General features: G+C 36.1%; 1 pseudogene; it reads left to right on the top strand.

Annotated features, from left to right (window-relative positions):
- Window positions 1–38,035: 38,035 nt before the first annotated feature.
- Window positions 38,036–65,350, top strand: LOC101833952 (annotated as a pseudogene).
- The last annotated feature ends 6,739 nt before the right edge of the window (window positions 65,351–72,089 follow it).

Here is a 72,089-nt window from a genome sequence, read left to right as displayed (position 1 = left end):
AGGCGTTGGTGGCGCACACCTTTAATCCCAGCACTCGGGAGGCAGAGGCAGGCGGATCTCTGTGAGTTCGAGGCCAGCCTGGTCTACAGAGCGAGTTCCATGACAGCCTCCAAAACAATACAGAGAAACCCTGTCTCGAAAAGAAAAAGCGTGCAGCTCTGAATGATCATGATTCCCAGGCAGAAAGTGATTTGAAATTCAGCACTTAAACAATAATCAGTTAGTTGACTGAATCTTGAGGTTGGGGAGTACTTGCAGAAAGTCCATTGCTGAGAAAGTTATGTCTCCTAAAGCTTCTTTATCTCTAACCTGGAATTATCAATATACACTTGGGAAAGTGACTTTGTGTATTTGTCTCTAGGGGCAACCAAATATTCATCTCCACAGGCAACCAGTTTGTTTTTAATTTGTTCTGAAGTCTAAAATTATTTGTCTTAGTGGTTAAGAATACTGTTACCTTCCTATGTCAGTCTGAGTAATGAAAAATATCTTATCATTATTTCTATTCTTCGGTATTATATAGATTAAACACCTTCCTGTCCATAATCATAATCATCTTCCTGTCCATCCACAGATATATGTGTATTCAGTAGATGGAATATATATATGAGTTAAATACATAAGCAGTAGGTAAAATACTCATAGCTGTTTTAGTTGTACATGAGAAAAATTACATAGACAAAGAGTTATCTACAGCAAGTGACCCTACAGCATTACCAAATGGAACTCCCCAACAGAAAATCACACATCTGGTAGATTGGCCTGTGGAATACTAGTTGCCACCTGCTGTATATTTCCTTGGCCTCTGGCAAGTCATAAATGTAATACTTAATGAATGGAATGCAAGTTATAAAAATAATTATGCACATACACAAATACTTACATATTAAAGCTTGTATATTATGTATAGGAATGCATATATATATACATATATATATATGAGTGTAGCAATTTTATACTTCCTTGTGTTTATGAAGTTAGAGTGAATACATACATATCATAAAACATTCCAAAGAATATATGATAAATACATTTTGTATATAATACACATATGATTAATATAAAATATCAATGTTCACAACTATTTACACTAAAGAAAAATTAAGTGTAATTTAAAATATGTCTTACATTATTAACAACGAATTGTACTGCCAATAAACTTTTTAAAAAATCACTTAATATAGGTGACAATAGCAAGTCAATATCCTTAACCAATTCAGCTTATCAATGTATTTCATGTATTTATTGTTTACTTACTCTCTTATTTATTTATTTGAGACAAAGTCTCAGAAACCAAGTGCTGTGATTATAGGTCCACATCAGTGCACCTCGATCAGTTTATCAATTTAACTTAAGTCAATATATATGCTACTGCTGAAATAAGTAAACAAAAACACTTTCTATGGCCTTCATGTTAAGTCACAGTAATCTTACCTATTTGGGGTAATGGAGAATAACTTTACAAAATGGATGGTTTAAAAAATAGGAACACTATAATTGTGATCAGTATATACTATATTAGGCACAGTGGTGAATTTCATACACATTTTCATTTATGTATCATATACTTAATCATATTTACCCCCTTATGTTCTTTTAATTATTTGCCTCTCCTTTTAGTCCCTTTCCTTTCTCCTAATAGTCCCCCTTTTATATAATAACATACACACATAATATATATGTGTATACATATAAGTATAAATGATGAAGGAGAATATGTGAAGCTTTTTTTTTCTAAGTCTGACTACTTTGCTTAATATTTAATTATAAGAAACCTCGAGTTTCATTTATTTTTCTGTAAATTTATGTTTATGGTTGAATAAAGCTCCAATTTGTGTATATACCACAATTGCTTTCTTTTTGAATGTGTGTTGAGTTGTGTGGAAGTTTGGCAGGTGTATCTTCTGTGAAAATGTTGTCTGGTGATGTTTTCTCCACCCGTCTTTGCACTTCACATGCAGTGCTGACAGAGGCCAGAAGATGGCATCAGACCCTCCGAGCCCTGGGAATTGAATTCCAGTCTGCTGGAAAGGTCAGTGAGCTTAACAGTTGAGTGGTCTCTCCAGCCATTCAATTTACTGTTTTGAGACAAGATCGCTTACTGTACTTGGAGCTCACGGTTTCAGGTAAACTGAATTGTAAGCGGGACCCCAGAATCTATTTGTCTCTGCCTCACAGTCAAGGAGTTATAGATGTACTGTGCCAGACTCAGAAAGATAGAAAATTCTGGTAGGTATTGTTTAAAATTCAAATATGGAGAATAAAAGTCTATAGCTGAGAATTGTATTCACTCTCACTGAATTTCTTCCCTCAGAAGATTAATGATGAAGAAATTCTCCTGGGAAGAACAACAAGTTTAGTTGCTTTCAATTGAGTAATCTTATTTTAATGTATAGATTAATTTTTGTTTATTTTACCTCCTGATTTGTAACAGAGTTTTGATTCTGGAGCTCTGAATCAATGACAATTCATTTGTTTTAAGAACAAAATTTGGCACTTAGAAGACTGCATTTCAGACCCAAATATCAACTTGGATCAGGTAACTAAATCTGTAAATAATAAAGTATTAGTTTATCAGTGAAATAATGGGAAAACACTTCAAAAACTTTTTTCCAAAATAATTTTATTTATTTATTTTTAATAAAAATTAATTGCATTATTTCCATCCTTCTTTTTTTCTTTCCAGTGTCTCTCATGTGTCTCCTGCCTTTCTCTCACTTAATTCATGCCATTTTTTAAAATTGTTGTCAATACGACCTGAACATGGAGGATACTAATAGAACCTGTCAACAGAAATTTATGTCCTGCTCAGTCCCGTGGCCATTTAGTCCCAAATAAATACACAGAGGATTATATTATTTATAAACTGTTTGGCCTATGGCTCAGATTTCTTATTGACTAGCTCACTCTTAATTATTAATCCATTTATATTCATCTGCATATCTCCACGTGGTATAGGCTTCCTCAGCAGCTACGTGGCATCTCCTCGAGACTCATTCTCTGTGATCCTCTCCCGTGAATTCTCCTAGTTAGGTAGCCCTGATTGTACTTCCTGCCTGCCCATTGGCCAAAACACCTATGTTCATCAACCGCTAAGAAGAACATATTCACAGCATACTGATGGACATCCCACATCAAGACCTGAAAGGCGAAAATCATGGGGTGTGGGTGGGCATCTGAGCCATAGACAAAGAGATACAGTAAACAAATGAATGTTGAGAGCGGATGCTTTTAAAAGGGTATGTGGAAATTAAGGCATAGAGTTTTCTAAGCTTCTAGGATGTGACTACATATATTTCTTTAGTCAGATATTACATAAATACAAAATTCAGTGGTTTGAAACAAGTTTAAAATACATCGATGGTTATATCAAACAGTTGATGAATGTGTTCTGGTATAGTTTCATATAAAAGTGATCTGTTAAATTGAAATTGGCTGATACAGGGGAAGGGGTATGGCTGGTAACCAGCTTGACTTCATTTAGTCTGGGAGCCTTGAAACAGCTTTAGCTTTCCTACTCAGTATTTTAAAGTCTCATTTCATAGAACAGGATTCTGAACTGAGGCAGCACAAATACCTTAGAACACTTTAAAATCCTATGTATTTATCAAAGTATAGGAAAATTATAAAGAAAAGAAAGGATGTAGGATAAGTCTGGAATGGTAAGTGTGCACTATTGAGTAGAACTTAAATATATTGAAATGGGAAACAAGATGGAACCTCAAAGAAGAACGAAAACTGTCATTTAGAATAAAGAGGAATGGAGTATGAAAGACATGCTGCTAGTTTATGCTCCTCCTCTTTCGTGTATGGCTAAACACTAATAGCAAGAGTGTGGATGATTTCTATCTTGAGGCACATAAGCATACAGTAAACCAGTGGAGTATATTGGGGAAACTGGTCATTTTGATCAGTATTTTCCCAAAAGAAAATTAGACATATTTGTTTTAGAATTTAACATCTCATGCAGCTATCTGTAATTTTAATATCATGGTATGATCATTTATAAAATGGAGGATATTACCCAATTATTTGGTTTTATGACTATGGATTGAATTAATGTATCTGCCTTTAATATTCGTCTTACCTAAATGCCCAGTATATGGCAAGAACTCTAAAATATTAGTCAGTATTCTGTTAGATTTCAAACAGACATTGTAAAATTGTATTTAATGTTATGTAAATCTTAGCTCCTTGGTTTATAATAAATAATAATATGCCAGACACTATCTAGTTTTCTATCATTACTTTATTTCTCTACATGTAACTAAACTACATGTACTATGTTTTTTGCAGTAATGTGTCTAACTTAAGACATGTAAGAAGAAATAAAATATGATCTTTTCTAAACTAGCCCATTCCAGTGCCTTTATTTTGCTTTTAGATGGATGGTAGCAGACCACTTACCAGACTTCTTCTTGACAACAAAAACAGGCGAATTCCACGCACTAGTTGATTCCTCAATGTGTCCAGCATCTAGCTGTTCCTGAACTAACTTCTCCAAAGCCTCTAACTTCTCAGATGTCATAGGCCATTGACCCACCCAGACGGGTTCATCTGTCAGCCATTTTAATGGTAGAGCTTTTGGTTGCTCTGTAGGTTTGGCACTAGCATCTTGCTTCTGCACAGCCTGTACGTTTGGCATCTGTTTTCTGTACTGTCTTACTATATTCTTACTACCACTAAGAGCTTGTCTATAATTCCTAGCTGATACAGGAGGAATTTTAATCTGCGTATTCCATTGCTGGAGTAGATCACGACCCCAGAGGTTTATAGCAATATCTGCAACGTATGGCTTTAACCTTCCTCTCTGTCCTTCTGGCCCAATAAAGTCAATCCATCTAACGCTCTGTTTAACTTCAGATAGGGTTCCGATCCCTAAGAATTGAACATTAACCTCTTTTAAAGCCCAGTTTTGTGGCCAGGACTGCTGATTAAGGATAGTGACGTCACTTCCGGTGTCCAGTAATCCGTAAATCACCCTATTATTTACCTTAACCGGAAGTTTGGGTCTATGATATTGTATAGAAGTTTGCCAAAATATATGTTTTGTATCTCCTCCTGATGTAATTGATTCATCCTCTGGAGCTAATGTATTATCCAGTGCCGTATTATTTACAATGGGCAGTGGATCTTCTAATTGTCCTGGGAGAGGCTGTCCTCCACTGTCACTGGGAATGACCGGATAATCTTCCTCTTCGGGGCTCCATGGAGCCCCGGAAGCCCGTTTCCCTGCTGTAAAGATCTACCTTGTCTGTCTATTGTGGAAAAGCATTCATCAGTCCAATGGCGCCCCTTCCCACACCTCCTGCATAGACCAGGAGGCTTAGGCCTTCTGTTTGATACATTCCTGGTAAAAGCATTATTTCTAGGAATGCGTTGTCTACAGTTCCTACTAAGATGTCCTATTCTACCACAGTTAAAGCATTTTGCATCTTTACGCCTATTTAAATTCTTTGAGATTGCCTTCCCTACCCATGCCTCTATATCATCACAGGTAGGGTATTTGGCATCCTGGTGCCTCCTCAAACCTGTAGAAATAGCTTCACCTACCCAAGCTCCTGTATCCTGACTTTTACATTCCAGGTTCGCTGTATGCAGAACCCATTCCTCCAATGGCGCTGATCTTATTTTTAATGGCCAAATTACCTGCCTGCATTGAGGATTCGCGTTCTCATACGCCAAAGATTCTATAAGAAGACGCCTGGATTCTGGGTTCGCTACCTGTACCTCTACTGCTCTGGATAATCTCTCTAAAAATTCAGTGAACCTTTCCCTTGGGCCCTGTAATACCTTGGTGTAGGGTTGCATTATCTCTCCTGTTTCACAAACCTTATCCAAGGCATTTAAAGCAGCTGTACGGCACAAAGACAACATGTGCTCATCATATGCAGATTGAACCTGCGTGTCAGCGTAAGGACCCTCCCCAAGAATCTTGTCTTGGGGTACTTCATGACCGTTCTGCAATTCCTGAATCTCAATTGCTTTTGCTTCTTGCCTCCACAAAGCTCTCCATTGAATTTGGCAAGAATTTTCGAGTACTGCAGAGGCTAATTGGGCCCAGTCTTTTGGGGTTACTTTATTTACAGTAGCCCATGAGGTTAGGAGCTCTCTGACAAAGGGAGAATGAAGACCATACATGACAATGGCCTCCTTAATATTTTTTAGATCCTTCATCTGTATAGGCTCCCAGTGATAAGCAATGGGACCATTTGATTGTTTTTTCGTTGCTGGTTTTTCTGATACAGATACTGGAAAAACCATAGGGGAACGCATAGCAACCTTAGGGAAATCATTCCGGCATTTGAGAAGCTTTGGGAAACTCCTGTCCTGACCTGTTGCCTGTATTTCTGATTCTGAAGTATCAGATTGAGCGTCTTCTAAATCCTGCAGTCTATTCATCATTGTTTCTCTGAGCTCTTGAAGTTCTTGGGACAAATGATTTTCTAAGGATGTCATGGAATCTTTCATTTTTTTACATTCATCATTTACATGTGATTCCAAATTTCTAATATTCTCATCCTTAGCAAGTACCTCAATAGCATGTAAACTGCCTTCAACAAATGATATTCTATCAGTTAGTTTACCATTGCTCTCAGACATGGAACAATTCTGTTCTGCTAGCATTTCAATTTTATGTTCCAGTCTTTGTAATTTGCTAGTGAAATCATCAAACATGGAACCGTGTTTGTCGTTAAATGTTTCCACATTATGTTCCAATTTTTCAATTCTATCTATGGAACACATTTTTCCTGAAAATAATTCAATTTTGTGTTCCGTCTCTTTAAACCTGTTCGTCAGACCTACATTATCATTTTTAATATCCTGAATATTTTCTACCAACCCTTTCTTACTCTCCTGCAATGAATTTTGCATTTCCTGAATCCTTTGTATTAAGATTTCAAAACTATCCTGCGATGACTGCATGACCTGTATAAGTTTATTCCTATTTTTGAGCCATTTCATTAACAAAATTATATTGATTATGAAGCTAATAATCACCATCATGGGTAGGAAGCACCTTTCAGGTAGGTCCTCAACCCTTTCTAAAATCCCATCCATACAAAAAACAAGAAAATTCTTAACATCCTGCATCATAGTGTTAGCTGTTGACATTGTATAAAGCAGTTACGTTTGTTACCAATGGAGTAATTCAGGCCGAAATCAACAGGCTGCCAGCGAAAGAGCACGTGGCCGGAGTCAGCTGGCCGCCAGTAAAACAGCACGTGGCCGCGAGAGAAACCTTGGAATACCTAACCTTACCGGCAGGTAGAAGGTGCTGGTTCCTGGCGGCAGGAATCGTGCCTTGCCGAGCGAAGTAGTGAGGAACTTAGCGAAAGGAGAGTCCACGTGTGCCTGGTCGGGCCGAGAGAAGCCCTGGGTCCCGATTCCAATCCCGCTCCGACACCAAACTGTTGGAAGATACCAAACCCCGAGAAGCCCAGCAGATCTCAGCTAGCGACTGGACCGGAAGCCGAACTCCAGGAAAAAAGAGCGAGACTTCCTGTGCGCTGTCTTTTATGCCTTCCCCCGTAACGCCCCTAGCCATGCCCAAAAGTGGGCTTGGCTAGTGACGTAGTTCCGCCTACGTATGTATACGTCTTTACGTCCAGCCGTATACGTCTTTAGTCCTGCCTAAAGTGGGTGTGGTTAGCGGTGTGGTAAACCGCCCTTTTATTACCTCATCTGTATGCGCCTCTAGTAAGTCACATGTTTAATGGCAGCATCAGACTTCCTCCTACATATCTGACATAGTTACAATCAGTATTGGAATGTAATTACTTCATCTGTAAAAGAATCTACCTCATTTGGTTATGTAATTAATACAAAGAAAATAAAACACAGCATAAAACTGTTCTCATAGGCAAACATTTTAGAAGTATTTATTATTAAAATTATAAATATGGTGAACAAGTAATAAATAATGATTTGTGCATATATAAGGCATAAACAGGAGTCAATTTCTTTTGTTCATTAGAAATAATCACAACAGAAGAAAAGTCAACAAGACAAAACATCAAGCAGTGAATGAAAGAAGTGGCACTTGCCTTCCTCATGTGTTATTACTGTTCAGCTTTTGCTTTCTGCTGGAAAATTCTTTAGTCAAAAATTTAAATTATCTTTTAAATACACTGAATTGAAAGATTAATTATAACATTACTTGCCATATACTTCATCTTATTGTCTCAACACATAAAGCAACCAGCCAATTAGTCTATCCAATAAATATTCATTGAAGAGAAACCAGACTCTTATTTCTACAGAAAATTTCAAAAGTAATTTCCCTTTTCATTATGATCATGTCTGCTATTCTTTCCAAAGCATTTCCCTGCATGTAACTATTTATAATGAATTGAACAAGCTAATTATGCAAAATACTCTCAGCGTTTAATGTTTATTTCAACATCTTGAGTTCCAGCAAATAACATTTTAATTTAAATCTATGCAATGTCATTTCTCATTTTAAATATTTCCAAGAATGTTTAAAGTACTACTTTGTCAAATTATGTAAGGGTTACATGTATTTTACATTATGAATAAAATAATTCCAAGCATATATAGCTGAAAAGGCACTTAAAATTTTTGATAATTTTGTGTAGTTAAATCTAGCCTCTTTAGAAATATAAAATTTGGGAATGTCAATTAAAACAAAATAAACTGAAAAGAAATGAGTTCTTTGTAAATTTTGGAGATCAGCCCTCTGTCAGATGTGGGATTAGAGAATATCTTTTTCCCAATCTGTGGGTTGCCTTTTTGTCTCACTGACTGTGTCCTTTGCCTTACAGAAGCTTCTCAGTTTCAGGAGGTCCCATTTAAAATTGTCAATCTTAGTGTCTGTGCTACTGGAGTTATGTTCAGGAAGCTGTCTCCTGTACCAATTCGTTCAAGGGTACCACCCACTTTCTCTTCTAAGAGGTTCAGTGTGACTGGATTTATGTTGAAGTCTTTGATCCATTTGGACTTAAGTTTTGTGCATGGCGATAGACGTGGATCTATCTGCAGTCTACTACATGTCAGCCTCCAGTTATGCCAGCACCATTTGTTGAAGATGCTTTCTTTTTTCCATTGTATAATTTTAGTTTCTTTGTCAAAGATCAGGTGTTAAACATGTATGGGTTAATATCAATGTGTTCAATTTGATTCCATCTGTCTTGCTATTTTTGTGCCAATATCATGCTGTTTTCAGGATTATAGCTCTGTATTACAGCTTGAAGTCAGGGATGGTGATGCCTCCGGATGTTGCCTTGTTCAACAGGGTTGTTTTGGCTATTCTGGGTCTCTTGTTTTCCCATATAAAGTTGAGAATTGTTCTTTCAAGGTCTGCGAAGAATTGTGCTGGGATTTTAATGTGGATTGTGTTAAATAGGTATATTGTGTCAGTAAGATTGCCATTTTTACAATGTTGACCCTACCTATCCAAGAGCATGGGAGATCTTACTGAACTCAAGAAAGAAGTGTCCAAAACACCAAAGGATCCCATCAAAAAGTGGGGTACAGAACTAAATAGAGAATTCTCAGTAGAGGAGTCTAAAATGGCTGAGAGACACTTAAGATAGTGTTCAACATCCCTAGCCTTCCAGTAAATGCAAATCTAAACAACTCTGAGAAACCATCTTACTCCTGTCAGAATGGCTAAAATTAAAAACTCCAATGACAGTTTATGGAGAGGATGTGGAGAAAGGGAACACTCCTTCACTCCTAGTGGGAGTGCTGACTGGTACAGCCTCTTTGGGAATCAGTACAGAGATTCCTCAGGAAAATGGGAATCAGTCTACCACAAGACCTAGCAATTCCACTCTTAGGCATATACCCAAAAGATGCCCATTCATACAATAAAGACATCTGTTCCACCATGTTCATAGCAGCATTGTTTGCAATAGCCAGAACCTGGAAGCAACCTAGATGCCCCTCAACTGAAGAGTGGATAGAGAAAATGTGGTATATTTACACAATGGAGTACTATTCAGCAGAAAAAAAAACAATGTAATCCTGAAATTTGCAGGCAAATGGATGGCACTAGAAGAAACCATCCTGAGCGAGGTAACCCAGTCACAAAAGGAGAAACATGGCATGTACTCTCTCATATATAGATTTTAGACATGGATCAGGGGAGTTCCAACCTACAATCCCATGGCCAGAGAATCTGGGAAACAGAACCTTCATCCAGTGACGATGGAAGCAGAGGCAGATACCCACAGACAAACACTGAACTGAACTCCTGGAATCGAGTATCAGAAAGAGAGAACTGATGGGCAAAGGACTTAAGACTAGGCTGGTTTAACCCACAGAAACAGTTGACATGAACAAGGGGGAGCTCTTGGACTCCAAACTGGACAGCATGGGACTGACCCAGACCCCCTGAATGTGGGTGTTAGTGAGGAGGCTCAAGTAATCTTTACAGCCTTGGGTAGTATTTATCCGTGGCATACAAAAAGACTTTGAGTGCCCATCCCACAATGAGGGATGGTCTCTCAGCCTGGACTCTTGTGGGAGGGCCTAGGTGCTGCCCTGGATGAAATGTGGGAGGGCCTGGTGGGGAGAGTATGTGAGGAGCAGAGGGAGAGGGATCTTGGATTGACATGTGAAGCAAGATTGTTTCTAACTTAAAAAATAATCATCAGGCTTGTCTGTATGATGTTAAAAATGATGGAGCTGATTTTATACTTTGAATTGGCTGTGTGGAATATTTTACTATTGACTAGAACTAGTGGATGTTTTGGCATAATCTAGAGACAATTAAAGCATTCTAAGCAGATCAAACTCTCATCTTATTTTCAAATACATATGAAAAGTATTTGACAATTTCATTTGGAAACAGATTATAATATTTGATGATTGTCACTCTTTAGAAAGACCTCTTAGTTCTGTTTAAATCTTTCATTTTATTTGAGAATCTAATTTTATTCTTACTAATAAAATTTGTATTTAAAATTTGTGAACATGCATTGTAGCTCTCTTTTAAAATCCTTTTGATCTTATTTTATTGTGTTATGTTAATTCTTTTAAATATTAAATATGGATATTAGGCCTATAAATTGATCCTTTGGGTTATTTTACGCTTGTTCATAATATACTGTTCATCAGACATTGCATTAACTGCTTAAATCCACAAATACCTTTAATATAAATTTAATCCTAATTAGTAAATATGTGGAACAGTGGTCACACAGGCCTTTAATCCCAGCACACAGCAGAAAGAGGCAAACAGATCCCAAGTGAGTTTGAAGTCAGCCTGATCTACAGAGTGAGTGCCAGGACAGGCTCCAAAGCTACACAGAGAAACCCTGTCTTGAAAAACCAAAACAAAACAGAAGGAAAAAAAATTAATGCTGGGAAGTGGTGGCACATGCCTTTAATCCCAGTACTCTGAAGGCAGATGCAGGTGGATCTTTCTGTGAATGCAGGAAATGTTTTAATGTGTTGGTGTCCCTATAAAAATGCAAAATAAGTATATCCTGAATAAATAAATGATTTAAACATAAATACATTTTGTATGTATTCTGTTGATACCTTGGGAAACAATATTTTCAAGTATATTGTGTTCTATAATTTTGATAAATGTTATTTATCAAAGTTCTTCTACCAGTATTTTACAAACTCAAATTCTAGATAAATAAATATCAGTACCAGGTTATTAACAAGCAGTCCACATTTGATTTGAATTAAATTTGAGTTTATCGTGTTACTAAAGCTTAGCTGTTAAGGAATGATTAATTTAAAATATTGAAATGAGAATGGCTTATTTTGGACCATAGCAAGTGTCACAGGGACCTTTTCTATATAAAGCATTACTCTGAATGTTATAATGAATTTCTTGCCATATATTCAAATTAAAAAATAAAAAAATGCATCAATAAAGAACAGAAATTGTATCTTCTTTAGATTCATTTGACAATTTACATTATAACTTTGTAAATAGAGACTTTTATATGCAATTATCACTGGTATATTTGATGACATGACTACATTTTTTCTTATATCTATAGAACTTTAAGAATTTTCTTTTAGTTTACATAAAAATTAATGAACTAACATATATGACTTCATTGGCTAATCTGTAATATTTATTGCAAAGTATTATGACTAAAACATATTCTAAGCTGGAAAAACGTGTCAACACTGTAGTACCAGCAACTGAGGATCAGAAACTGAAAGCTAGCAAAGGCTAGGCAAGATCAGTTCATCAGATCTTGTCTCAGGACTAACCAAATCTTTGATAAAGAAAATATGTATCTTATTTTTATATAAAATCACATTGCTAAAGAAAGCTCATCCTTTCAGTGAATACATTTGTTGCGTCATATATATTTTGATAAGGTTGAGAAAGAAAATAATAGTTTTCTCCAACGTGAATAACATCTCAAATCTTTTAATTCTACAAATTTTCATAAAGTTTAGAGGGCATTATATACCATGAACAATAATTAGGACAATATGGAAAATTCAAAAAGTATATATAATTCCCAATGAGTCCTTTAGGAAGAAATGTATATTTGAATTGTTCTGAAAGATATATTAATCCATATTAACATTTTGTAACATAGTGGCTCACATTCTTTTCAACCACATTTTTGGGAAACAGACCTATCTTAATGATTGGAAAACATAGATTATAGTTTAAATTATCTTTTGAAATGACAAGGTAGTATTTGAGGTTCAATTTTAATATTTAATATTTAATATGGAATAAAGAAAGCATCTTCAACAAATGGTGCTGGCATAACTGAAGGCTGGCATGTAGAAGAATGCAGATCGATCCATGTTTATTGCCATACACAAAACTTAAGTCCAAATGGATCAAAGACCTCAGCCACACCGAACCTCTTAGAAGAGAAAATGGGTGGTACCCTTGAACGAATTGGTACAGGAGACAGCTTCCTGAACATAACACCAGTAGCACAGACAGTGAGATGAAAAATTAATAAATGGGACCTCCTGAAACTGAGAAGCTTCTGTAAGGCAAAGGACACAGTCAGCAAGACAAAAAGGCACCCGACAGTATGGGAAAAATATTCACTAACCCCACATCTGACAGAGGGTTGATCTCCAAAATTTACAAAGAACTCAAGAAGCGAGTCTCCAAAATACCAAAGGATCCAATTAAAACGTGGGCTGCAGAACTAAATAGAGAATCTTCAATAAGGGAGTCTAAAATGGCTGAGAGGCACTTGAGAAAGTGCTCAACATCCTTAGCCATTAGGGAAATGCATATCAAAACAACTCTGAGATACCATCTCACTCCTGTCAGAATGGCTAAAATCAAAAACACCAACGACAATGACAATTTATGCTGGAGAGGATGTGGTGAAAAGTAAACACTCCTTCACTGCTGGTGGGAGTGCCATCTTGTTCAGCCACTTTGGAAATCAGTATGGATATTCCTCAGAAAAATGGGAATAAGCCTACCACAAGACCCAGCAACTCCACTCTTAGGCATATATCCAAAAGATGCCCATTCATACAACAAGGATGTCTGTTCCACTATGTTCATAGCTGCATTATTTGTAATAGCCAGAACTTGGAAGCAGCCTAGATGCCCCTCAACCAAAGAATGGATAGAGAAAATGTGGTACATTTACACAATGGAGTACTATTCAGCAGAAAAAAAAAACAATGGAATCCTAAGATTTGCAGGCAAATGATAACACTACAAGAAACCATCCTGAGTGAGGTAACGCAGTCACAAAAAGAGAACCATGGCATGTACTCTCACACATATGGATTTTAGACATAGATCTGGGGAGTGCCAGCCTACAATCCAATGGCCAGAGAGTCTGGGAAACAGAACCTTCATTTAGTGGCTGATGGAAGAAGAGGCAGACTCCCATGGCTAAGCACTGAGCTGAACTCAAGAATGCCAGTAACAGAGAGGGAGGACTGATGACCAAAGGGATTAAGACTGGGCTGGTTTAACCCCCAGAAACAGCTGACCTGACAAGGGTTTAACTCTTGAATCCCAGGCTGATGCCTGGGAATCCAGCATGGGACTGATCAAGACCCCCCTGACTGGGGGTGTCAGTGAGGAGGCCTAGGTAATCTATTGAGCCTTGGGCAGTAGATCAGTATTCATCCCGAGTATACACATAGACTTTGGACTCCCATCCAACAATGTGAGATGCACTCTCACCCTGAACTCTTGGGGGAGGGTCTAGGCCCTGCCCTGGATGACATGACAGACTGTCGACAACCCCATGGCGGGCCTCACCCTCCCTGGGGAATGAGGGGATATTGTGGGGGACTGGGGGGAGGGCACGCGAGGAGGGGAGGGAAACGGAGAAGGACCTGGAATTGACTTGTGAAACAACCTTGTTTCTAATCTAAATTTAAACTTAAAAATAAATAATAATAAAAAAACAAAAATAAATCATTTTGTAACATAGTGGCTCACATTCTTTTCAACCACTTTTTTGGGAAACAGGACCTACCTTAATGATTGGAAAACATAGATTATAGTTAAAATTATTTTTTGAAATGACAAGGTAGTATTTGAGGTTCAATTTTAATATTTAGTATAGAAAAATGTTAACCAGAAACATACGTGTGATTCCAATAAATAGCACAAAGAAAAAAATTGAGAAAGATCTTTATCAAAGTTAGCACAGTTTCCTTGCATAGAAGACAGTACTTTTAGTTGGTGAAAATTTCTTTGAGACCTCCTTAACATACTAAAAATATATCCAAATTTAAAGAGTGGAGTTTAGGTGTCTGACGTCAAAACGCACTTCAGATCTTCAACTCCTTTTAGCTTTGTCAACTGAAACACACTGCTCTCTCTTTCTTGGTCTGTTTCCCCATCTGGTATACAAATCTGGTATCACAAACATTTGGGGGTGCTTATAATAGGTCTTTTTTTTACTGCCAGTTCCCAAATATTGACATGGAGACATTTTATTAATTATGAAATCTTGGCCTTAGCTTAGGCTTGTTCAAAAATAGCTCTTAAAACTTAAATTAACCCATTTATATTTATCTACATTCTGCCACATGGCTCATTAACTTTTCTCAGTACCATATGTCTAGCTTCCCTGTGACTGACTGATGAATCTCCTGTTCCTTAGATTCTTTCCCAGAGTTTCTCTCTCTCCCTGCAAGAGCCTTCTTTTCTCTCTTGCCTAGCTACTGGCCACTCAGCTCTTTATTAAACCAACCAGAAGGTGCCTTAAGCAGGTGAGGAAATACAGAGACATATTTTTACACAGTATACAAAAACATTATTCCAACAGGGATGTCCAAGGCAATCCAACCTTCACCTTCACAGCTTCAAACAACGGCCTCTATGGGCCTTTGTGCAGGGACATCCCTCAGCAGCTTTTATTAGTCACAAAAGGAGATTACATAACCTCTTTCTTGTATTGTTGTCTCTAAAGCCAGAACCTCATGGGTGAAGCTGCTAAGTTATGCTGTTTGCTGGAGCTGGAACTTGGCTGTCCTCCTTCAGTTACATTTGTTGATGGCTTCCTTCATTGCTTAAGCTTTTCTTTAATTCCTTTTCACAAGTTAGGAGCTTAGTTGGGTGGGTTTTGCCTTAAGGTCATCACACACTTTATTCCATTTAGCATAAGCCTTTTCTGTAAACATTTCCATCTCTTTGAAGCATAGGATTGAGCTCCATTACAATGCCTGGTGCTCTTTCTGCCCAAACTATGTTTGTATTTTTCTTTGACCAGTTGGATCCTTTTCATTGTACATCTGCATATGAATGATTGCAGATAATCATAACAGGAGTCAATATTAGGCTGTCTTGAAATCTATTCTATGAATACCATTCATCAAAAATTCTCAAATATTTGTCAAAATATCACAAGAATGGTAATGCAGCCACATATTTGAAAAGGAATGGTATCTAGATCACTTACTAATATACTTCTCCTCTGAAAAGGCCTATCAGGTCATCATAATTTACATTGTTCTCAGCACCTCTGTCTTCCGTGCTTGTAATAGTATGGCCCATTATGGCACACTTAAAGTTTTTAAGTGTTTTCGTGATCTGAAGTCCCACATTTTACATTCCATGAATAAACAGCATTGTCAAGTCTGTCACAGCAACATCCTGCCTCCTGGTGCCAACCTCCTGGTGCCAACCTCCGTTACTGTTCTATTGCTGTAAAAAAATACCATGATCAAGGTAACATATAATAAAGCATTCAGTTATCATCAAGGCAGAGAACACAGTAGCAGGTTGGCATAGTACTAGAGAAGTAACTGAGAGTTATACCCTGATCTCCAATTATAGAGAAAGAGTTTGACCTGGAATAGCTTTTGAAACCTCAAAGCTCATGTCCAGTGATATAATTTCTCCAAGAAGGCAATATCTCCTAGTCCTCCTAATCCTATTAAAGATTTCTGCCACCTGGTGACCAAGCATTCAATATATGAGCCATTTTTATTCAAATTGTATATATACATGTATGAATGTGTTATATACACATTTCTGAGATTATGATGACTACAGAGTATATAGACAAAGTTAAGTTCCTATCATCTATCTGTCTGTCTGTCTATCTATCTATCTATCTATCTATCTATCTATCTATCTATCTATCATCTGTCTGTCTATCTAGATATATGGAAAAAGAGAGATAAACTATATATTTGTATTATTCTGTTTTTCTGTTTTACGTTTATATCACTTTCTAGGTTGTTAATAGGTTTTCCACCCCCCAATAATAGGTTTCTTTGCTGAAGCAGTAAGCCAGATTAAACCAAACTGAAAAGGTGTACAACAGGTTTCTTTGAGCAAAGCAACTGTCAGGTGAGCTCTTCAATCCCAGAGATTAAGAACATAGAGGATGCACCAACAAACAAAACAGGGAGACTTTATAGGTTGTAGGTGAGGGGTGATGATGTGTCCACAACAAGCTGGGTTTCTGTCTGAGAATGGTCAAAAGCTGGGTGATTTAGGGGGGAACGTGAGTGGCTGCCAACTTCAGCGGAGGAGGCTCATTAACTTCCACGAATGCAGAACTGGACTTTTTGGAGCCTTTTCCTTTGTTAGGAGACTATTAGTGGGCAGGGCTTGTAGAGGGGTAAAAATAGGAATGGGGCTTTCCAGGATATGCAGGTGTGAGCTGGAGGTTCCTAAACAACAATGGTAGTCTTTTTTTCTTTTTTTCCCCCATGGAGGTCTTTATCTACCTGTTTCAAAACACTGCTGAAATATTGGGCTTGATGTATGTTATTAAAGATGATTTTCAAATATGCTTTTCTACAATTCATCTACTATTTTCTGAATCTTATGTCTACCTCTTTGTTTTAAACTCGTTTTGTGAGTACAACCTACAGCAAAATCCGAGAAAGGATGTTTTGAAAGTAAGCTACTAGATTATTACATGTCAGCAAATTTATTTGTTTTGTGGCTAGGGAATTAGAGAGTCTAAATTTTTTTTCAAAACTTTTAAAGAATTGTCCTAAGGCATTCTAGTTTTCTGTGTTGCTTTAAAAATGTATCATTTATTCTTTTTCTTCTCACAAAATTATTCATTGTAGTTCTGAATTCATCTTATGTTGTGGTGCTTACTCAGCATGTGTGAGGGCATCACCACACAAAAAGTAATACATATTCAAAAATAAATTCCTAGTAACATTTTGTATACAGGACAAAAAGCCTTTTGCATGCAGGTAAGTACTGGAGATGCCATGATAGTTAAACACACAGCTTCTCTCCTCAATGGAATGAGATGCATAGCTATTTTTCCTGGAATGCTAGGAATGATGTAGCTTTACAACCTGGTTATCCTTTTCAGTCTCATGACAGAGGCACTGCCTGTATCTCCCAGAATTTATGTTTTTACTTATCCAAGACTTTTTCCCCTTTGTCTTGAGACTATTTACAAGAATGTTTTTGAGGGATTATCTAGATTAGGTGGAGAAACCCACCCTGAATGATTGTGGTATCATTCTAGAGGATGGTAACCTGGACTGAATAAAAAGGTGACAACTAGCTATGTATAAGCATTCATTGTTTTCTGCTTCTTCACTGCAGATAGGTGAACATTGTCCTCACATTTCCTGCTACCATGACTTAAGTGCCTTGAATGGACTGTACCCTCAAGTTGTAAATGAAAATAAACGCTTCCTATGTTGTTTTTATTATGCAATTTCTTAAAGCAATACGACAGGTCATTAATACATAGGGTCTCACTATGTAATCAAGGTTGACTTTATTGTATAGTCTTCCTGTCTCAGCTTTTAGAGTCATGAGATTAAAATTGTACAAAAGCTCAAACTTTGGATTATAAACATATGCCCAAGTCTTTTGTCAACAACAAGAAACCCGAAAATGTATTCAATATATTTATGATCTAACATTATTTAGGGAACTGGCATTGATGCTGTAGCAGAAAGAAAGAACATTTTTTTTCAGGATTTTTACGATCAGACACAGATGAAATTGTGGTAGCAGACCATACTGACTTCAGTAACACTAGAAAAAGAACACAAAAATTAGTGATGTCCAGCTGAGGAGATGGTTCAGTGAATAAAGTACTTGAATTTGAATTTTCAGAAACCACATAAAGCTGGGCACATTAGCATACATCTGTAATCCCAATACTCCTAAAGCATTACAATAGGCAGAGACAGGGCAATACCCAGAAGTTTAAAGTTAAACTAACCTGGATTATTCAGTATCAAAAAACAAAAAAGATATGGTGGAAGGAAGTATCTCTATATCAGTTTGTCCTCTGACACATGTACATATCATACTCTTCCCACACACAAAGAAAAAGAAACAAATGATGCCATGAAGAAATTATCAATGTGAAGTAAGAAATATGCTTTATCTTATTTAAAGATTATCCTGTCTATCTATTCATGAATCAAAATATGTTAACATATATATATATACATGTTACATATATATAGTAACAGATATCTGTAGTGTTTTTTTCACACATTGGGTGCCCTCCAGCAAGCTCCCAAATAAATACATGGAGAATTATTCTTACTTGTAAATACATGACCTTAATGTGGCTTATTTATGTCCAGCTTTACTTAAATTTTCCCATCTACCTTTTGCCTCTGGGCTTTTTTCTTTATCTATTCTATATACATTTCTTTTCTTCTTACTCCAAGGCTGGTTACTCCTCACATTAGAGATGTATATAAGAAAGGAGCAGAGTCACAGAACTGGCATTCAGTCTAAGAGTTAGTCTCCAGCCACAATGAGGACAGCATAGCAGTCTGAGTGAATCTGAGGAGCAGTGAAGTCAGGGATAGTTTGAGGATCTCCCTTTTGGTCTGAGCTGAGGTAAATGTAAGAGCTAGTGGCTGGCTGCTTTGCTTTTCTGATCTTCAATTTGAAGCTTGGACACCAATATCAGTCTCTGGGTCTTTTATTTCTCCTTCTACAGAAATTATCACTGATACTAAGAATATATAACTATATAGATCACCCATAGTATATACTTCTTGTTCTTTTTCTAAGCTAACGTATGGCATTTCCCTCTAACTATAAGATTATTTTTTGGTTGATATTACTTAGTGTTACTAATCATTGATCTACTTTTTATAAGTACTTATTCCTATGCATACCCTAGAATCTTGCATAAATGTGACAATTTTTCATAGAGTTAAACATATTTTTATGATGCAACTAGACAATTCTCACTTTAAGCATTTACCCAGAAAGAAATGAAATCATACTTATTTCATAAGTATTTCTAGTATTTTAAAAGCATGAGTCTGTTAACAAATTAAATATCCTTGGAGAACTGCATATAGGACAGTAGGAAACTACCAGAAGTAAGATTGAATGAGATATGGATCCATAAAATAATAAAAGTCAATTTTTAAAATATTGTTTATAAAATAAGTGTATTTTGTGTTGGTTCTATGTGTTTAAGTTCATAAAGAGGTAAAAATAACCCATGTGCTTAACACTTATAACATTCATTGGAACTGGAGTGGTACCTGGCAGGAAACAGAACCATAATATATTCTCCAGATTCAAAATCATGTTAATGGTCGAATTGCATATATTAAAACAATAAATTGCTTACCTCCAAATTGTGAATTTCACTGTGTAATTTTAACATAATTTAAAATGTTTTTTAATACTTTAATACAAACAGGCTAAGTCGATTAGAGGCATGAAATGACTGAGCAGATATAACCCTTGAGCTGAAGTCCTATACTGATAAAAATGTAAGAAGTTATAAAGGAAACTGAGAACTATAGTTCATCAATTTTTCTGTTTCTTGACTCTAGACAGACTGTGACCTGGTATATCATACTCCCAACTTACCATATCATTCTTACATAATTGACTTTATCCATTATTAACCTTAAGCTGTAGGACCAAACAAACAGGTCCTTAAAATCCTTTTTCCAGGTATTTGTAATAGTAATGAGAAAAGCAAATAATACAAAAGTCAAATTTCAATGCAGTTTTCATTTGCATTTCTATAATGATTGATGATATTGATCATTTTTATGACACAACTATTTGTAAGTTTTCTTTGCTTACTTAAATTTTTTCTTGCTCTTGAAGTTATTCTCATATTTCACCTGTATGGGTTACAATTTTTTTTTCATTTGGTATACTGTCATTTCACTTTCTTAAAATTACCATTAGTTATTTCCTTTGCTCTACTGTAATACTTATGACCTCTAATGTACAAAGAGTGCCCACGGGAGAATAACATCTCTCAAGTTAATGTGTATCGTGGAGCATCTGAATCAGTTTTCTCAGAAACATGGGTTATGTGATTTCTTTAAAATCTGTTTACAGATCTGGGTGCAGTGAGTCCCAGAGTCCACTGTTGGAGGAATGTTGCTTTAAAATATATAACCTCAAAATTTCATAGAATATTTAAAGACTGTAAACATAATATTATTGTTGTAGTAATGGACAAGAGATTCATCAGGCAATCATTGTAATATGAATTATAAGGAGAAAACAGTAGCCTAGTAAATCATACTTAAATATATTAGAACAGTGACTTTCAACCTATGGGTTGTGACCCCTTTGGGGAGTCACATATCAGGTATCCTACATGTCAGACATTTATATTATGATTCATAACAATAACAAAATTAAATTTATGATGTAGAAAAACTTAATTTTATGGTTTGTGTTACCACAATATGAAGAACTGTATTAAAGGGTCACAGCATTAGGAAGATTGAGAACAAGTGATCTAGAAGAACAGGAGAGGAGAAGAGCTACAGATAATCTACCTGCTTTCTTGGCTGATGTGGTCTGTGAGATAGTGGGAAGTGCCTGTCCAGTGGTTCTCAACCTGTGTGTTGTAACTCCTTTGGGGTTGAATAACACTTTCATAGGGTCACATATCATATATCCTGCACATCAGATATTTGTATTAGCATCCATAATAGTAGCATTATCCATTAGTGTAAGAAAGCAAGAGGGAAGCAGAGGAACAGACATTGCAAAATCAGTTAAAATTTATACTTCAATCTTGTATATGGTATACTTTCTATTATGCTATCTGTTAGAAGTAAATTTGGTTAACCCTCAGTAAAACAATAGTGATTACACAGGGTATGATTCCTAAGAATTGGGATCAATATTAGAAGTGTCCTACAATTTCCTTCTTACTCAATATTATTTGGGCCTAAATCCTGGTTAGTCTGAGACCAATCATGACAATTTCTTATATTGGATATACAAACCTAACTTAGTCAATTGTATATGATGGCAAAATAGAGGGCTCTAAACTATCTCTTTTCATCTTAGTTCACTACTATGTTAGGCAGTAGCAATCATGTATGACCATGAAAAAGAGTTAGCTTAAAGACAGAGTCATTGTGGTAAATTTGTCAGGAGAGCTTGTTCTAATGATAGTGCTGAGCCATAGCCAATGTGATCTTTTAATGTAGGACTTTGTATGTAATAAGATATTTCTTGTTCCAATGTGAGGCTGGCTCCCAGCCAATGTGGACAATGAGGTTAAGGAGTTAAGCCCGAGGCAGACTGAAATACATCTTTCCCTGAGTGATGAGAAGATCAATGTCCAACTTGGACATTATCTCAAGAAGTGGTGAAATAGACCAATATTGGAACCATAGATCAAGAGACATTTAACAATTTTCTGAGGACCAAAGATGTTGAGGAATTGGTTACTATCTGCTAAGGCATCAAAGCAAAATGTGGGTGAAATCATAGCAAGAAACCTTGTGGATGCCGTTTGCAATATAGTGTATTGATTTTTTTTATTTCTGATGAGTTTGGGTGACACATGAATTCTAAGCAAATGTTGACCCTATAGATAAAATAAATACAGATGACCACTCATTGCATTTAATCCTCTCAGGCAACTTCAAATAAGTCATTAGAGGATTTCAGGATTCTTATAACCTCCTATGAAATATGATCATCTTGCTGTTGGCCTTCAGGTAACTCTTCTCTCTTGCTCTCTTTTTTTTTGTTCTGCAAGACATGGTTTCTCTGTATTGTTTTGGAGGCTGTCCTGGAACTCACTCTGTAGACCAGGCTGGGCTCGAACTCACAGAGATCTGCCTGCCTCTGCCTCCTGAGTGCTGGGATTAAAGGTGTGCACCACCCACTCCCGGCTCAGGTAAATCTTCGTATCCTCTCCTTTTGTCATCTTTACTCAGATGTTACTACCTCATTTCATCTTTTTGGTAGGTTTAGGTAGAAATGGAGGCAATTTTAACACACAAATTAAGTTTCAGTCTCCCTTAAAGAATGCGCAAAGTCTTTAAAAAGGAACTCTTATTTATTTCGCATGGGAGTACAAACTAGTACATTGCAGCACCATTATGGTGTTTTCTCGACAAAACAACAACAACAAAAAAAATGGAACTGCTGTATCACTCAGCTGTGCCACTCATTGTTTCCTTGTTGCTGCTCTATTCAAAATAGCAAATTAATGGAACCATCCTAGATACCTATCAACAAATGATTAGATAGTGAAAATGTGATTGTGTGTGTGTGTGTGTGTGTGTCTTTTACAAAACTATATGGAAAACGTTAAAAATTGACAGGAAATTGGATGGGTTTGGAAAGCATGCTAAATGGAACATAGAAAGACAAAAACCTACATGTTATCTCTCATGTATGGATCATAGTTTATAATGTATGTAAATGAAGGGACGTGAATGTGAGTAAGCCTAAAGGAAATAGAAAGGAGACTAAAGAGGCTCATTTCACTTACTTGTAATATCTTGAGTTTGAACCTATCTGACAAAATATAAAAATATTTAGTTCTTAATTTTAAGCAATTTTCTAGATGCCTGAAGGGTGCTGATAGGAGAGGAAGTCATCAGAGCAGGATAGAGATGTAAATATTACAGTGTTATTTATCCTCATACATATCCATGTACCTCAGTGGTTCTCAACCTTCCTAATTGAGCACCGCTTTAATACAATTCCTTACATTACAGTGATTCCCAATCAAAAAACTATTTTCATTGTTACTTCATAACTGTAATTTTTCTACTTTTATGAATCTTAATTTAAATATCTGCTATGCAGAAAATCTAACATACAACTCCCATGGGGTCATTCAACTCCCAAAGGCATTTTAGCCCACAGGTTCAAAATTGTTGTTGTACTTGAACCACCCAGGATCATGTTATTAATGAGCCTATGATAACCCACTTCTCTTGAAGTCAACTTATCCACATATTTTAGAATTTCATTTATATTCTCCACAGAACATTTTATTGAGCGGTAAGGTAATTGTGGGAATGGAACTTGGCAAAGCCATCAGGCAACAAAGCTAACACCTCAACCAGATTTATGCCTTGTACATAAGACTTCTAGCATAAAAGATGGTAAATTTATTGCGATTAGGTTAGGCCAAATGTATAACAACTAGTAACCACAGAGAGATGTTAGGTCTGACTCCTATGTTTAAGGACCTATGTTAGTTTAGGAGCATACGGGTCTACATAGTAGCATTTTAGCCACAGGGACCTTAAAGAGGAAGGTTTTCTAAAGGTTCTGAAAATAATTTAATACCTAGTAATACCAAAAAAACTAGAAATAAATTGAGAAGGTAAGTGAAGAAAAGACACCCCAGTAAAAGAGAAGAGTCAACCTCACATGTTTACACTGCTCAGTGTCATGGACCTATTTGGGGTATGGTGAAGGGTACAAAAACACCACCAATTGCTGTTTTAAGGAGTAAGATTTCTAAAAGTGTATCAGGTAGGTTATACCTCCCACTTCTTGATATGTACCCTTGGCCATGCTTTGGCTGGATATTACTCATTCAGGAACACATGGAGTTACCTTTCATCTGGGTAGAGTCCAAAAATTATGAACAATAATTATGAATGTGCTCAGCGATGACAAGTGAAAAAGTCAAACTTCTGCAAGGCTAAAGTTTATTTTGGGTTTTTTGGAAAGCCTCAGTCTTGCCTGTGTCAGTCTCTGTCCTATTACCTGTATGCATGTTCCCATATATCATCACTGCATGATGTTAACGTTAGTAATCTTCGAATACCTTGATTGGGCAATTAGATGTTCTTTGACCATACTCAGAGTTAACATTACTAGAAAAATAGGCTCTAGGAACTCCCTTGTGACTCAGAGACATTGTAGACTAAAGTCTAGTGTGCTAGAAGTTTTCTTTACTTGTAGCTGGGCACAAGATCATTTATAAGGAAGATGTCACCTGGATTTAATGAGCCAGGGCTATTGTCTATCTTTTAAACAACTTGGTTCAAACAAAACTGTGAAGCTAGGGGCACCAAGCCTCATTGCTTTTTATTAGTATGCAAGATCAGAGACCTTGTTGGTGTACTGTCACTTGCCAAGGAATTGATGTAAGAAGGGATGAGTGTAATGGTCAATGCTTGACACTGCAGAGGTCACAGTCTAGTTAGGGGGAAGAAGGAGAAGGAAGAATAGGAGGAGAACAAGGAAGAGGAAGGCCAGAGATAAAGTTCTATGGTAGAGGACTTGTTCCTCAAGTAAGTATAGTTTAAGAAAAAGGGAACTAATTAAGCTTACATGAGGACCCAGCTCAATTTCCAGGACTATAAGAAAAAAGAGAGAAAGAAATGGCTTATGTTTTCATAAATAATAGACAAAACAGGACTTGATGAATTTTATTAACTGGTTTTTTCTTTATTGTAAAGTATATCATATATTGTAAATTTTTGTACATAAGAAATTTAAATAGTAAAATTATTTCTATTTACTATAATGCTATCATAATGCATTGAGATCCATTTCCTTCTCCCCAACCTGTAACAAAAATCCTGGAATTTTTATGTGTGCTTTGCCGGTTAAAGTTTTTATCATATATAGACTAATCACTAAACAATGTTATGATTGTTTTCGTGTAATTTTACTGCACTGTGATTTGTTTTGTAGGATTAAAAAAATTGAGACCATTTTTGGCTGGTGGAGGAGGGAGAGGAGGGAAAGAAGAAGGGAAAGGAGAGTGAGAGAGGGGGAGGGAAGGAATGAAAGAAGGAGGGGGATTATGTTTTTCCCTGTTGTTTCAGCCATTATTAATGGGGATTTCATTATTTGCATCTGAATACAACTTGATTGACAGTGTCCTTTTGTTATGTTGGTTAGGTTGCTGAGACAAGATCTCCCTAGCTATGTAGCCCCATGGCAGTCCTAGAACTAGCTCTGTAGACCATCCTGGCTTTGAACTCCTAGAACCCCACCTACCTCTCCCTCTAGAGTACTGAGATTAAAGATGTGTGTCACCATCCTTGGCCTGACACAGTATGTTTCAGGCAGAAAATCATCTTGATTGTGTGAAGAGTTGAACAAAACATTGACTTTTTTCCTTCTGACTATAATTATCAGTTTCAAATACACCAGTAACACAGGTAAAGTGAAACTACTTCTTCACCAGTTGCTGTTCACCCATGCTTTTGTCTGCACTGACTTGAGCAAAAACAGATTGCTTTGGAAAACTTTTGAGTTTGTCCAATTGGAACCCTGTTTCTGTGTATAACATCCAAGGCACTTTTAGGGCAGGTTCTGGCTCTGCTAGTCAGAGTTGAGACCCAAGCATTTGAATTTTCTACCAAGTTCTACAATGATCTCTGTGCTGCTCTGTTGAATTCACAATTTTTAAAGAAAATGTAGCCCTCAGTTTGTTGGAAATAGCTTTTCAAAAGAGAAAGAGTAAGCTTTTATTTCTTCCCAGAAAATGGCTTCTAGAGTATGCCTGATCTTTCCCCCTTTCTTTTGCTTTTGATTCATTGGAGATAATAGGTAATCATGAACTTAAACATGGCAACCTTGGAAAGAAAACCTTACTGGCAGAGCAATATTTCCTTTCTCACAGGTTTTGATTCTGTTTAATCATGAAAAATCAGTAATTTATTTTGGTGTTGGTAGTCTTGATACTGACTGAAGAATAAATTTATCTTAAAGTAATAAAGCCAAAGGATCCTGTAATTCAGAAGAAGCATGGCAGAACTTTTTTTCTTTAAAAGAAGAAAGCTTTCCTGTGATGGGCTGATGTTTCCATTATACTACTGATTTACATCAAGGCTTTGCGGACAACTCAGCATTTTCAGTCTGTTCTTTGGACTAAGAGGAAATGTCAGGTAGTTGGTTTAGATTATTCTCTGCAAGGCATAGGAGATGACTTTTATTTTGCCAGAAAAGAGTTCCAAATTAGTACTACCCTGAAACTTTTGAGGACTGCCACTTTCATTTGGAATCCACAAATGAAACCATGTAGTACAACATTTGAAACCTTTAATGAAAAAGCTAAAAATTCATTTCATTTGCTGTATATGGTATTTAGCTGAAGTGTTAATTAGTTTAAAATTGCAAAACTGTCCTCAAATAGATTTATCTATGCTCTGAAATTTAATATTCAGGAACCTTCAAGACATGTTATTTTTTTGAATTAGATTATTAGAAAGTTCATTAAACCTGAGTCTTCTGATAACAGGAAATTTTGAGTGTGATGCAATAAAGTATATACTCAGCAAAATAGCACCATTTTAGGTATTATTAATGTTGTGTTGCTGTAAATATAGTAATATATAATTATTGAGACTCTCTAATATACATAATATATAAAAATTGCTTTTCTACTCAAATTAAATAATCTCTGGAGTAAAGATGTAACTCAGTGGTAGAATACTTGTCTGATATCCTGACAGGTCAGTGGCTTGTTACTCAGCACTGCAAACAAAACAAAACAAATCAAAAGTGGCCTTCTATATTTTAAATGTATTCTCATTGTAGATGAAAATATGCATTTCTTTAAATTATACTCGTGTCATTACTTTTAGTAGGGAAATGAATTTTTATCTGATGAAAGAATGATTTTTAACTAATTGTTAGCCAAAATATTTCTAAATCTTGAGTTTTGGGGGGTCTTACTAATAGTTGTATTTTAAATATTTAGAATAAACTATCAGAATGAACATTTTAGGGGGAAAGAGTAAGGAATATGCAAAATACTGAGATCAAAACATAAATTATTCCACATTACTATCTAGAATTAATTTGTGTTCACATTTTACCATATTATCTTCTAGTACAATAATGTGATACAGATTATATTTACAAACTTGTATAATGCTCCAAATAATCAAAAAGAGATTATATCCATGAGTATATTCATATGCACAAAGTTTAAAAATGAAGTTTTAATATTGTTTTATTCACTGCTCTAATGCTATCAAGAGACATCTTGACCAAGGCAACTTATAAAATAAGGCATCTAATTGAAGGCTCACTTACAGTTTCAGGTAGTTAGTCCATGATCATCCTGGTGGAAAGCATGGCAGCAGGCAGGTAGGTATGGTAGTGAATCAGTAGCTGAGAATTCATCTATGATGGGTAAGTTACAATCAAAACAAAGCTAGGGTACAGTTGGCTAAGACTTTTGAAAACTCAAAGCTCACTCCAAGGACATACCTTTTCCAATAAGGTTACAAGTGCTAATCCTTCCTAAACAGTCTACCCAACTCAGAACCAAATATCAAATATGTGAGCCTGTGGGGGACAAATTTCGTTCATTATTTATTTAGGCTACTGTGTCAACGTACCATAAGAATATGTGGCATTAACATTAAAAAAATAATTTTGTTCTTTGTTAGTCATGGGGCCTTGTGCAGATTTCCATTTCTCTTTATTAGGATTGTGGCATTAGCTATATCAATAACACTATAGGGAAAGCCTCATGAGGTGGACACCATGTTTTTATTTGTTTATGTGTGTGCTTATTTTGTGTTTGGTTGCTTGTTTGGCTTGATTTTTAAGAGAAAGAAGAATGAGAATTTGTGTGGGTGTGAAATCTGAGAAGAGCTGCAGAAGAAGAAAGAATATGATCAAAGTGTGAAAAATTTCAAACATTAAAAAGTTAATTTCCTATAATTCTATGTCATTAATCATGAAAAGTTAATTTTCTGTAATTTGAAAGCTATGAGTTCATGAAAAAATGTTAACTGGGCTGATTTCTTTTGAGTCTTTTCTCCTTACCATCTTTTTGTTTTCACATGGTTTTATCTCAATTTATATCTGTTGAGATTTCTTTTTTATGTGAAGGCAACAGGTATGTTCAAAAAGTTCATGCTCATTATGTCAGCTCAACTTAACTACTTTTGAAAATATTCTGTCTGAAAATATAATCACATTCTGTGTTACAGAAGAGTATATACTCCATATGTGAATTTGGAGGAAAATACAATTACAAAAAAATCTAGAAGTAGTGTCATTATTTTATTTCTATATCTCTAAAGAATGTATTTTAACTTATTTGGTAATTAATTGATTGATGTTATGTGTTTTCTTAAATCTATACATAACCTTCAATTATAATCTTTTCTTTTCCTTTCCACATTTTCTGCTTCCATTCAAATTTTTCTTTATTCATGGCACATGTATTCCATTGTGTTCATGTCCTTACTTGCCCCTCTTCCTTTAAGACTTGTATCCCTCTCAGGGATCTTTTGCTGTGTTCACTGCCTAGACATACATTTGGTTTTTTTTTTTTTTAGAGACAGGGTTTCTCAGTATTGTTTTAGGAGCCTGTCCTGGAACTCACTAGGTAGACCAGGCTGGCTTGGAACTCACAGTGATGCACCTGCCTCTCCCTCCGGAGTGCTGGGATTAAAGGCGTGTGTTACCAACGCCCAGTCATTTGTGATATTTTCAAAGAAATTCAGGTACGTGATAAGAGTAGACTCATGTAAAGACAGAAAGTAAGGGCAAGAGGTCAGTATAATTCTTTTATAGCATTCTGATCTTTTAGAAAAATCATTAGGTCTGTGAGGCTTAACTAAGTCTTAAAGTACATTAACTTATTCATAGGGACAATTATAAATAAATTAACTCTCACAAGGCTCCATCTTTTAAAAGTTTAAATGTCTTACCACCTTTCAATTAATTTAAACTGGAAACAAAAGTTCTAATACATGAACTTTTGGGGATAACTCATTTAAACCATAGTTATGTCTCATTAAAGTTTATAAAAATTGTGATTAACAATGAATCCTGATAATTTGATACTGCTTGTTTTGAAATTACAGTTAATACATACATGTCCATAAACTCATAAATTATTTAATTATAGCACCTTCTACATGTCTCAAAAGCAATAGCATTTTATGTCTACCCTTTGTGGAAGAAACATCCTTTTTCTTAAATTGGTAGTCTCCATGCAGAATTGCTCCAAAATGTAATGTAAGGCAAAGTATGACTCCTCAGTTTTCCAAAATGAAGAAGTTCATGTATGTAGTGATACTTGCCAACTGAAAACCATAGATTCAAAATAAAATCAACTCATTGATATGCTTCCCATTCAGAGACTGAATCTCTAACTCCTGTAGTTAACTATGGGCTACATGTCAACCACTGTGAACCCCTGTATATGACTTTGAGCTACATGTCAATTGCTGTGAGAAGTACATTGTAATGAAGGTGATGCTGTGCTATTTCCAGTCTTTGTGGATTTGAGCTTCATCTTGGGGCTTGAAAAGCAGTCATCTGAAAGTTTACAACTTTACTAAGTCATACACAATATCTGTTAAATTTACTGATTCTGAAATCTGCACTGCAAAAATCAAGTCACCAATACGTATGATTCTTTATCAAGACTGTATATCACAGCATCATTAGTTTGGAGTAACTTAAATGATTTGATTAGTATAATCACTTCTATTATATTCACACTGAAGAACATAAGGGTCTATTAAAACTAAAAGATTAAATCAGTGTTTGTTGATCTGAAGGTATGTCAAAAATAATATACAATTTTTCCTAAAACCAAAAAATCAGAATCAAAACATCCATAAAAGTAGCATTGTACAGACTAATTATGTATTTAGTATGTGTGTGTTTGTTTGCGTCTGTGTGTGTGTGTGTGTGTGCGTAAAACAACAATTATTTTTTGAAAGAGGCCATGAATTTGAAAGAGATTGGAGAGGAGTATAGGGGATGGTTTGCAGGGAGGAAAGAGAAGGGACAAATAATGAAATTATATAATAGTTTCAAATAATAAAATAGTTTGGAATTTCTTATAAAACATGAAGTGGAATTTCATATGAATCCAGTGATTGTCATTTTAGATAACTATCCAATGGAAATAAACTATTTAATAACCTTAATCCACAGAGGCCAGAAATTATTTGGAAAATAAATATTTGCTAATTATAGTGTAAAATAAAAAATGCAACAATTTGAATAAAGGTTCAGAAAGTTATGGTGGAAAAAGGACCCACTCTCACAGTTATCTATGGAACATTTTTATTAGATATTTTAATATATCAAGATTAAAATAATAGAAATCATTTTGGAAGATCACAAAAAGTACCATGGAGAAACTAAAGCTAAGGGAATGGAAATGATAATAAAATAACCTTATGTGAAGAGCATTGCTATCCACCTAGACTGAGTTAATATATACACAAACATACACATGTGGTGAAACTGTGCACAATGAAAACACACATATCATTTTGTACTCTCAAATATGAGGACAATATAAAAAGCATCAATGGTTGTAGCAAAGGCATTACCTTGATTGTGGTTATGCATTATACTACAAAATACCCTATCAATATAATCAAGTAGAAAATAAACAAGAGAGTGAAATTGTGTAAGTAAAAGAGATATGTGAGCATTATTTCCTACAGCCATAAGTATTTCTACAATTTAAATAGAATATCTTAATTTTCAATGAAGTACTTTATGTAAACTGTAATAAAAGCTACAATGAAAGTTATAATGAAAATGTTCTTTTATCTATGATATCGGTACTTCTTTCTGTGACAAAGCCAGATGGAAACAAGGTATTAAAACTCAATACATAAATCACTGGATATGCCTCATGATTTTCAATGAAGGACTTTGCAAAAGTCTGATGTTGTCTCTATTGAATAAACTTTTTCCTATTTTAATTTATACTTAAATATACATGGTCTCCAATGCTAGGTACAAACTGACATTTTAAAAAACTAACTTACATCTTAAGGTTAATATGCCTACAATACTGACTGAGCAAAACTGAATAGGGAAGTTAAAATGTTTCTTAGCTAATGTATGTGTATGAAACATATATGGAACACACACACATATGGATAAGTCTTAAACCTAGCATATGTGAGATGAGTGAAATTGCTTATCTTATTAACTGCCAAATTCATGTAGGGATGCCTGAGTTAGATGTGTTGATAACTTTTCTGTGGAAAGCACTTAAACTCCCAATAAAATAGTAAGTTACAATTGATTTTAAAATAGTTGAGGAATTGAAAACTGTTTGAGAATAAATGCCACTATTATTGTAAAATAACAAATATTGTACAATTATGGAAAGCTTCACTTGGATAAGAAAAAATTATTTTAAAAATCTGCATAATAGCCTAAGACCATATCACCCTGACAATGCCCGATCTTTTCTGATCTTGGAAAAATCCGTATAATAATAGTAAGTTCAACCCAGGAGTCTGTGAGCTCTGCAATCATCAGTATCAGGCATGCATGTCTTCCTGGGCAACTTGACTTAAATCCAATTAGAAGGACTTAATTATACACATAACATTCATGCCACTATTATACCAATGGAAATATCTTTCCACACTTCTCACTAATGTAGTTCACAGGGGAGTTAGACTGTTGATGCCTTTTTGTTTTCCTCCAACAGTCTACATAGAACCTTCATGTAGTGAGAAAGCTGCCTATCTGGAAGGATGTTTACTTGTCAGCAACAATTTTATTTTTCTGTGTCCTGTGGCAAAAGTATGTGGTATTTTCAGAAACTGGATCTTATCATTGAGTTCTGGTGGGTAACTAAGAACAGAAGCAATAGTTTCTATTGTTTGGGGAGTCTCCTTGACACCTCTGACCAACCACTCAAGGGGAGTAATCCCACATCTCGAAGTAGACTTTTATTAAACAACCTATGGCTTTGGAGAGGAGAATTATCCCCTGTGTAGGTTAACTCTTCTACTTACACACATACGTACATTCATTTATATATATATATATATATATATATATATATATATATATATATACAACTGCATCCCTCTGTCTCTGTCTCTGTCTCCTTCTTTGTATATGACTGTCTGTGTATCTCTCAGGTTTCCATATATATTTTTAAATACTCTTAGTATTATTCCTCTTCCTACTGCTTCCTCTGCCCTATCCTCCTATCCCTCTCCACACCTAAAAATTCCACCTCATTATTCTCACTTTTCCCTTTACATCATCTGTATTCTACTATTTCTCACTCTTTAAGATAGTTTTTCCTCCTTCCCTTTCAGCTGTTCCTTTTTAGTTTCCTATATCCTACTAGTACTCCAGTTAAATACCACAAATGTAAATATTTGACACTAAGATTTTCATATCCATGAAAATGTGCAATATTTGTCTTTCTGGGTATGTGCCACCTCATTCAGTATAATGTTTGTCTGTTCCATCTATTTACCTGAAATTTTAATTTATCTTTTTAGCTGATAAAATTTCATTGTATGCATAGTACCACATTTTCCCTATTAATTCATCAGCTTACAAACATGTAAGCTGTTTCCATGTTTATTATAGTTTGTATTTTTGTTGCTATGATTATTTTTTTCTGACCAGAGGCACCATGAGAAGAAATGGTTTATTTTAACTTGCAATCTATGGTCAAAATCCATCATTGACAGAATTCAAGGCAAGTGTTTAACTCTGAAAAAAAAACAGAAATTGTTGAGGAATACTGAATGCTATGCTTGTTCACTGACTTGTTGTCTGTTACTTTTACTATAGAAACCAAGCCAACCTCTCTAGGTATGGTGCCACATGCAATCAACAGGTTTCTTCCACATCAGTTATCAATTAGGGCAATCTCTCAACATGCTGCAAACCAATGTGATGAAGATATTTCTTCAGCTGAAGATCTCTCTTCCTAAGTGACTCTAGGTTATATCAAGTTTACAGTAAATCCCAAACAAGAAAGTGCCCTAGTTTTTGTGAACTAAGTAGCTGTGAACATAAATGAGCATGTGTCTAAATAGTCAAAAATAGAGTCCTTTGGGTGCATGCCCAGAAGGTGGTATATCTAGGTCATAAGGAATCTCTGCTTCTACATTGTGAGGAATTGCCACAGTCATTTCCATAGTGACTGTATCACTTTTCACTCCCACAAAGACAGCATTAGCAGTCCCAGTTCCCTCATGCTCAGTAGCATTTGTTGCCTTTAATTAGTCTTAGTCATTCTGAATAGTATTATTCTGCTAAATGGACATAATCCCAATTTGCCCTTTATGCCCATAGATTAACTCTCAGACTTTCTGAGAGAAGTTTCATTGTTCAGTGGAGGTTGGTTAACATACTAACACACAGCATATCAAAATGCAGGAAGAATGTATCTTTGGTGGGCTCATCTACAAATGGGGCGATTCTATTTTCCTCCTCTATCAATGCTCAGAGTCTACCATGGAAGTAGGAATAAAATGACTGTTAAAGCCAAAGGTTAGGGAGAACCATAGCAAGAGTATCTTTTGGATATTACAGGTCCTTTGCACTCACGAACTGACAGTTTCTGTGACTGCCTGCATAAGACATGCATAAGATCAAGGCAATCAACATTCTAGCATGGAGGAATGAGAGACTCATGAATACCTATTGCTAATTGAGGAGCTATGGTTGCTTTATGGTTTTTGGGGGAGGATGGAGGGAGGCTCCAATTTATTTAAGGGTATGGTCCTGGTAGGTACCATATCCAGTGCATGTCTCTGCACAGATAAGTGTTTATATGGCACAAGTTGGACTTGCTGAAGTGTCTTTTTTTATTTTATTTTCCAGTTTAAATTTAGATAAGAAACAAGGTTGCTTCACAAGTCAGTTCCAGGTCCCTCTCCCTTTCCCTCCCCTCCTCCTGTGCCCTCCCCCAACCCCCCCCCCCGTTATCCCCTCATTCCCCCAGGGAGGGTGAGGCCCTCCATGGGGGTGCCCATAGTCTGTCATTTCATATAGGGCAGGGCCTAGACCCTTCCCCAAGAGTTCAGGGTGAGAGTGCACCTCACATTGTTCTATGGGAGTCCAAAGTCCGTGTGTATACTTGGGATGGGTACTGATCTGCTGCCCAAGGCTCAATAGATTCCCTAGGCCTCCTCACTGACACCCAGATTCAGGGGGTCTTGATCAGTCCCATGCTGGATTCCCAGGCTGATGCCTGGGATTCAAGAGTTAACCTTTGTCTGGTCAGCTGTTTCTGGGGGTTAAACCAGCCCAGTCTTAATCCCTTTGATCATCAGTCCTCCCTCTCTGTTACTGGCTTTCTTGAGTTCAGCTCAGTACTTAACCAAGGGAGTCTGCCTCTTCTTCGATTAGCCACTAAATGAAGGTTCTGTTTCCCAGACTCTCTGGCCATAGGATTGTAGGCTGGCACTCCCCAGATCTATGTCTAAAATCCATATATGAGAGAGTACATGCCTTGTTTCTCTTTTTGTGACTGGGTTACCTCACTCAGGATGGTTTCTTCTAGTGTCATCCATTTGCCTGCGAATCTCATGATTTCATTACTTTTTTTCTGCTGAATAGTACTCCATTGTGTAGATGTACCACATTTTCTCTATCCACTCTTCAGTTGAGAGACATCTAGGTTGCTTCCAAGTTCTGGCTATTACAAATAAAGCTGCTATGAACATAGTGTCTTTTTAAAATTGAACAGGAAGTTGAAAATGGATGGGGAGATAGGGGGTGGATATAGTAGGAGTTGTGGCAGGAGTAAGGGGCATATATGTTCAAAATATGTTGTATGAAATACTCATAAATTAGTAAACATTTTTAAATTCTCAAAGTAATTCTTGTGTGATTTAGCTCCATTAAGTCTAAGTAAGATCAACAAATCATTTAAACTTTATCTAAATGTTGATAGGTATGTTCAGGAGTTCTAAATGTTTCTGAGTCATTTACTGTGACTTAATGTTTTTCTTAGTGAAATTTGTTGCTTAACAAAATTCTATCTTTGTAAACGTTTCTTTCAAAGCAAAGCCTTAAAGAAAGAGTGGAAATAAGAAATATTTGAATTAGGCAGTGGTGACACATACCTTTAATCCCAGCACCTGGGAGGAAGAAGCAGGCAGATCTCTGTGAGTTCAAGGCCAGTCTGGGTTACAGAGTGAATTCCAGCACAGCATCAGCTGTAACACAAAGAAAGCCTGTTTCAAAAAATAATCAAGTAGACAAATAAAAACACCAAAACAACCCCCTCAATAGCATCAAGAAGAAAGAAAATGAAAGGAAGGAAGAAATAAATGAATGAGTGAATGAATGAATAAATAAATAAATATTTGGCCTTGACGCCAAGAAATGAGGAAATAAAGTGGAAAGGGCGAGAGAAATATTCAATATTTGAGTAATAATGACCACTGTTGTGAACAATCTGGAATTAATATTATAGACTTTCCCATAAAGTACAGAATATTTTGTCCTTAGAAAAAGAAAGCAAGGATTATTTTTCTTGCTTGCTCTTTAGATCATAGGTGATGAGATTTAGCCACTAAGTTTTTAATTTCTCTGAGGTAGCAGTTTGAGCATGCCTACCTGAAACAAAACAAAATAACCTATGGACAAGAGCAAAATCATTTGTATTGATAAAGTTGGGAACTCCTGATATGAGATATTTCAAAGCTGTTGCTAAAATCAATTAAGCATGGTGTGATTCAGGATACCAACAACTTTATTTTTCAGCTCTTAAACTTCAGTTTGGTTTGTTCATTTCCTAAAAATTTTAATGAATAATATCTAATATAATCTGTGCAATATCCCAACACTAGCATTCCAAACAAATGATATTGCAAATAGACTGAGTACCCCCGTGGCCTGCCCAATGTCTTTTTACCACTGTGAGAAGCTTTTGTTTTTTTGTCATGTTTGTTTTGTAACAAGGCTATTTTTTAAAAAGACATTCGAAGGTACAATAAAATATGAAATTGGGCCTAACATGAAGGAAATGCAAATTAAAGTACAAAAAGGCATCATTATTCACTCACTAGATTGACTAAATTTAAAAGAATTGGTAGTATCAAGTATTAGCTAAGATTAAGCATTCATACTTTACTGATTAGAGGTTAAATTGGTATGACCAGTTGTCAGTAATTCATGGATGTTTCTAACAAAACAATAGCACAAGCACTCTATTATTCATTTCTATATAATTTTCTGAAAGTAGAAATCATGCAAGCCATTTGAATACGGGAATATTAGGTTTCAAAAAGTTATAACTCACAGTTAACTACTAATAGATAAGGGAAAACATTCTAAAATACAGTAAAAGCAGCTTCTGTAAAAACCATCCAGCCTCAGGGGTAAGAGTAAAATGAAATCACCTAGAGGTTCTTAGAGCACCTGATCCTATAAGGTTGTGATTCATAATTCTGAAGAGAGAATGTGGCTACTTTAGGAATAAGTCTATCTGCTGTTTGAGTGAAAATGGAAACTTATTGAACGTTTCAGGCATTTCAGGGGGTACCTAATATTGATTGCTATGTGAATATTTCTGAAATATAGCTTATCCTGTGATGATAGTGCAGGGAGACAGATAGAGAGAGAGAGAGAGAGAGAGAGAGAGAGAGACAGAGAGAGAGAGAGAGAGAGACAGAGAGAGAGAGAGAGAGACAGAGAGAGAGAGATATGACTGACTTAGTGGCAGAATCTCTTTATTTCTAGGGCCCCCTGTCTTTCTTCAGTACACTCTAGTATCAGACATTAAATTAAAACAAACTGATACAAAATAATCATAGTAGAGAGAGTATATTTTCTAACTTACAATTGAGAGAAAGAAGATAGTTTCCTCGCTAAGAGGCACTAAATTAAAAGCTTACCAACTATTCAATTCAATGTATAGATCCACACTAAAGGAAAATAAATCTTATTTTCTGTTAAATACTTGTATATGAATGTATGTTTCAACTTTATTTATAATTGTAAAATTAGAGTAATATTCCAATGACCAATGGATGGTAAAAAGAATAAGATTTTAAAAAGAAACATCGATACATTACTTATTTAGTAATAAAATAAAATTACATGTCATAAAGTGCATGAATATTTTAGAGATTTATAACATAAAGCACACATGTGCTTTCTATAGATTTTTAAAGAAGCTTAATTAAGCTACAGTGATATGAGTGAAACCCAAGTAGTGGTGAGGAGAACATAATAGATTAACTAATCATGTAAGGCAGGGACCCATAAGCAGCCATTACAGAAAGGTCCTTGATGGAATCCAGGAATGTAAGAAGAGGGTTCCGTTTCCCAATTCTTTGTTATCATTTTCCCTTCCTAGAAGCTATACATGAGGTGAGGATATGACCAAAATTGAGAGGAGGCACCTGGACACTTATATTTATCACTCTCCTATCCTTCTCCCCAATTTCTTCCAACAGTACTAGAAGTAGAGGCAACTAGAAGAGAGGGAGAATTAGCCTCTCCCTGGGATAAACCCCCTAACTGGTTGTGCAACATAAATCAGTCAACTCTGAAACCATACAAGTACAAACAATAAAAACCAGCTCAGCAGATTGAATTCTCATTATTTGTGCATATATATACATATATATATGTAATGATTATAATCAAAGAAAAGGCAGATATTTGATAGTGGGGGCATGGAGGGCAATGGGAGGAGGTTGGTGGGAGGAGCCCCAGGAGGGCCTGGATGGAGGATGTGTAAGAGGTAAGTGATGCAATTCTAACATAAATGTGTACAAAATAAAAAAGTCAGTTTCCCCAGACTAACAGTTCCATAGTATCCCATTTCCAAAGACCTACTCCTAATATATAGGAGCTCTCCTTTCCCTCTATCTGCTAAGCCCCCGCATATGAATTGACAATTGAATAGGTAAGAAGATAAATTGCATTCTACATTTCAGTTAGTATGCATATCTAAGCATTTTGAGATAATGCTCATGCTTGTGACATCCTTGAGGGCAAAGATCAGAGTAGTGACCATTTTCAGTACTGATTTTGGAAGCTCTCCCAACACACTGGTTTTGACCTCATCTCATTTAAGAGGATGGTGAAGGAAACTGTGTAGTTTAGAGCTGTTAAGGATTAAAAAACGTATTAAGTGTTTTTATGTTGCCAACATGGCTAATCACAGTCATAAGATGTACTAATCAGGAGTATTTTCTGTAGAGAGGGAGAAGAGTTTGAGTATGGAGTCTAGCATATGTACTTTTTAGGGTACCTGTACCAGCATGTTTAGATGTTTGTTACTACACCTAAGAAAGTGGAACAGATTGCTGTTGTTGAAAAATGGGATATTCAGTTCTGCAGAAGATACTACCAGGAGTGATGTGCAATGAGCTCCTGAAAAAAAGAAATGGACAGGTCTCTGACAAATAATTAAAAATAACCATTAGAAATAGCATATGTTCTCAAGCTAGCATTAAATGTAAACATGACATGGGAATTTTTAAAATTGTTTAACCTGCTATTTTATGTGTAAGTGTTTTGGCTATACACTTGTTTGTATACCACATACATGCCTGATGACTACAGAGGCTGGAAGAGGCATTAAATTCCCTGAGACCGGAGTTGCCAGCCAACATGTGGGTGCTGGACCTCTGGAAGATCAGATAGCTCTTCTTACCGCTGAACCATTACTCCAGTCTCCAGCATAGAAAATATGACCAAGAATCAAATAGATGTTTGTATCTAAAGAAAAGAGTAACTGAACTGTAAAATTGATTAGAAAGTTTCCACAGAATATTTAATCAAATAGAAGAGTGAGTAAACCTGAAGTATATAGTTTGCAGTCATCCAATAAAAAGTAAAATGAATGAAGAAAGGACAACCTTTGTAGTAATATTTTAATAGTGAGGGGGAAAAACATGAAATCTTATTCAAGGAAATAATGGCCAAAGTTTGTCAAAACCTGGGAAAGGAAATTCAGATTTTAAAAATCATGCAATTCTAAATATATGAAAAAAAGTACTCCATACTGGAAGATATTGTGACCAAGGTGTTTATTGCCAAATTTGGTAAGAAAGGTAATGTGTATTTATGGTGATGTCTTGATTATACTCTAGCAAAGGAAGCTTGCCTGAAGATCAGAGAAGCAGAACAGCCAGCTTCTAGAGCTCTTACCTCTTCAAAATCATCAGACTCTGCACCCAGCCATCTCACTTTCTGTCTGTCTGTACAGAACTCCAGATCACTGTGATTAGCTAGTGGCTAGCTCTACCCTCTGAACTTCAGGCAAGTTTTATTTGTTAGACTCTAAACAAGATATTACCACATTTCATCTAGCTGACTCCTGGCTTTCATTAAGACGTACTATAATAACTTGTGTTATTTAATAACATGTATTAAACCCAGAGTTGTAAACATATCAAGCATAGATTGCCTTCAACTCATGTCTCTAGCTCATAAGACTTCTAAGTTTTGAAAGCACATTATCATTTATGAGGAAACTTCCCTATGATCATGACCAGAGTTTTGGTAGGTGGTTTACAAACATTGTAAGCGAGAGGGCAATGAAGGAGACATTTTTTCTAAGTACATAAAATTTAAGGAAGTCAATAAAGCAACATTTGTCTTAATAGAAATTCTAAAGAAAAGAAATGAGCACTAAGGTCCCAAAAGTCAGCACAAGGTTTAGAGTCAGCCTCTGCTTCCAATGTTAGGATCCCACAAGAAGACCAAACTGCACAATTGTCACATATAAGAAGAAGCCTATGTCAGTCCCATGTAAGCTCTCTGGTTGTCAGTTAAGTCTCTGTGAGTACCTATGAGCTCAGGTTAGTTGATTCTCTTTTTATGTGATGTCCTTCACCTTTCTGGCTCCTACAATCCTTCTTCTTTCTCTTCATCAAGATTCCCTGAGCTCTGCATAAAGTTTGGCTGTGGGTCTCTGCATCTGTTTCCACTAGCTGCTTGATGGAGTCTCTCTAGTGACTATTTGAGTTAAGTATCAATCTATGAGTACAGCAGAATATTGTTAGACATTACATTGACACTTTTTTCTTCAGTCTTGTTTGGTTCTACTGTATGCTTCTGAACCATACAGGTTCTAGGTCCTGGCACTCCAGGAACTATCAAGGGTAGGTTCATCTCTTGGCATGAGTCTCAGGCTGGTCCAGTCATTGGTTGGCCATTCCCACAATCTCAGTGTTACCCTTACCCTGGCATATCCAGTATGTCAGGCAGATTGTGTAGGGGCGGTGCTTAGTCTTAGTAAAACTTGATACGTCATGTTTTGTTTATATCCATAGGAAGTCTTCCCTTTTCTGAATAGTGATGGAGGAGGAGCAATGGCAGGGGAGTATCACAGAGTGGAGGTAAGAAAAGAGGCTGGAAAGAAAGGAGGGAGGAGAAAGAAAGAAGAAAAGAAGGGAGAAAGAAATGAAATGACTTGTTACTGAATGGAATTTTTTTCTAATAATACTTTTAACAGGGGATTAACTACCCAAATATGTAAGAAGTTCATAAAACATCAAATAAGTAATGATAGTTGAATAAAAAATGAATGAATGGCCCAAATAGACAATTCTCAGAAAAGATTATATAAGAAAGATTTGCAAATTTATGAAAGAAATCACAGCATGACTAATCATTAAGCAAGAGCAAATCAAAACCATAATGAAGAGCTGGAGAAAAGTTAGGTCACTAAGAGTGCTTACTGCTCTTCCAGAGGACCTGAGTTTGGTTTCTAGCACCAAGTCTGAAAACTCACAACCACTTGTATCTCCATCTGTAGGGGATCTGATGCCCTCTTCTAGCCAATATGGGCACCTGTACTCAGGTGCACGTTCTCTCTCTCTCTCTCTCTCTCTCTCTCTCTCTCTCTTTATATATATATATATATATTAAATTTGTATGTAATTTCATTTAATATAATTAATGTGGACATAGAGAATCTCCCTTACATTATATGCAAACATTAATGATAAACAAAATGAAGGCTCAAAAACAAACAAATAAAAGAAAAAACCTGACATAATCTAGTGATCTTGCTAAAGGAATGAAAACCATTACGTGAAAAGACATCTACACTTGCTTGTTTATTGTAGTACTATTGATAGTAGCCAGCATTTGCTATCCTCCAGTTGTGGTTGACTGATAAATAAAATATAGTGTGTATCCACAATAGAATATTAGTCACTCACTGAAAAGAATCAAGTTCTGTCATTTGGAGCATATTATATTAAGTGAATTAAGTCAGGCACAGAAAGAAAAAAATGCTATACATTCATACTTATATATGGACGCTAAGACACTGAAATCAATGAAGCAGAGAGTAGAATGGTTACTAGAATCTAGTTACAGTACAGGAGAAGAAAGTCTGATGAAAGCTAGAAAACATTGAGTAAAGCTAACGTAGCTTTATTAATTTCAGCTAAAACATACTTCAAAGTAATAAACATTGCCACAGAGGGGCATTATGCAGTGAAATGAAAGAAGTAAAATCCCCATGGGTACATAGCATTACTTAATTTAAATTTATCCTTAACAGAGTATTAAAATATTTTAAAAACACATTCATTATTGGATTAAAAAAGCAACCTAAACTTATTAAAGTCTCTACCGAATGCAACAATATAACGAAAGGAAGTTAAATCAGTATAGATTTTAAAGGAAGTGCACATACAATAATTACATGGAAATACGTTATTTTTAAAACTTTGTTATAACATGTTTACAGGGTACAAAATCAATACAACATCTAATTTATTTGTATATGTCAGTAATGAAAAGTTGGAAATTAAAACTTCAAAAACACCAGAAATGAAAAGCTTAGATACGACTCTATTAAAACATCCAACATTTATAGGAAAAAAATGACCAAACTGTGGTAGAAAAATCCAAGATCTGTATCATAGAGAAATTCCATGTGTATAAATAGGAAGACTTAATTTTTCTAGGATCTCAGTTCTTCCCAACTTGTTCTACTGATTGCATTTATTTCCCTGCAAAATCACAAATTATTTTGTTGAAAACAACAAAGCAATCCTAAAAGTGTATGTATAGAGTCAAAAGACTCAGCATAACTAGTACAATCCTGATAAAGAACAAGATGGTGTAACTAGTCTAATATCTAACAAAATAAATTCAGTAAGCCCATGAGTCCAGACTGGATCTAGATACCCAAATTCTCACAAACCTCAGCTGAGACACCTTACAGGACCTGAAGACCTGCCAGACATCAAAACCCTTGACTATTTATGCAAGAAAGCAATAAAGGAAACAGAAAACAATGTAACAAAACGCCAATCCGACAAAGACAAACATAAGAATCAACATTCAGACCTATAATCATCCCAAATCTGGAGGCCTAAATGCTAGTGTAAGAAGCAAATTCAATAAAAGGGCAGTGGCACCACTAGAACATCACAATTCTATGACAGCATGACAAGAACATTCAAATGCAGCTGAAGCATAAGAAAATAATCTTAAAGAAACCGTATGAAGATGATAGGGGCCCTAAAGGGGAAATGAAAAATTCCCTTAAGGAAATGGAGGAAAAGACAAAAAATTAGAAGAAATCAATAAGTCCCTTAAAGCATGACAAGAAAGCTGTAAAAAAATATCACACAGGTTAAAGAAACTGTTCAAGACATGAAAATTGTAATAGAAGCAAAAAAGGAAGCACAAACTGAGGGAATTCTGGGACTGGATACTTTGATTAGTGGACACAAACTATAGCTGCTGCATCACCAACAAAATAATAGGAATGGAAGAAAGAATTTCAGGCCTTGAATATGCAATAGAGAATATAGATTCATCACTTAAAGAAATTGTTAAATCCAACAATTCTTAACACAAAACAACCAGGAAATCACGGACACCATGAAAGGACAAAAACTAAGAATAATAGGAATCGAAGAAGGAAAAATATTTTAACTAAAAGTCACAACAAATGTATTCAACAGAAGCATAGAAGAAAACTTTCCTAATTTAAAGAAAGGCATGCCAATAAAAGCAAAAGAAGCTTACACAACACCAAATATACTGGGTCAAAAACAACCAAAACACTAAACATATAGAATGAAGGAAGAATATTAAGAGCTGAAAAGTAAAAGGGTCAAGCAACATATAAAGGCAGAGCTATCAGAATTATACTTGACTTCTCAACATAAACTATAAATCCAGAAGGGCCTGGACAGAAGTTTTGCAGATACTAAGAGACCAAGGATACCAGCCCAGAGTACTATATCCAGCAAAACTTTCAATCACCATAGACAGAGAAAACAAGATATTTCATGACAAAAACAAATATAAAAATTATCTATCCATAAATCCAGCCTTACTGAAGGTACTTGAAGCAAAACTCCAAGCCTAGGAAATTAGCTGTACCCACAAAAACACATACAAGAGATAATCTCACACCACCAAAACCAAAAGAATGTAAACACACACACACACACACACACATTATTACTACTACTACTACTACTACCACCACCAACAGCAGCAGCAATAACAAAAATAACATGAATTAATCACTTCTCATTAATATCTCTTAATATCATTTGACACAATTTGCTAATAAAAATACACAGGCTAACAAAATGGATACAAAAGCAGTACCATCCTTCTGTTGTATAAAAGAAACACACATTAACTTCAAAGACAAAGAAAGATATAACATCAGAGTAAAGGGTTGGGAAAAGGTTTTCTAATCAAATGGACCTAAGAAACAAGATGGTGTAGCTAGTCTAATATCTAACAAAATAGACATTAAATTAAGCTTAATCAAAAGCTTTTTGGTGATGAGCAAAGAGGCTAAAACCATGTTGGGGAAATCTACAGAGACATCTGACCTGAACAAGTGGGAGATCACTGATTCCAGACTGACATCTGGAGAATCTGCATAGGACTGAACTAGACCTCCTGAAAGTGGGTGTCAGTTGGGGGACTTGGACAGTCTGTGGGGTCACTGGTAGTGAAACAAGTATTTATCCCTAATGCATGAACTTGCTTTTTAGAGCCCATTCCCTGTGGAGGAATACTCTCTCAGCCTAGCTGCTCGGGGGAGGGCCTCGGTTTCTGCCTCAAATGATGTGACAGACTTTGATGATACCCCATGGGAGGCCTCACCCTCTCTGAGAAGTGGATGGAGGGTGGGATGGGGAGATGGTGGGAGAAGTAGGAGAACAGGAGGGGGAGAAAACTGGGATTAGTATGTAATATAAGGCTTTTTAATTTAAATAAAATTAATTTAAATAAGATTAATCAAAAGATATTGATGAGGGAATTCTACATTCATCAAAGGAAAAATCAATCAAGATGAAGTCTCAATTCTGAGTATTTACATTTCATATACATAGACACCCACATTTGTAAAAGAAACATTACTGAAGCTTGAATCACACATTAAACCCCACACATTAATTGTGGCAGATTTCAACATCCCACTCTAACAAATGGATAGGTCTTGCAGAGAAAATATAAACACATAAATATGGGAACTAACAGAGGTTACAACTGAAATGCACCTAACATGTATCTTCAGAACATTTCACTCAAACACAAAAGAATATACTTTTTTCTCAGCATCTCATGCAACAAGAAAGAGTTTGGCAAAGACCATGCTGCTTCTATTGCATGGAAAACTTTGAGAAGAATTGGTATAAGCTCCTCTTTGAATTTCTGATAGAATTCTGCAAAGAGTCCATCTGGACCTGGGCTTTCTTGGTTGGGAGTCTTTTGATGACTGCTTCTGTTTCCATAGGGGTGTCAGTGAGGAGACCTAGGCAATCTATGGGGTCTTGGATTGTAGGTCAGTTTTTATCCCTAGCATACAAGTGAACTTTGGGTGTCCATTCTACATGGAGGGATGCTCTCTCAGCCTAGACAAATAGTGGAGGGGCCTAGGCACTACCCCAGATGATATGACAGACTTTGGAGATCCCCTATGGAGGACCTCACCCTCCCTTGGGAGCGGAGTGGTTATTGGCTTGGGAGTTGCCGGGGGCTTGTCGGGGATTGGGGAGGAGGGGAAATAGAGGGAGCTGGGATTGACATGTGAAACAAGCTTGTTTCTAATTTACGTAGAAAAAAGATACTCTCAGCCAGAACTACCTATAATTCACTAATTTCAGACACTGTGATACAAAAAATATTTGGTGTTTAGGCCACTAAACACTAAATTTGGGGAGACTTGTTGCAGAAATATAAAAAACAAACTAAATAATAAATTTGGGAGATTGGTTACAAAAGCACAAAATGACAAACTTTCTAAGTTCAGCTATGAGACTAAGGTCTAAATGCAAAATTAAAATATGTCTAAAACCATATAATTTTGTCATAATTTTTATTTTCTATCTTATAGTTTTCTTTATTTCCTGTTTCTTTTTTAATGAGGTCTTACAATATTTCAGGTTGTCTTCAAAGATATTATGTAGCCAAAGATGACCTTGAATTCCTGATCATTCTGCCTGCAATTCCCAAATGCTTGGATTACAGGGAGGTACTACAAAATCTGGGCTTTTATGTTTTTCAAACAGATTACTTTTAGAAGTGATAAATGGAATCTAATTAATAGTTTGATTTTAAAATTATCATGTAGTATTTCAGTGGTAGATAAAACAAAGCAAAGTGAAACATAAAACTAGCTATAAAGAATGTTACCTGAGTTCAAAATGCTTACTAAACCATGAAAAATATGAGCATTATTGCTTGTGTTTTATTATAGCACACTTTAGTTACATAAAATTGCCCAAAACAGAATAATGAGTATTTTACTCTTTGCAGTGCAAATATTTCCTTTTTGTCTCTCTTAAGGTTTAACCTAAGCCTAATAAAAACCAAAGAAGAGAGAAGTTAAATTAACCTATTATATCAAAGGATTAATTTAAATGAAATAAGAATACATTATGTTAAATTTATTATCATGCCATTAATTAACTTCTCCCATGAGTTTATGAAAGAAATAGCTCAAGGAAGCATAACTTCAGGTATTTAAAATAAAATAAAGCCACTCATGCTGGGGAAGGAAACTATTTTCCTTTGGATAATTACACTAACCGCAATAAGTGCAATCATTCTCTAATCTTAACACATTCTTTGTTAACTATCTGCCTAAACTTCAGAGAATGTCTAAAGAGTTAAGATATTTTAAAACCACATCAGAAATTCTACAAACAATATAGGGCCATAAATTTTCTAATAGAAAACTGCTGTAGCTGATACACATATTCAGCGAATTACTGAATATAGAACTATTTTAGTGTGTTTTCTGTTGTGATACTAAATTCTGTGGAGAAAATGCCTCTCTCAGATTGATTTTTAAGCAAGTCTGTGGGGGCATTTTCTTGGCTAGTGATTAGTGTGGGAGATCCTAATGCTGACAAGGGGCACTGAACTGTACAGGTTGAGGCAACCAAGGAGAGCAAGCCAGCAAGCAGCATTCCACGATGATCTCTGCTTCAGTTACTCTCTCCACTTTAGTTCCTATCTCCAGGTTCCTGCTATGGCTTCTCTCAGTGAAGGACTGTACCTTGTATGATGAAATAAGTTCTTTCCTTCCCATGACACTTTTGGTCAAAGTTTTTTATCACAGCACAGTATAATACATTATGATAACATGTAACATAAGGTTACTGTGTAGAATGTGCAAAGAACTAAAAAATAAATCTAATAAACAAATAGTATGAAAACAAATTATGCAATTAAAATTGGAGCATGTAATTAACCAGAGAGTTCTTGAAAAAAGAAATAAAAATGGTTGAGAAATATTATTTTTAGTGTGCAACTTTCTTACCCATCAGGGAAATGGAGATTAAAGTGACTGAGATTCCAACTTACCTGTTTCGAATGACTAAGTTAAAAAAATATTACAAATGCTGGCATGGATATGAGGGAAGAACACTCATTGAACACTGATGGAAGTGCAAACTGGTTTGGTCACTATAGGGACCAATGTGGAGTTTCCTCAAAAAGCTAGAAATATAACTGCCATATGATCCAGTTATACCATGGCTAGAGCTATTCCCAAAGTAATTTGTATCCTACACAGGTATGTGCCTTATATATTCTTCTATCTCAGTTTAAATTAATTTGAAGTTTCTGTCCCTGCAGTCAGAATTAACTGCCATGTAGAGTTTTGAAAGAATGGGCACTATGCTAAGCTTGTGAGTGTTGTAGGATTTCCTAAAAATTACTACGTCCTATATTGGTATGTCACCTACTGCTTTGGTTATTGATTTCCACTGTGAGGTTATATAACAGAAAATAAGTTTTTAAGGCATACAGGAAATTAGTGACAGTTTGTGGCAAATGTCAACACCTAGAAGAATAAGTAACATCATAATTCCCTGAAGCACAAATTCAAGGGTGTCCTTGTTTGTTGAATATTCATTCTATCAATTTGTTGCCCTGTTCTACTCAAAAAATGATACATTCAAGAATTATCAGGCCACTCTTTTCAAATTACCTATCCTTGCTTAAAAATTTATCCCCTTCAAACAATATTTATTATCTACTGTTCTCATGAAATGAGAACCAGGTAAATTTTAGCTAAGTGTCATGATCTTAAGGACTATTACAAATCTGTAGAGTCATCTAGCACTGGGAATACTTCAAGGCTTGAACAAGGAAAGATGTTTTCAATCTCACATACACTGATGTTGTCAGGGATCAGTTTTTCACTGCCTGTTGGCCATCTGTCTCCATCAATTAGTTCCCTGCTATTTGGGCTTCCTTATTAGGTAGTTTACAAAATGACATCTGGTTACAGAAAACAAGAAAGAGCAAGAGAGAGCACTCTTAATACAGAATGCAGTCTTTTGTAAACTAATTGTAGATATAATAGCCTATCACATTTAAGTTGTTCAAATAAAGTTACAATAGAGATTACACACTCAAAAAGGATTAGATTTATAGTAACTATAGGAAGCAGAGATAATTAGCAGTCATCTGAATTGTCTATCACGTCTCCTTTTTGGTGACCTCAAAGACTCTTCACTTCAAAGTAAGATGTTTTGGCATTACCATTACTTGTGATTGCAATTTTTAGAAAACTATTTTTAGGACTAAGCTGGAAGAATTAGTTTTTCTACCCTGCCCCCATTCTCTTCTAGCTTAGAGACTCTAGATGTTTCTTGAAAATCTATTAACTCCTTATTCTGGCCTCAAATGCAAAAAAAAATTATTCTGATATTTATGAAGTTGCTTAAACTGGTTCCTTGATGATAGGCTCCTTGAGCTAACTGTGTGGACAAAGTAAGTGTGCTAAAATATATTGGGGGTTCTTTCACTTTTGTTATTTTTCAGTAATGTGATATCCTAAGGATTCCTACTAGCAGCTGGAATCTCTGAGTATTTGTCTCATTTCATAAAAAGTTACAATGCTTACCTATACTCTATCTCTACTCCACTGGCTCTCAGGCCACTTAATGGAGATATGGTCAGTTGTCTGTTGACCAAATGATAGAAGGACATTCTTAAACCAGCAAGGGAAAAAGTTGGGCGTTGGTGGCACACGCCTTTAATCCCAGCACTCCGGCGGCAGAGGTAGGCAGATATCTGTGAGTTCGAGACCAGCCTGGTCTACAAAAGCTAGTTCCAGGACAGCCTCCAAAGCCACAGAGAAACCCTGTCTCAAAAAAAACAGCAAGGGAAGTTATAAAATTCATTAGGTGAAATAAGTTTACAAATAATAGTTGAGTGCATGACATATGCCAGATCCTGTGCTAATTATGCAGACACATTGCCACTTAGAGATATGGTTCTTTTTCTCATAGTTTCTCCTATGGTAAAGTGGAGTTATCTGTAGTCAGGACTTCTAGTGACAGGGGCCTGGATTAATTGCTTCTGGAATGTTCTGGTTATTCTGGATGCCTGTTCTTGTCTGGGAACTCATTTGAGTTGTAGGTGAAATGGATCACACTTTCTGACTATACACTACAGCAGATGGGTCCATATAAACCAATATTTTTTCCTTGTTCTCATTTTGCAAGCTGTGAATTTAACTTTTCTAGGAAACTGGCTTTTATATATGTCTAAAGATAACATCATCATGTGAGAAATGCAGACCCAAACACAGAGCAGAGAAGTGTGGAGGCGTGGGCAAAGACTGAAGTGATGACTCACAAGTCAAAGTTGTCCTATGGTTGCTGACAACTTGAGGAAACTAGCAGGAGGGTCATGGAAAGTAATTTCCCTCTTTGCACCCAGAAAAAGCCAGTAGTATGCCAACACCTTGATTTTAGACTTCTGGCTCCAGATATGTGAGATAAAAATTTTTTGATTTTTCAAGCCACCTAGTTTGAGGTTGTTATAGAACTCATAGTAAACTAACATGCCCCACTTTTCTTTAAAGTTTAAGCTTTGGAGAAGGGAATTGTTTTCATTACCTTTGCCAAACATTATTCAAGCTCTCATTGTATACCTCATTAGCTGGCAAGAAAACCTAAGTATCCAACTCAGTCAGCAATGATTTTGAGGACCTAAATGTGCTCACCATTATTGTAAGTATTAAGGGTACAGGAGATAAAGAGGCAGAGTGACTGTCTTTAAGAAGTTACATCAGAGATGGGAGGTGGACTGCAGATCTGTGGCATATGCTTATTTAATGACCTCCCTTTCCATGCAAAGCTATTAGGTCATCTTCCATACAACAATTTCTCTTAGTTCCATTAAAGAGAACTCTGATTTTTCTAAATTTGCTGAATTTTTCTAAAGGATTATTTTATTAGTATTAGTGTTTTGCATGCATGTATGTAGGTGCACCATGTGTGTCAGAAGAGGATGTCCAAGCCCCTGGAACTGGAGTTACAAACAGCTGTTAGTCACCATGTGGCTACTGGGAACTGAACCTGTGTCTTCTGCAAGAGCAGCAAGTGTTTTTAACTACTGAGTCATCCCAACAGCCATCAAAATTCCTAAATTTTTGGTTTCATTGATAAGAATGCTTACACTGAAGAACTGTTGGAATGTGAGGCCAGGGGCTGTGATATACATCATAATACCATAAAAAGAAAGCTATTCATAAGTTTCTTGATTTACTTACATATCTGATCAACTTGCTAAACCAATATTAGTAATTACATGATAGGTCGAAAGTCAATAAACAGAATGTTACTAAACACATCAGAAGTTTATTTGTAATTTCTTCTAATCAGCAGACCTCACACTTCCCCAAAGGTATATGCTGTTAATGCCAGAGCAGAACAGCATTTAGATAGGCACTAATTTTCTCCAATGGTAAAGTAATATTTCTGAGATTACACCTTTGACATATCAGCTGAGATTTTCTAGACTGTCTAGTGTGGACTGGCTAGTGTGTACAGGCCCTAATTATGAAACTGTATATTTGAACATCCTCTGAGATGGTTGTTTCCATGTTTTTTGATAGTTTCTTGTACTCTAAGAATTAGTATTCTAGGGAGCATTGAAGGGATCTATCTTCAGAGCATCTGTATATTTTTCTGGGCTTAAAAACTTCACCATTTATTTTTTTTTTAATTTTGTGAGCATCAATGTGAAAAAACCTTGCAAATAAATAAAAACATCAGACACATATAGTCTAGATTCTTAATATGAGAGAGAACATGCATTTCCATTTTCCTGAGATGGTTTAACATTGCTTAATATTATACATTTTAATTCCCCCAATTTCATTAATAATTTTAAACTTTGTGATTCTTTAAATGTAAGTTATATTCATAGATATAGAAACAGTGATGGAGATGATATATACCAAATTATTGTTATCTGTTCATTTATAGATAAACAACTAGGTTGATTATAATTATCTGTAATAGTGAATAAAGCATCAATGAGCGTGGGGTATGCAAATATAAATATGGTAATGTATGGAGTTCTCTGTGTGTATGACCACGGTTGAAATAGCTGAGTCATATGGTAAAGACTGAATTTATGTTCTGCCCAGTCCCACAGAAGTTTGGCCCCAACTAAACACACTGAGGTTTATATTAATTGTAAACTGTTTGGTAGATGGTTCAGGATTCTTATTGACTAGCTCTCTCTCAATTATTAACTCATTTCTATTAAACTATGTATTACCACAAGGCTGTGGCTTTCTTGTAATGCTCTAGCATATTACTCCTTCAGCAACTACATGACATCTCTCTGGTGGCCCCTCTCTGGCTTCCTCTTTCTAGCATTCTCTTAGTCCTGTAGCCCTGCCTATACTTCCTGCCTGGCCACTGGCCAATCAACAATTATTCATTAACCAATGAGAGAAACATATATTTACAACATGCAGAAGGACATCCCCCATCAATATGTTAGTTCCATTTTTAATTTTTTGGGAAACACTCAAACTTATTTCTACAATCACTGTATTATTTGCACCCCCGCATCAACAGAAAATAAGATGTATATTTCTTCAATTCTAAAATGAGGTGGTGTCTCAAAATAGTCTTACTTTGCATTGTTTTGATAGACAGGGATTTTGAACACACTTTAAAACCATGTTTTGACCATTTGTATTTCTTTTTGGATATTTGTTTACTGGCAATTTTTTTTTGTTCTCTTGAAACATAATTTCTGTGATCCTTTGTAAACTTAGGAGTATTAGGCCCTTGTCTGAAGTGTGGCTGGTAGAGATTTTCTCCCATTCTGTGGGTTTTTTGTTTACTCTACTGATTGTTTCCTTTGCTGTATGGAGGCCTGTGTTTTCATGTAGATCCATCTGTTGATACTGCAGGTTAATTTCTATTCTGTTGATCCTTTTTAAAAGGCTTTGCCTAACTCAGTATCAGGAAGGGTATCATTTAAGTTACCTAAAAGCTTGAGAGTTTCAGGTTTAAAATTAAGGTCTTTGATCCATTTTGATTTCATTATTATACAGTGTGAAATATATACATTTAATGTCATTATTCCAAAGGTAGCAACCCAGTTTTGTCAGCATGATTGTTGAATAGACTGTAGTTATTCAAAGTATATTTTTCAACCTTTTTAAAAATTGTTTTTATATTTCCAGGTCCTCTATTCTATTTGTTTTATCTACCTATTTTCATACTTTACCAGGCTGTCTTTATTACTATTACACAATTTGAGGTTGGATATTGTATTACCTCCAACACTGTTCTTAATCCTTAGGAATACTTTGGCTATGAATAATATTTTGTGGTTTCATATGAATTCTTTTCTTAGTTTTCTAAACCTGTAAAATATGACAGCGATTTTGATAGGTATTGCGTTGATTCTATATATTGATTTTTGTAAGACAGACATTTACACAATATTAATATTACATATCCAGAAATATGGAATATTTCCATCATCTAGTAACTTATATGATTTCCTTTTTCAATACCTTGAAGTTTTCTTTGTAGAAACCTTTCATTTCTTTAGTTAGAAACATTCTTAAATACTTCATTTGGTGGGAATATTTTGAATGGAATATTTTTCTTACTATTTTTCATGGAGAATAAACAATTAGCATAAATTAAGGCTATTTTGTATTGATTGTGTATAATGCTGCTCTACTGTAAGTATGTAATTCTCACTGGGGTCTTCAAGATAAGAATAATGTCATATTGAAATAGGAATAATTTGACTGCTTCCCTTACTGTTGTTATCCCTTTTATGTCTTTTTTGTCTAATTGATTTAGATTAGTCTCTGTCCATTCTTATCTCATATCTAATTTTAAAGGAAATGTTCCCATTTTCTCAAATTAATAATAGTGATTGCTGCAGGACTGTTGTATATAGAATTTATTTTTTGAGTGATATTCTATCTATTTCTAAAGTCTCCAGAACATGAGAATATGTTGGACTTTCTCACATGCTTGTTCATTGTTGAATGAAATAATAATGTAGTTCTTGTCTTTGAGTTTGCATGTATGGTGTACTAGATTTATTGATCTGCATGTATTGAATCAACCATGTATTTCTAGGATGAAGAGATAACTTGGTCATAATACATAATATTCTTAATGTATTCTTGAATTAAGTTGTAAGTATTTAGTGAAGAATGTTTGCACCTATATTCATTAAACAAACAAACAAAGACAAAAACTACTGGCCTGTAGCTGACATTTCTTGTAGTGTCTTTACTTGGGTTTGTTATCAAGATAATACTGGTTTCATAGAAGGAATGTGGCAACATTTCTTTATATTCTATTTTTAGAGCAAGTTAAGAATAACTGGTATTACACCTTTTAAAGTTTTCATGGTAGATTTTAGTGATGTTTTAATTTTCACTAGACTCAGTTGTAATACACTTTTGATCTCTAATTTTATAAATTGTCATTCATCTCTCTTTTGTCACATCTTATATTGTAGCACACATAATAAAAACCCAGAGACAGATATTGGGGTTTAAGCTGAAGATCAGTAAAGAAAAGCAGCCGACCAGTAGCTCTTACCTCTACCAAGGCTGAAATGGAGATCTGGTATTCCCTGTGACTGGAAACAGAATCTCACATGAGAATCTTTGCTTCTTCATTATATACATTTATACCTCTTTAGTCCTAGGATTAAAGGTTTGAGCTCTGTTTCACTTTTAGACTGATTCACTGGTGTTTAGCCCTGGGTGGTCCTGAACTCACAGAGATCCATCTACCTCTGTCTCCTGAGTTCTGGGATTAAAGGTACGTGCCACTAGTACCCTGTTTCTATGTCTGTGACTACTATGCATTTTGATTCTTCAGACAAGTTTTATTAATTGATAAATACTATATCACCACATATTTTAATAACTTTTTGAATGAACCAACTCTGGTTGTTTTTTATATTGTTTTTTATGTCAATTTCATACATAAAATTTCTGGCCATCTATTGTGTTTGTGGTTAGCTGCTTATTATTTTCCAAGATTTTTAAGATACAATATAGGGTAACTTATTACCTCAGATTTTAATATGAGTATTTATTACTATGAACTTTCTTTTTTGGCATGACCTTGACTACAGAGTTTCTGAGAGGATATACATGTTTTGATATTTATTTGCCTCTGGAATTTTTCAGTTTCTCCTCTGATTTTTGCATTACCCATTGTTCATTCAAAATGTACTGCTTAGTCTCTAAATATTTTATGATTTCTGTAGTTTCTTTGGTTGTTAGTTTCTAGCTTTATTGTATTATGGTTCAAAATCAGACAAGGAGTAATGACAATATTTTGTATTTGATAAACTTTGTCCTGTATCCTATGTTGTTTTCAGTTTTGGAGACAGTTCCATGTTGTCTTATTTAGGATTAATATTTCTATTCTGAAACAGTGTGACAAAAAGCAACTTAGGAAGGAATGTGTTTATTTCACTCATAGTTACATATAACAGGTCATCATCAAAGCAGTGAGGGCAGGAACCTAAGCACAGAAGAAACATTAAGGTAGGAATTGATAAAGAAATCATAGAGAAATGATGCTTAGTGGCTTGCTTCTGGTGCCTTACTTAGTCTACTTTACAGAACTCAGGACAACTAGCTCAGGGATGGCCCCACACAAAGTGGGTTTAGCCTGTCCCCATCAATAAATAATTAAGAAAATTCCCTCCAGGCTTGCCTACAGTCAGATGCTATGGTAGCATTTTCTCAGTTGAGGTTCCATCCTCACTGACAACTGTAACTTGAGTCAAGTTGACATTAAACTAGCTAGCACACATGTACTACTGAAAAAAAACAATGTGTATTCCCTACCTGTTGTGTGAAATATTCTATGTCTATATCATACACACACACACACACACACACACACACACACACACACACACATATATATATATATAAATACATATATATATCATATATTATCTATTTTAGGGAGAGATCTTACTAGGTGCCAGTGGCCAGCTCCAGCCCCTGCCTTGCCCTCCACCCATGTCCTGTCACCCCTACTGCCAACCACCCATCTGCCTGCAGCCAGCACTGCCAGTCGCCACAGTCACTGGCTGCCACTACTACTGCAAGCATGACCACCACTCCTGGGACACTTAAGATCCTCTGGTATGCCCATCTGGCTACAGCATCCCAAACAGACATTTCTCACTCAGCTGGACCACCCGCAGCCGACACCATGCACCGTGCCCCTGTCACCCCAGTCAGTGGCTTCTGGTGTCACCTCTGCCTGGCAGCCACGAATTGCTCTGCATGCTCTGTTCCCTGCATTTTCATCCTCCTTTTAACAAAATCTTGTTCGTTCTAAGCTTATGTGAAAACTAGTTAGAATTTACAGGCTCGATTTAAAACTGAAAAACCATCCGTGGCCATATTCTGTTGGGAAGGTACACCTGTGCCACCTGCTGACAAAACGTAGTTACTGCAAGTTGAAATCCAAAGCTAAAAACAACCACAGTCGGGAGGCTGAAAAATCACTGAAGGTAAGCATTCCATTCCTTGCATTTTAAGCTAATAATAATGAATAAAATTGGCTGCTCTATATCAATGGCAAATAATCTTATGATATATGGTATTAGGAAACTTTTTGCTTCTTATATGGATGGGATTTTTGAAGAGGATTATGACCTGCTCAGAATATAGCTATTCTTAATACTCACAATTAGTTTCATTCTCCATAAAGTGTCTCCAAAGAAAGGATATGACATTAGAGCAAAGAATAAGGAATTTGTCAAACCATTCAGATCCTACAAGAAAATAAGATGAATTACAGAGAAGGATTAAAAATATCGAACACAGCAATGAAGATATAAAGAACAAAATGGGAGGAATGGAACATTTAATGACAGGGATTGAGAATATTGGATATGGCTATAAGGACTTAACAAATAAAATTCAAAACATAGAATGAAAAAATAGCCGACTAGAAGAATTTGTTCCATGTCTGCTGTCATAATGGCCAAAATAGGAAAAATGTAAGATGGCATTAACAGACAAGCAAAAGCAACTTGTTCCATGTCTGATGACTCAATTAATAAAAATCAAATATAGGAAAATTGACAGAAAAAATCTGTTCCATGTTTGTGGATAATGACAAGCTATCAGATGGAACACTGTTTCTGGGAAGCAGCTTACATGACTTTCAGATAGTATATAAGGATGAGAATACTAAATGTTTATAATCGTATATAAATGAAGAAAATAGTAAAGTGACCGATTCTGTGAAATTTGTAGAAACTTATATGGTTCAGGAAGTTCATACTCTCAGAGAAACATTGGTAAATATATTACAGGAGTTAGAAGACCCTTAACCTGATATATCAGAATCAGAGATACAAATAACAGGTCATGAAAGAGACTTAACATTACCTACAACTTTCAGATGCTGGAAAGACCTTCCTAAGGTTGTTATATCCTCTCTTGTGGTTTTTCCAGTGGTTATGACTGAATAATCAGCAATGCGAAAACACCCTATTGACTTTGTTGCTTATCGGTGGGAGTCAATACAGATAAAATCCTTAAAGGCATTAAGAAGGCTGTAGTCTCTTATAGCATGCAGTCTCCCTATGTCAGGTAGTTGGTCCATTCATGGGCAAAAGTAATAGAGTGACCCCTAGGGATTGTAGCCAACCAATATCAGCTGTACTTAAATATTCATCTCAAATAGAAAGGAAGGCTTTATGAAGGGAAGAAGAAAAAGCCCTCGAACTTCAGGGCTTAAAGAAAGGATATGAAGCTCCCCAAGATAAGATTCTTGCTGAGAGTCTTTATGCTGACCTGGAGACTCAAGATGTATATGATGAACACATCTTGTCCCTATGTTGAACAGCAGCTTTGAATGTTTGGGATAAGGTTCATGAATCAGGAGAGAGAAGAGAACCCTATACCAAAGTGGTACAAGATTCATGAGGACAATACAGTGAATTCTTATAAAGATTGTCCAGAGCAGTAGAATTACAGATAACAGATGCAGATTCTAGATGAATACTTATAGAATCCATAGCTTATGAGAATGCAAATCCACAATACAAAAAGGTGATTTGACCCTTAAAGATCAGATCAGCACCATTGGATTAATGGGTTTTGTATATATCCAGCATCGAGTATAATGACTATGACAATGAAGCTTGGGTAGGAGAAGCCATCTCCAAAGGGGTGGAAAGACACCAAAATATGAGAGGCCTTAACTGTGGTGACACAGAATCTTGGATAGGAAAAGTAACCTCCACAGGTTTAAAAGTCATCAAAATGCCAGATGTTTTAACGGTGGTAGAAAAGGACATCTAAGAATAAATTGTAGGCAAAGTATTCCTAGAAACAATGCCCTTGCTAGGAATGACTCAAACAGAACACCTCAACCTTCTGGAATATGTAGGAGATGTGGCAAAGACACTGGACCAATGAATGTAGATCAACCAGTGACAAGCAAGGAAACCCTTTACAATTTGGAAACTCCTTGGGGGGACTCTCAAAGGCTCCCATGTCAAAATTGATCTGGTCATTTCCAGTTAGTATGTAGGACAATCTTCGCTAGGATGATTACCGTATCCAGTGCCTAATGTACAAAATGACACTACTCTAGATGATAGATTAGCCATGGAGGATGAATCAATTGTAACAGGAAGAAACAAAAGAAAACCGTGTATTTTAGCAAACTTTTATAAATGATCAAAAGCCTAAATTAAGAGTAGAAATGAATGACAAGGTTCTCGTGGGGAAACTTGATACAGGAGCTGAAGTGACCATTATAACTCAAAAATCTTGGCCTTCAAGATGGCCCCTACATGAGGTAAATGTTCAATTCTTAGATATTGGAACCTTAGGTAAAACAGAGCATGAGAGGGCTTGACTGTATAGGGATAGAGGGACAAAGATCAAGATTGAGGCCATATGCCACTGACATAGTGATAAATCTGTGGAGTTGTGATCTATTACAGCAATGGAATTCCTAGACTAACATTCCTACGGTATCAGATATGAATCATAAACAAGCTCTTGGTGATAGAAAAAATATTGTGAGGCACTAGAGAAGTCAGATACCAACCATTCAGGCTGTACATAAACAGAATACAAGTACCAGACCTACAGAGGAACCAAAAGCCCTTCCCTTAAAATGGATAACAGATGAACCTGTTGGGGTAGGGCAATAGCCTATGACCTCTGAGAAGCTAGAGGGTTTAGAAAAGCTAGTTCAGGAACAGCTAAATTCTGGATATATCGCAGAATAAACAAGCAGTTGGAATTCCCTTGTTTTAATCATTAAAAAGAAATGCAGTAAATGGAGAATGCTTACAGGCATGACAGCCATCAATAAAGTAATTCATCCTTTGTGCTCTCTACAGCCTGGGATGCCCTGCCTTCTCTCATACCTAATGGATGGCCTATTATAGCCATTGATTTAAAGGATTGCTTCTTCATTATACCTTTGAAACAAAAAGATATGGAAAAATTTGCCTTCACAGTGCCTACATATAACAATTCTCAGTCGGTTAAGAGATATCAATGAAAGTTCTTGACACCAGGAATGTGAAATAGTTACACCCTGTGCCAATATTTTGTACAAAACCCTTTGGGAATAATTTGTAAACAATTTCCATAATTCATAATTTACCATTATATGGGATGATATATTGCTGGCTGATTCTGAAGAAGGAACATTGGAAAAGATGTTTGAGAAAATAAAGGAAGTTTTACCTCACTGGAGATTGAAGATCATCTCAGAAAAATAAAAAGAAGAGGTTCTATCAATTATTTAGGTTATAAAATAGGTCTAAAAATTAGACCACAAAAAATCTAGATTAGGAGAAGTTGTTATCAAACTCTTAATGATCTTCAAAAATTATTTCTCAACTATAGACAATTACTGGAGTAGAAGAGCATGGCTTGAAACATTTAAAAATGGCCCTAAAAGGGGACAAGGACTTAAATAGTCCAAGGAAACTATCAGCTGAAGCTGACAAACAATTAGAATGGATAGATATTTTATTTATTTTTAATGTAAATTTAAATTAGAAACAAGGTTGCTTCACATGTCAATTCAGGTCCCTCTCTGTTTCCCTCCACTCCTCCCATGCCCTCCCACCAACCCCTCCAATATCCCCTTATTTCTCCAGGGAGGGTGAGGCCCTCCATTGGGTTGTCCATAGTCTGTAATTTCATCCAGGGGTAGGGCCTAGACCCTCCCCCAAGTGTTCAGGGTGAGAGTGCTTCTCTCATTGTTGGATGGAAGTCCAAAGTCCATTTGTATACCCGGGATAAATACTGATCTACTACCCAAGGCTCAATAGATTACCTAGGACTCCTCACTGACACCCACATTCAGGGGATCTTGATCAGTCCCATGTTGGATCCCCATGTATCAGCCTGGGATTCAAGAGCTAACCTTGTCAGGTCAGGTATTTCTGGGGGTTAAACCAGCCCAGTCTTAATCCCTTTGGTCATCAGTTCTCCCTCTCTGTTACTGGCTTTCTTGAGTTCAGCTCAGTGCTTAGCTGTGGGAGTCTGCCTCTTCTTCCATCAGCCACTGAATGCAGGTTCTGTTTCCCAGACTCTCTGGCCATGGGATCGTAGGCTGGCACTCCCCAAATTTCATTTTTATGTATACCTTTGGGATTACTGTCTACTGGTAATGAGGCTTCTAGAATAGTTCCTATTAATAAACAATAAACCTGATCATTGCCTTGTGATAGAGGACCTGGAAGACCTGTATGGCATCTGATGTGTGTCATATACAGAGGATGAGTCCTATTCATGATTGTTTCTTGTAATTATATCATAAGTGAAGTTAATTCTGTATCATCAGGAATAAATTCAGCAGTCTCAATGTGTAAGATGACTCTCTCTGTGTATTGAGAGTAAGTAACTATATTGAAAGTCTCTAAAAATCCATAAGTACCATGAAAATAGCATTCAATTTCACCTTTCATACAGAGTTATAAGGGCTTTGAACCACCTAACTTAGATTTCCTGATTTATATCCTGCTTTACCTGTTTATTTGCATCAGTATAAAATGTAGGGAATCCAGAGATTGGTGTTTTTCTTATACTACTTGGGAGGATCCAAATTGTTTTTTATGAATTTGATTCTCTCATTTTGTGGATAATTGTTGCTAATCATTCCCAAAAATTACTGCAAGCCCTTTGCCAATATTCATTATCCTTCCCTGGGGAGGAAATTTCCTCATTATTTCTGCTGGGTCCCTTCCTGTTAGTTGATGAAGCATTAATTTGCCTTTTAAAATCAAATCAGAAATTTTTCTTATATATGTTTTTATTTTATTATTCTGTTTATGTTGTAGAAATATCAATTCTAATATAACATCTTCTATCTGCTCATAGCTCTAAAAAGTCTGATTCTGTTATCAACACCTATTAGAGGTAATGACCATTATGGGTATACCTGCACTAATAAAAACTGACAATGCTTCAGCATATGTCTCCAACAAACTGGAACAGTTTTTTAAATATTATATCATAAGGCATATAACTGGTATACCACAAAACCTACAGGACAAGCAGTGGTTGAGAGATCTAATTGTACTTTAAAAGACATGCTCTATAAACAGGCAGGGGGAACAAAGTCTCCCAAAACCCGATTACATAATTCTCTATTAACACCAAAATTTCTTAATGCTAATGAGAAAGGAAAAACAGCTGCAGAAAGACATTGGACAATAGAAAAATCTTCTGAACTAAATCAGCCAGTGTACTTCAAGTATGTTTTGACCTCATTATGGAAACCAGGATATGTGTTACTTTAGGGTAAGGGATTATCCTTTGTTTCCATGGGAGATGAAAAGCTTTAGATACCATCAAAGTTGATCAAGATTTTGTTTGAACAGGAGAAACCTCTTGATGAAAAAAATTACAGGTCATCCATCACGTAATATCCCACAAGATGCCTGAAGACCTCACAAAGGAAAATAGAGTGTATTGTTCTTGTCTTAACTGGGAAAGCCATCTCCAGAAAGCAAAAAGACACTGAACGCGTAGATGCCTAAAGAAGAGAGGGTAGCCATCCAAAAAGAACCATCAAACAAAGAAGAATCTGAGATATGATACCAATGTCTAATTCTGTTACACTGTATCTTTACAAAATCTATTTCTTTTTACTTCCTAGTACCTTTTTAGTCCCAATTCACTTAAACCAACACTGGCTTTGGAGTTGGATTTGGCCCTCCTTCTTTAAATCTAAACATGTTGTTAAAATAATATCCAGAGTTTCTGTATTATATCAAGAATCAAATTGATGTAAGACAGAAGACAACAAAATCTAGGGACTATCATTTGTGTAAACTTGGTCCTTTCCCTGAAAGTCTAATTCCCCTCATATTTATGATCTTCCTTATTGTTGCCTTTCCCAGTATGCGTAACTATAAAGTTGAAATTTCTGTGCTAATGTTAAAATCCTCCACAGTGAACACAGAATTTCCTAACAGGAATCTTTGAATTCTCCGGAAAGAAAATGGGGCCCCACTTCATTGATTCCATTTGATGCAAATTGATGCCTTTGAACTAAGAATTATCACCCTAAAACAGGTTTAGGACTATATTGTTCTAGGCAAGTCCAGACTAGCTAGCTTAAATGGTACACCTTGTTTTAAACTCTGGCCAGAGATTCCAATAAGAAATTAGGTCAAGCATCTCCTGCCAAACAAAGACTAGGTACAAATGTTACACCTAGTCCACTTGGGACTTCCGTTATTCTAAAAATTTTCTTCCTACAGAATCCCATGAGATTATCTTCATTCCATTTCAGCAGGAAGTAGTTCTAAGGATAAAATGTCTCCTTTCCCTACTGTTGACATTAAGAGATAATTTACACCTGTTTAGGGTTGGCTTTCCATTGTTTAGGGATGGCTATGGAAGAAGGTGTGCAGAATCGGGTATCTCTTTTAGATAAGTTTAGGATATGGATGGGAAAGACATGGTTAGAATGGCATATAGATAGATGAATATGTTTTCTTGTGATTTACCTCAGTAATTATTAGCTATAGACAAGTTGCATTGCTATAGATTCTTGTATGTTGTAACTTATGTACGATCAAGTTGTATTCCTTTCTTGGATAATATGTATATTGCATTTTGTAATACTGTGTAAGATCTTCTTTCCATTTACAATGTTTGGTGCACAAATATCCTTATCATATTTTATGTACATATGCTTTTTCATGTGTTTAAAATATTTTGTATATTGACACAATTTAGTATATTTTCAATATGTTGTACTATACAATTCTACCTCTGTTTAAGACACTTCAACTCTACCTCTGCTTTAGAGATTCACATATATATGTGTATATAGTTATAGTGCTGTAATCTTCTTTGTGAAACTACTTTGGGAAGCTGAAGACACTGTAAAAGAATTACAGATATTTTCACTCACATTCTTATATCTATGAGATTAGTCAGACAGATTTTTATTTTCAAACACTTCATAGACCTGCAGAGTATGACATTTAAATGTCTTAATATTAGTCATCTGTTGACATGAGACGCAATTGCTCCTGACAGCACCAAAGCATTCCCGAGAAAATGTTGGGCACTGGTGTCACTCCCTCTGGAGTCTGTTGTCTCCTAGGCTAATGGCCTCTTGGGCAAAGAACTGCCACCACTTTGACTGTTGACTTTGGACATGCTGTCCTACTGTGCTTGAAAGAGACAAACATAGAAGACTGCTGACTATTGTCAAGTCAGGGTAAGACAGCCTTTCTACCTCCCTGCTTCTGTGTTAGTCAGTCTGATACTCTAGGCCTTAGCCAAAGCTGATTGCCGCTACACTGCTGTGAGATTTTTGGGTGACTGTCCAGGTACCCTACTGTTTCTGTCTTTGTTACACCTTTGATAGTTGGTCACCTGCACTTCCTGCCTACCCTAGTATTGTTATCTTCCTTCTCAGGTCTTTGATGAGGTTGAAGATTAGACTGTCACAATAATTGTTCTTTCTCCCTAGATAGAAATATTAGGTACAAGATTTAAACTTTCCAGCTTAGGACAACTCTATAGTAATCTCTGTGTTGCCTTCACCCTAGGGTTGGATATGCAGTTCTTGCATTTGCTCTTATTGTTTACTGGCTTTAGATCTTGAGGGAGTATGTTCGTACTTTTCCTTTTCCTAGCACATACTTGAATTTTGCCATCTTTATATTTAGTTTTTTATAAAGTCTGAATCTTTTCTTTAGAGAAAAAGGGGATTTTTAGGAGAGATCTTACTATGTACCTGTGGTACTGGTGATACACAGTCACAGTTGGATATGACCACAGGTGCATACATGGGGTAGGATATAGACCTGAGGAGAGGTTGTCTGCAGTCTCTTGGGGTTCCAGTATGGTCTCGGAGAGAGATGATATTGCATTCTCAGAGGGCTGACCCTGGGATATCAGTTTCTCATGTGAGTTAGTTTCTTTTCAATAAGAGTAACTTACTTCATCCCAATCCTGTGTACTGTAATTTGTGCAGCTACAATCTATAGATATACCATCTATATTAATATCTATGTCTGTGTCTGCTTCTGTGTCCATGTCTATGTCTACATCTCTATGTGTTTGCAGTTTCTGTTCATCCATAGTATGTTTTAGCTCTAATTTTTTTCCTGAGACAGGGTTTCTCTGTGCAACAGTCCTGGCTGTCCTGGAACTCCTGTTGCAGATCAGTCTGGCCTGGAACTCACTGATATCCATGTACCTCTACCTCTCAAGTGGGAACAGAGATTATTGAACAGAGATAGTGAAGTCCCAAAATTACAAAATATGGAGTCAGTGTTGAAAAATCTATTGATTTAGAGAATAAGTATGAAGACATCTGAATTAACGTTTTTCAAGATGTTGTCAGTAGCAGAAATGAAGAGATTGTTCATGATACCATCACTCTTACTATTCTGGCATGTTCTATTGCCAAGGATTTGATAAGATCAAGGGTACTAATCTAGTGGAAATCAGAAAAGGTGTGATGCTGGCTATTGATGTTGTAATTGCTGAATTTAAACAAACAAACAGTCTAAACTTGTGACAGCCCCTGAAGAATCTGTCTCATACATTTTCTACAAATGAAGACAAAGAAATTGGAAATATCATTTCTGAAGCAATGAAAATCATGAAGTGTAGAAAAATACTGAATTATAAATTATTGAAGGAATGAAATTGGATAGAAGCCATATTTCTCCATATTTTACTAACACATAGAAAGGTTAAAAAAGTGAATTCAAAAATGTCTGTATTATGTTTAGTGAAAAGAAAATTTCTGTGTTCACTCAATTGTACCAGCTTTTAAAATTGCCAGACCTCACTGGAAGCCCTTAGCTACAATCATTAAAGCTATTGATATACAAGCTCTAAGTACACTGGTTTTGAACAGTGTAAAAGTTGGTCTTCATGTTGTACCAGTCAATGCTACAGGGCTTGGGGACAATAGAATGAACCAGAAGAAATATATGGATATAGTTACTTGTGGTGCAGTATTTAAAGAAGAGGGGTTAAATCTAAATCTTGAAGATTTTCAAGCTCATGATTTAAGAAATGTAGGAGACATTATTGTAATCATATATTATGTTATGCTTTTGATAAGAAAATTTGACAAAGCTCAAACTAAAAATTGTATTCAAAAATAAATGTGCTGGTATGCATCACTGCTACTGAATATGAAATGAAAAAGTTGAATGAGCAACTGTCTGAATCTTCAGATGGAGTAACTGTACTTAAGGTCGGAGGGACAAGTGATATTGAAACAAAAGGGAAATCAGTTAAAATAAACTATCAATTCTAAAAGAGCAGCTATCGAAGAAGGCATTCTTCTAGGAGGGGATTGTCTGCCTCAGTGAATGCCAGTCTTGGCTTCATTAAAACATGATAAGGAATATAGGAAAGTAGGTATAGAAATTATTCAAAGAACACTCAAATTTGTTGCAATGACTATTGCCAAGAATGTAGGTGTTGAAGGATCTTTGATAGCTGAGAAAATTCTGCAGAGTTTCTCCAAAGTTGGTCATGATGCTGTGCTCAGAGATTTTGTGTACATGGTGGAAAATGGAATCCATTATCCCATAGTGTTTGGGAGACATGCTTTACTGGATGCTGCTGGGGCAGCCTAACTGACACATACAGTGGAAGATGTAGTGACAGAATATCCTACAGAAGAGAAAATACCTGGATTGGAAGCATTGTGTGGAATGAGTGGCATGTTCTAACTCCAAGAATAGTGTTTTCCCCTTATGAGTTAATTCTGACAGGAAGCTCACTGCAGATTCCTCACCGATAACTTCACAGAAGTCATCTAATGACAATGACTGAAGAAAGGGCTTTAACATGAATAATAAAATCCCAGGGACAAATATTGGGATTCAAGCTGAAGATCAGAAAAGCAAAGCAGTCCAGCTACTAGAGACCTGTTACCTCTGCCAGGGCTGGGGCAATCCTGACCTCAATGTGCATGGAAACTACTTCCCAAATACTGAATTCTGAATGCCTTCTGAGAGCTGTCTTATATACCTCTCTAGTGCTCGGATTAAAGGCATGGGACTCAAGTGCTGAGATCTCCTTTGTGTGAGCTTTGTTTCTCTTTTAGACTGATGCACTCCCATGTAACCCAGGGTGTCCTTGAACTCAAAGAGATTCGTCTGCCTCTGTCTCCAGAGCCCTGGGATTAAAGGTATGTGCCACTACTGCCCAACTTCTATGATTACCTTGTGTGGCTGACCTTGCATTGTAATCTTCAGGAAAGCTTTATCACTTCATAAGCAATGTATCACCACCAAAAGGCTGGCTGACTGATCATATCAGTTACTGGTTTCCATTGACAATATACAATGGTTTACTGCTGCCATTGTCCATATCTATAGACAATTCATTTTTGTATTTGTTAATAAAGAGATTAGTACATTCCTGAAACGGAGTGCAACAGTAGTATACCAGTGTCCTGATTTCAAGGTAAAATATTGAGGTATTTATACTACTATTCTGTTACAGTAAAAAATTTGTTTAAAATTAAAAAAAGAAAAAGAAGTTTCCACTGTTATTGCGTTGGGAATTATATGCTGTTTTCTGTCTTTTAGTGCTCGCTTTATTCAATTATAGACCACAGTATTTAGTGCATAAAGGTTTACAGTTTTTATTTATTTAGGCTGGCTTGTCACTTTCATTAATACATAGTGTACTTTTTTAGTTTTCATTTAAATTTTGGGATTAAAATATAGTTACAACAGTTTTCCCTTCTCTTTCTTCCTTCCAAAGCCTGCTACATCCCCCTTGCTCTCTTTCAAATTCATGGTCTCTTTTTTATTAAATTTTGTTTCATGCATATAATATATAATGTATAATATATAATAATACTTAATACAATATATAGCACATATATTTCTAAATATAACCTGTTCCTTCTGTATAATGTACATATATGCACATTTTTAGGGCTGACAATTTTTTACTTTCTTTTAGAAGACTATTTCTTCCACTTTCAGCATTTCTTATTAACTCATAGTTCTTTATGTAAGATTGAGGCTTCATAGGCTTTCCCCTGTACACTTTTGGATCTCTATTGGTGTCATCCTTGTTAAGCTCCCTTTGGAGCAGTCATGCTAGTGAGAGTTTATGTGTGTAGCTGCAGACATTATTATTAAGAGACATGATCTCACAACAAACTCTCTGATCTTCTGGCTCTTAGAATATTTATACCCCATCTTCTACAATGTTCCCTGAGCTTTGGGTGAGTACTGGTTTACAATTCTAGCCATTGAGACTAGGCTCCACAACTCTGTATTTTGATTGGTTGTGGGTTTCTGTTGTCATTTCCTGTAGTGTTGATTTTTAATATCTTCAAATTAGTTATGGTTTGAAGTTTAATTTGACCAACATAAGGATGGCAACATCAATTTGTTTATGTTTTCTATCATCTTGGTAGTTTCTTTTCCATCCATTGATACTAAGTTTTGGGGTATTGTGGTTTCTTGATCTAGAATGGACTCCATAAGCTCAAGATTTTGCATGCTGAGTACATCTCCTCTTGATGAATTATTTGGGAAGAATTAAGAGGTGTGGCCTTAGTGGATGAAGTGTGTCACTGAAGTAGAGTTTTGAGGTTTCAAAAGCCCATCTAGGCCAAGTCTCGCTCTGGTTCTATCTGCTCCCTGTGGACCAGGATATAAATCTCTTGGCTACTGTTCCAGTGCCATGTTTGTCTGCCTCCCACTATTATGATAAGAGGGTAACCCTCTGAGTTTCTCTAGGATGGAATTTAATATATTCATCAATCTCATTATAGGGCAAGGGTATTTAAGTTATCCACTCCACCACTGCTTAGATTCTTAGATGGAGTCATCCTTGTGGAACTCTGGGCATTTCCCTAGTGCCAGATTTCTCTTTAAACCTATAATGACTCCCTTTATTAAGGCATCTCTTTTCTTGCTCTCCTCTAATCTTCCCCTGACTCAGTCTTCCTGATCCCTCATGTTGTCCCCCCTCTTCTTATTCCCCTTCTCTTTTTTCTACCTCCCTCCTCCATCCCTCCCCCGTGATCATAATTTGCTCAGGAGCTCTTGTCCCTTTCCCCTTCTTTGGGGGATCATGTAAAAAAAGAGAGTAACCTTCTGAAACCAAGCAAGTTGTCCAATGAAATGCCCTCTTTTATGAGTTGCATTGGTCATGGTGAACAGTAACTAAGACATTTTCCTTTACTAGTTATATGTACTTGTTAAATATAACCTATATATAGTAGACTCTTGGTTTGCTTTTTTTGTGTTTTTTTTTTAGTTTTTTGTTCATTCGTTTGTTTGTTTTAATATAGTCCATTAGTTTGTATCATTTTAGTTATAAGCTGAGGCCATTTATATTTAAGATCATTATAAAAAGTGGTTGTTGTTTCCTATGCATTTGTTTGGTGATGTTCTACTTTGGTGTTTCTTTTTCTGCTTGCATATCAATTTTGTGGGTTTGCTGATTTGGTTTGTTTAACTTGGTTGTTTTCTTTTGATCTTATTTGTTTATCTGTGGTTATGTTTTCTTTCATTTTCTTGTTATAAAGTATTCCACTAAAACTAGCCCAATTATCACCAGAGAGTTTTCATCCGGTAACTGATGGAAATAGATTTATAGACCCACAGCCAGAAATTAGGCTGATCTCTGGTAATCATATGGAGGAAGGCAGGACTGTAGGAGCCACAGAGGTCAAAGATATGACAAGAAGACCCACAGAATCAATTAACCTGGGCTCACAGGAGCTTACAGATACTGAACCAACAACCAGGGAACCTGCATGAGACTGACTTAGGCCCTGTGCATATATGTTATGGTCATGTAGTTGGTGCTCCTATGAGACTCCTAGCAGTGGGAACAGCAACTATTTCTGACTCTTTTGCTGGATTTTTGGATCCCATTCTTCCCATAGGGTCAATATTGCTTACCTTCAGAAATTAAAATATTATATTTTATGCTGTAAACTATGGAATAAGTCCAATATTTCTAACTTTGTACATAGGTGGTTTTTCTTGTGGTTATTTTTAGCGTTTTTTTCCTTTGTAGTTTTGATATCATGATTCTGATGTGTCCTGGAGAATTTCTTCTCTTATCAGGGTTATTTGGAGATCTTAGTGCCTCTTGTGTTTAGATACCCATTTGTTTCTGTGAAACTACCCCTTTATACTTTTTCCTGAAATCTTAGATAACTTATTTTCCCTGTATTCTCACTTTCATGTCTAATTTGACAGAATCTTGGAAAATTGACAGAGCCTTGGAAATGGAAATAAAAGCAGAAACCCCCCATTTGTTCTTCACTTCCCATGGATCATTGTACTTTTGGTTGCATGTCCAATATCTTCAAAAGTGAATGCTTTCATTTACTTTTCTTCTCCTTTCTTATGTATTTTTTGTTTTGCTTAACAATATATGTACAGTCCCTAATATATCATGTTACATCTAAATTTAAAGAATGCCAAACCAATTTCCCATCTCATGATAAGAACTAATTCATGGAGGCACTTGAGAAAGTGCTCAACATCCTTAGCCATCTGGGAAATGCAAATCAAAACAACTCTGAGATACCATCTCACTCCTGTCAGACCCAGCAACTGCACTCTTAGGCGTATATCCAAAAGACGCCCATTCATACAACAAAGATGTCTGTTCCACTATGTTCATAGCAGCTTTATTTGTAATAGCCAGAACTTGGAAGCAACCTAGATGTCCCTCACCTGAAGAGTGGATAGAGAAAATGTGGTACATCTACACAATGGAGTACTATTCAGCAGAAAAAAATAATGGAATCATGAGATTTGCAGGCAAATGGATGACACTAGAAGAAACCATCCTGAGTGAGGTAACCCAGTCACAAAAAGAGAAACATGGCATGTACTCTCTCATATATGGATTTTAGACATAGATCTGGGGAGTTCCAGCCTACAATCCTATGGCCAGAGAGTCTGGGAAACAGAAACTTCATTTAGTGGCTGATTGAAGAAGAGGCAGACTCCCTTGGTTAAGTACTGAGCTGAACTCAAGAATGCCAGTAACAGAGAGGGAGGACTGATGATCAATGGGATTAAGACTGGGCTGGTTTAACTCCCAGAAACAGCTGACCAGACAAAGGTTAACTCTTGAATCCCAGGCACCAGCCTGGGAACCCAGCATGGGACTGATCAAGACCCCCTGAATCTGGGTGTCAATGAGGAGGCCTAGGGAATCTATTGAGCCTTGGGCAGCAGATCAGTACCCATCCCAAGTATACACATGGACTTTGGACTCCCATAGAACAATGTGAGGTGCACTCTCACCCTGAACTCTTGGGGAAGGGTCTAGGCCCTGCCCTATATGAAATGACAGACTATGGACACCCCCATGGAGGGCCTCACCCTCCCTGGGGGAATGAGGGGATAACGGGGGGGGGTGGGGGGAGGGCACGGGAAGAGGGGAGGGAATGGGAGAGGGACCTGAAACTGACTTGTGAAGCAACCTTGTTTCTTATCTAAATTTAAACTGGAAAATAAAATATAAAAATTATATTATGATCACAAAAATAAAAAATAAATAATTCTACAAAAAAAGAACTAATTCATGATCATTCTTTCTGGTACATTCTGTATGAATGCATTACTGAAAAAAATTTACCTTAATTTATCATCGAATAACTCATGGGCACTTAAAATATTTTAATTATTCTCTCTCTATATATATGTTTGGGACTGATTGCACCTCTTGCCTGAAGGTGCCAACAGAGTCCAAAGAAGGATGTTGGGTTTCCCCAAACTAGGGTTATAAGCGCTTCTGATTTACCCAATATGGGTGCTGGAAACTGGACCTGGATCTTCTTGCAAAAGAAACAAGTGCTTTTATCTGCTGACTCATATCTCCAGACCCACTAAGTTTTTGGATGAGACTACCTTTTAAGAATCTGTTAAACTGGGTATGGATACATACACCTACAATGGCAGCAACTGGGAGGTAGAGACAGGCAGACTTGGTCTGTACAACAGGTTCCAAATTGATTTGAATTATATGGAGAAGCCTTATCTATCAAATTCCCCAAGAAGTGAAGCACAGCAAATGAAAGGAAAGATTAAAACTGAAAATATGTACAATCTTCTGGGAAAAAGCTTTACATCTATAATCATGTGTCATAGAAGTTACATATATCAGGATGATATAGAAAATTGTATTCCAAGGAGAGAGTTCTATGGAATTCAGGAGTACAATCCATAACTGTTCCACTGATTGCTCACCTACTCTCTGATCATTGTTATGTGAAACTACTATTATGCTGAAGCAAATGTATGTGTACTTAATCTCTTCTTGATGTGAGTTGACAGCAATATTGAGTGAAGCTTCTAATGTGAAAGAAATAAAATGAAACAGAGGTACAAACAATATTACAAAGGAAAAAATCATGAATGCAATAGAAAATTATAATAAACTGTAATAATGCACTCAGGTAAATAAAAGAAAATGTTGCTGTGACAGTATTCATGGAGATATGACAAAAATGGAACTGGAAAATAATTTATATTAAGAAGAGTAAGGGCCCTGCTCTGAACCCCAACTCCCTGCATCCATCTCCCTGGGCATTTCTGCGACTAAAGAGAACCTGCCCCCCGGAAGGATTGCCCCGAATATGCCCACACCTCAGTCTTTAGTGTCTATGGGTCCTTTCCTGGCTCTTAAGGTGCTTAAGTCTTCAGTGTCTTCAGGTCCTTTCCTGGTGCTTAGGTGCCTAAGTGCTTAAGTTTCTTCCTGGTGCTAAAGTACCCTTTGGTCTCTGCCCTGTGCTTGAGCATGTCCCAGACCCACCTGCACCCATTGAAGTGTTGGACCTGCTTGAACGCACTGGAAAGGATCCTTAGACCCAATCCCACCAGGAGAAGAAGAGACCCCATGAGCTCCCACTGAAAGAAAGGATGGGAAGAAGGCAATATAAAGACACAGCTAACAACAGAGGAACCGGTATGACACCACCAAAATCTAGAAACTCTACACCAGCAAGATCTGAACATACCAACACAGATGAAACAGAAAAGAATGATCTTCAAAACAACCTCCTGAAAGTGATAGAGGCCCTCAAAGTGGATATGAGAAAATCCCTTAAAGAAATGGAAGAAAGCACACACCAAAACATGCAAAAAATCAATAAATCTCTTAAGGAAAGCCAAGAAAAAAATTAAACAGATGAAGGAAACAATTCAAACAGTTCAAGACCTGAAAACCAAAATGGAGACAATAAGAAAAACACAAACTGAGGTAATTCTGGAAATCAAAAGGCTGACTAAACAATCAGGAACTACAGATGCAAGCATAACTAACAGAATACAAGAGATGGAAGACGGAATCTCATGCACTGAATATAAACTAGAGGAAATAGACTCATTGACAAAAGACAGTCTTAAATCCAACAAATCCTTAACACAAAATATCTAGGAAATATGGGACACCGTGAAAAGATCAAATCTA

Source organism: Mesocricetus auratus, unplaced genomic scaffold (genome assembly GCF_017639785.1).
Source record: "Mesocricetus auratus isolate SY011 unplaced genomic scaffold, BCM_Maur_2.0 Super-Scaffold_100003, whole genome shotgun sequence".
Classification (NCBI taxonomy): domain Eukaryota; kingdom Metazoa; phylum Chordata; class Mammalia; order Rodentia; family Cricetidae; genus Mesocricetus; species Mesocricetus auratus.
The sequence above is the reverse complement of the archived record's forward strand: the minus strand, read 5'-3'. Positions and strand labels throughout refer to the sequence as shown.